The following is a 72,089-nucleotide window of genomic DNA, read 5'->3' on the forward strand; positions in this document are numbered from 1 at the left end:
AGCTGTGAACAGAAGAGGTTTGGAGATGGAAAAAGTGAAGTGAAGGCCAATTTAGTCTGAGTTAGTGCACACATTAGGATCAGGATGGATAGTATACAAATTGGGAGGCATGCCAGCACTATGGGAGTGCTGCCTGCAATATAGCCACATATGTATAATCCATACCTGTGTATGCTGTTAGTATACTTGTTTTATTTTTATTTGAGCCTGTAATGATAAATATGTTATACAAATATTTAAAAAATTTAATTAGGTGCCTGTCCTCCCTATTTCCTCTCCATCTCTGTACATCTCTGCTTGTGGCATTGTTTGTGGAAATGTATACGTCTATTTACGTCTACTAATTATCATTACGTGCATTTATAACGTCACATGCCTGCACGTTGAATGCAATTTTTCTTCAATGAGGGGGAGAAGGAGGCCGGATGTGAGGACGAATTACTACAGCATTTGTATTCTAGCACTGATTGGCTATTAGCTGTGAGAAGACAGTGTCAGTCAATGTATTGGACAAAACAGCGACGAAGTTGCTTGTCATATTTTCCTAACAAGCAACCACATTTTTTAAAATAAGCCCAAAAAACTGCAACACATTATTTTTTTACGCGACCTGCCAAAAAAAGAAGCCCAAAGTTGCATTATACGCAGACTTGGCAACAATGGGTATGACAGATAATCTACTGCCCACATGGTTTTGAAAGCTATTTATTATTAAAAAATTAGCCTTCAAACATCTTAAAATGCACATATATAGATCAGAGAAATACAAATTTTCTTGGGGGACCATGGCCCCCAAAATACCTCAAATTTGGGACCTCACAGGTTTTAAAACTCCTTAAGGCTACGACAGTGACAGTGCTACTACGGGGCCCTTGGGTTTGTCATAGCCCCAGGGCCCTACATGTTCTTAATCCGGGCCTGTTTGTGCGTGCATATAAAAAACACAACTTTTCCTTCAGTTAATGCTTCAGTGAGATTTTGGAGTCTGGGGTGAATTCTTCAAAGTAGATGTCATCACACAGTTCAGACCGACTGTCTGCAGGGGTTTGAATTAGTACTAAAATGAACCTCAATTAAACAACTCTTGTATATACTGGCAGAATGTCTGTCTGTCCTAGATGTTTTTTTTTTGCTGACATCAGGATGTTGTCCAACAGTCCAAACAATAAACCCCGCCTGCTCACATACCAGACTCTTGCTGTCTTATTTAAAAAAATTATAAATAAACTGTCCAGCCGGGAAAAGGCAGATCCTTTTCGAGGAATCTCATCCATGACCACTTTCATCCACACACAACTTGCAGGTCAGTGAAAAGGCCACTGAATGTAGAATCACATGCTGTTAAAATATCTTCCTTCAAGATCTCTTGAGATGATTTCTGAGAAAAAAACTAAAAACATTCTGACTGATAAGTTTGGCTCAGACAAATCTGGGGCCCGTTTCAGTAAGGAGGTTCAACCAACTCTGAGTTTAAACCTGAACTCTGAGTTGACTTACTCTGAGATGGGAAACTCTGAGTTTTGGGTTTCAGAACATTTACTATTTTCCACATGGTGCACTATACAGGGGATTGGGAACGATCAGACAGTGCACTATAAAGGGGATTGGGAACGATCAGACAGTGCACTATATAGGGGATAGGGAACCATCAGACAGTGCGCTATATAGGGGATAGGGAACCATCAGACAGTGCACTATATAGGGGATAGGAAACGATCAGACAGTGCACTATATAGGGGATTGGGAACGATCAGACAGTGCACTATACAGGGGATGGGAACGATCAGACAGTGCACTATATAAGGGAAAGGGAACGATCAGACAGTGCACTATATAGTGGACAGGGAACGATCAGACAGTGCACTATATAGGGGATTGGGAACCATCAGACAGTGCAATATATAGGGGATGGGGAACGATCAGACAGTGCACTATATAGGGGATGGGGAACGATCAGACAGTGCACTATATAGGGGATGGGGAACGATCAGACAGTGCACTATAAAGGGGATTGGGAACGATCAGATCACTATATAGGGGATAGGGAACCATCAGACAGTGCAATATATAGGGGATGGGAACCATCAGACAGTGCAATATATAGGGGATGGGGAACGATCAGACAGTGCACTATATAGGGGATGGGGAACGATCAGACAGTGCACTATATAGGGGATGGGGAACGATCAGACAGTGCACTATAAAGGGGATTGGGAACGATCAGATCACTATATAGGGGATGGGAACCATCAGACAGTGCAATATATAGGGGATGGGGAACGATCAGACAGTGCACTATATAGGGGATGGGGAACGATCAGACAGTGCACTATAAAGGGGATTGGGAACGATCAGATCACTATATAGGGGATAGGGAACGATCAGACAGTACTCTATATAGGGGATAGGGAACCATCAGACAGTGTACTATATAGGGGATAGGGAACGATCAGACAGTGCACTATATAGGGAATAAAAACTTTGCGATGCAACCTAAGACAATAGATCAAAATCTGTCATTTTGAAATAAAGTACTTTCGCTTGCACTTTTTTAGGGGATAGGGATTCTAAGGTTTGCGGTTTCACTTTAACATCTGAGCTCCTCACATGATGGCTGGGCAGCAGCTATGAAAGGTGAAAACAAAAACATCATGAATTATCATTTCATCTGTATCAAAAATGACTTAACTTCCCACCACAGCAGTGCCTTCTTACCTGCACATTGACCGCATACTCCAGTATCAACAGTGTTTGAAGATTCATAGTTTCATGTCACTGTGTGTGTGTGTACACATATATAATAAGCTGATTGGCCTTGCAGTGCCAAACCACATCTTACCATATTTATGTCCTCCCAGATGTGTTCAAAAACTTGCAAGTGCCTTGGATGAAGTAACAGATGTCAAGACCATGTCATGAGAATGGATTTTACGACGGCAATACTTAAAGGGTTAGTTCACGCCACAGTGACGCTGCTGACGTAAGGGTATCTGCTATCGCACCAGATAACACGTCACAGTGTCTTACGTCAGCAGCGTCACTGTGGCGTCCTGAACGCGGATTCAAACAAAACCGGAAGAGAAGACAATGCTTAATAAAGTCTTAGTTTTTGTTATTTTTGGACCAAAATGTATTGTCGACGCTTCAAAAGAGTCTAACTAACCAAATGATGTCACATATGGACTACTTTGATGATGTTTTCATTACCTTTCTGGACGTGGACAGCAAAGTGTGCATACACTTACATTCAAAGGACTGAAAGCCCTCGGACTAAATCTAAAATATCTTAAACTGTGTTTCGAGGATGAACGGAGGTCTTACGGGTGTAGAACAACATTGGGTCATTAATGGAGGAAATTTCATTTTTGGGTGCCAAAATATTTCAGGAAAATGTGGGATGCTGGATTCATTATGTTCAGGAAGTTGGAAGGAATCATCATGGTAAGGAAGCATTTTTTTATTCATTCATTTTCCAAAAAAGCTGCTCAGCAAGCTCAGGGTTAAGTCGACATCCTCATGGGCAGCACTCCATGTACTGTGGTTGTGCTGCGGCTCTCTGAACTTTTTGTGACCCCTCTCTCTTTCCCACTCCGCTTAATGTACTGTACAGTATACTCTCAATAAAGGCAAAAACATCTGCATTGCAAACCCCTGCTCCATGTCGCTGTTGCTGTCAGGGGCGCCGCTAGCAATTTTGGGCCCTATGAAAGAATATGATGTTGGGGCCCATACCGCACCAACTTAGCTATCCAAAATCTTTGTCTGCAATTTAGTAATACTGACCAATAAGCTCTGCTCGCTCAACCCAGAATGCCCCAATTGGCTGATGAAACATTGATTAAAATTTAGATACAATTTATACAACATTTACTTTAAAGAAATGCTTTCTACAAAACAAAACTTAATGAAGTTGTAAAAATCATGTCTGACTCATTCCCACTCTCCTGGCATTGCGCATCTTTTGATGTGTCCTTTCTCACTCATGCTGTTCACTTTTCATAATCAACATAGATAGACATAAAAATAACTTTACACCTTTAACTTTTTATACCTTTTCTTAATGCCTACAGCAAGTATAGCAGCCTACAGTACAGAGAAATTCATGCTGGAGTGGGATTTGAGCAAATGTTGTTTTACCCATGAGCGGTTCATGAGTGGAGCGTTTTGCTGGATTTTGCCGGAAAAGCAGAAATAAGTCATTTTGTTAAATTTGTAACTCTTTGGTAGATTTTTCATTTATAATTTCTATTACATTACTACTACTGTTACTACTAATAAAACCAATCTCTGAGGGCCCCAAAAGTGCGGGGGCCCTTAGAATCGTCCTAACCCCCTTAGTGGCGCCCCTGGTTGTTGTCATTGTTGTTGATTTTTGGTGGTATACAAACACACATAAGCATAGAAAACAATGCAGATATTCTGGAACGCAAAAGAGCACCACATGACACAAAACAGATCCGAACGGTTGTGAAACAGTGTGGGCAGTCAATAATTGAAATCAAATGGTCTTCTCTTCTCTCTTCTTCACCCTCCTCCTCCACCCGCCTACAGCAGATGATGACTTTGCAACATGCTTCATAAGTAAAACCACCATCATCAGCGGGCAGTTTTCCACACCACAATTTGACACACAGCTTTACAGCCAACACACACCTTCTCTCGGCTCTCAGAGGCAGAAGTCTCCAAACTCATCCTTTCCAATCACCCCAATCTTAAAAATAAAGGTTATTAGATGGTTCTTTGGCAGGGTGTATGGTTTCATGAAGAACCTTTAATATCTAAAGAACCTTTGAGCTACAACTGAAGAAGAAATGGTTTGAAGGAGATGAGTGGGGATGGGATCAAGCGGACAGGTAGATAAAAATAAAGGTGCCAGGAAAAACCAAAAAGGTTTTTTTTTTACAGTGAAGCCATAGAAGTCTTTGAGTGTGTCTTTGAGTTGAGCTTCTATCTGATTTCAATTATCTCCGTTGAAGTCTCTGGGGTCGCTCTGTCCCTTTCTTTTACTGTCTATGCTTGGAACACGCTGCATTATTCAATGTGTTGACGTAATTTCCCCTAAAACGGCTCCAGCTGTTAGCAGCTCCTCCCCTTTTTTGAAACAGCCAATATAGTTTCGTTACTACCACAGTTTGACTAGCCTTTCTGTTTTTTTATTTTTTTGTTTTTTGTTTTATTTTATTTTTTATTGAAGTTGCATTACATAAATACACATTTGGTCATATAATACATATTTTGATCTTGTCCTACAACATCATCTTTTCCCCCCCAGAACTAAATGACCCCCCCCCCTTCCAACCACAATCAAAAAGAAAAGATTAAATTAAAATAAACTGGTAGCAAGAACAAACAAGGGGAATGTCCCAGGTATTCTATTTTACACAAAGTCCGATCTTATTGGCCTAATAAATTCAAAGAATCCATTCCACAACCTCTCAAACTTATTCTTTTCTAATCTAACAGTGTACGTCAGTTTCTCCATAATGTATATATCATGCATCACATCAACCCAATTTTCCTTTCTTGGCGCGTCCACTTTCAGCCATTTCCTAGTAATTCCCTTTTTTCCTGCTAGTAGCATAATTTTAAACATTTTACAATTTAGATTTTTTCTGCCTTGCATATTAAGTCTTCCCAAATAAAGTGTGTCAAAATTGAAAGGGAGATTAACCCGTAATATCTTGTCCATATATTGTTTGAGTTCCATCCAATATTTCTCTATCGATGGACAACTCCAGAAAATATGAACATGATTTGCATTCTGTTCCCCATATTCCCGTCAACAGCTTGTATCCCGATATTTTGTCTGAGCTGGAGTTCTAAAATATCTCACTAAATTTTTCCACCCATGTTCCCTCCAAGTTAAGGATGATGTCACTCTCCATATTTGTTGAGTGAGATCTTCCCATTCTTCATCCATCAATTTTATATTTGCTTCATTTTCCCATTTTTGTTTAATGTAGTGTGTATCATCTCCTTTTAAAGCTTCTATATATTTCGAAATTAGTTTCTTGTTTAGTTTAGATTGATATGCGGAAATAAAGAGTTTAATAATGTTTACCACAACATCATAATTTTCCTTTTTTATATCATGCTCTAAATAATGCCTCATTTGCAAAAATCTAAAAAAATCTTGATTTACCAGACCAAATTGTTCTTTGATTTCTTCAAAACTTTTACACTTCTTATTTTCTAATAGTTCCCAAAACATATGAGGGCCTTATTCCCAATTTTTAAATATATTATCTCTTCTATTAGGGGAAAATTCTGTATCATATCCTATCCACCTTAACAGCTTATTGTTATGTGTCAATTTGTTCTTTGTAACAATTTCAAACCACACTTTTAGTGAAATGTCAATGGATTGGGTATATTTTCCGATTGATGCCTGAGTTTATTATCCCCGATAAATGCCTGTATTGGGGGTTCCGTTGTCGTTTTCAATTCAATTTCTTTCCACCTAGCAGAGTAGGAGGGATTACATAAGTTTAACAAAGGTTTTATTTGCGCTGCTTGATAATAACTTTTTAAGCACGGGAGAGCTAGTCCCCCCTTCGCTTTAGACAGTTGTAATGTTTTATACCTTATTCTAGGTTGTTTTCCTTGCCAGATATATCTTGAAATAATTTTATCCCATTCTGTAAATTCTTTGTTCAGTATCGCCACTGGTAGATTCTGAAACAAATATAACACCCTGGGGAGAACATTGGTTTTAATCACCTCTACTCTAGTTGTAAGAGTCATAAAGGGGATCAAATTCCACCTTGCAATATCTTCTTTTAATTTGGATATTAGTGGGTCGTCCCACTCGCAGCATTATTCAGTGTGCTGATGTAATTTTCACTGAAACAGGAAGATGGGTGGGACATATTGAAGCTCCTACTTTTTTTTAAATAACCAATAGCTTCAGTTTACATCGCAGCTACACAAAGCCACAGTTTTCTCCTAATCTAACTGTTTCTCCTCCTAATTTGCTCCATATCGCTTTAAAATATCATTCTGTGATGAATTCAAACGGGTTTTCTGGTCTGCGCCGACTCGATCACATGAGCTGAGATGGTTCATGTGACACTAACGTGAAACCAGACTTCATTCACCCCAATGAAAAGCATATTCACACTGTCTGATAGTTCCTTTTCCCCTATATAGTGCACTGTCTGATCGTTCCCTATCCCCTATAGTGCACTGTCTGATCGTTCCCAATCCCCTGGATGTATCATTGCAGACAATATGAACACAAAATATTTCATGTTTTGTCTGGTCAACTTCATGTCATTTGTAAATATGCATCCTTTCCTGTCATTCAGACCTGCAACACATATAAAAAAAAAGTTGGGACAGGAGCAATTTAGGGCTAGTAATGAGGTAAAATGGTTAAATAATGATGTGATTTGAAACAGGTGATGTCAACAGGTGATTGTAATTATGATTTGGTACAAAAGCAGCCTCCAAGAAAGGTCTAATCCTTTAGGAGCAATGGGCCGGGCCGAGGATCGCCAGATCGCCAGTTTGCCAACAAATACGTGAGAAAATTATTGAAATGTTTAAAAAAAATGTTCCTCAAAGAAAGATAGGAAGAGATTTGGATAGTTCACATTCAACAGTGCATAACATAATTAAAAGATTCAAGGAATCTGGAGGAATTTCAGTGCGTAAAGGACAAGGGTGCAAGCCTAAGCTGAACAACCGTGATCTCCGATCCCTCAGGCGACACTGCATCAAGAATCGTCATTCATCTATAAGCGATATCACCACATGGGCTCAGGACTACTTTGGCAAACCTTTGTCAAGTACCACAATACGTAGTTACATCCACAAATGTCAGTTAAAACTGTACTGTGCCAAAAGGAAGCCCTATGTTAACAGTGTCCAGAAGCGCCGTCGACTTCTCTGGGCTCGGAGGCATCTGGGATGGACCATCACACAGTGGAAACGTGTACTTTGGTCAGATGAATCAGTATTTCAGGTATTTTTTGGGAGGAATGGACGCCGTGTGCTCCGGACCAAAGAAGAAAAGGATCATCCAGACGGTTACCAGCAACAAGTCCAAAAGCCAGGGTCTGTCATGTTATGGGGTTGTGTCAGTGCCCTTGGCAAAGGTAACTTGCACTTCTGTGAAGGCACCATTAATGCTGAAAAGTACATAGAGATTTTGGAGCATAATATGCTGCCTTCAAGAAGACATCTTTTCCAGGGACGTCCATGCATATTTCAACAAGACAATGCAAAACCACATTCTGCACACATTACAAAGTCCTGGCTGCGGAGGAAGAGGGTACGGGTACTTGACTGGCCTGCCTGCAGTCCCGACCTGTCTCCAATAGAGAATGTGTGGCGCATTTTGAAGTGCAAAATGCGACAACGAAGACCCCGTACTGTTGCCCACCTTAAGACTTGTTTGCAGGAAGAATGGGACAAAATTACACCTGAAACACTTCATCACTTGGTGTCTTCAGTCCCTAAACGTCTTTTAAGATACAAAATCTGTGATTGATTTTAAAGGATTAGTTCACTTTTAAATAAACTTTTGCTGATAATTTACTCACCCCCATGTCATCCATGATGTCCATGTCTTTCTTTCTGCAGTCGAAATGAAATCAAGGTTTTGGATGAAAACAGTACAGGGTTTTTCTACATATAATGGACTTCAATGGGCTCCAAACGGTTCAAGGTCCAAATGACAGTTTCAGTGCAGCTTCAAAGGGCTTTAAACGATACCAGACGATGAATAAGGGTCTTATCTAGCGAAACGATCAGTTTCTGCGAGAAACCGAGCAGTATTTATGCTATTATTTTACCTCTTTTCAGACGAGCGTGATCATCTCTGAGCTCAGCCATAACTTCCGCTAAGTGAGGTCAAATTAGATCGTGGTCATAGATGTATACGTAGATGCCTCATTAGCGACTGCACGGATCAGTACAATGAGGCATCTACTATCGATATATCTATGACCACGATCTAATTTGACCTCACTTGCCGGAAGTGATGGCTGAGCTCAGAGATGATCACCTTGAACCGTTTGGAGCCCATTGAAGTCCATTATATGGAGAAAAACCCTGGACTGTTTTCATCCAAAACCTTAATTTCTTTTCGACTGCAGAAAGAAAGACATGGACATCATGGATGATATGGGGGTGAGTAAATTATCAGCAAAAGTTTATTTAAAAGTGAACTAATCCTTTAACGGAAGTGAGAGACTGTAAGTTTTGATTGCATGTATCTCCTAAATGCAAATTTTGTCATTGTTTTGGAACACACCAGCTTATTCATAACCTTAAGGCTAAGATAATCATACTAAAAGCTAAAAAACTTAATTTTGATTTCAGTGGGCCTTTAAGAAACTCACTCTAATTCCAGCACTTAGAAAATGACAGACCGGTCTCCCTTGTTCCATTCATTGCTAAAACGCTTGACGTCATGTTCAACCAAGTCTCTACCTTTTTTGCACAGAGAAACCTCCTGGATTGGATTCTGGAACCCATCTGGTTCCCGATGCAGACATTTAACCCTGCTCTCGGTTACTGAAGCTCTGACACTGGCAACTTACAAATCCTCATTACTCACCTTGCTGGCTCTGTCTACTACTTTTGACATGGTTAAACACCGGATCCAAAAAAGGTGACTTTATGACTGTTTCTTAACATACTTAATAGGTTATTTGCACGCGACGTCACTGCTGTAGTACGAAATGCAGGTGGAGGGCAGGAAGGGTGATTTTCTACATAGGAATCACTATAGCCGCGTTTCCACCGCAGGAACTTTGCCCAGGAACTAGGAACTTTGGGGTGGTACTCGTAGGATGTTCCAGTTCAGTTCAGTTCAGTCCAGTCCATCGCAAAGGTTTAAAAAATTTTTTTTTTTAAATTAAATGCATAAAGGAACAATAACAAAAACTTTCATCATTGTCATACCACAATAAAGGAATAATACACCAAAGGTCCTTCAGTCAAGATTAAGCTCCAAGTCCTTAAACACAGCCATTGTTCTCGTAGCTTTTACGTTTTTAGAAACCTCAATGGATTCAAAGAACATTTTAATCTTAAGTTTAAATCTTAAAAAAAGAGGTTTACAGTTAGAAAATGTACATTTATGAATGTGATATTTGGCTAACAGAAAAATAAGATTTATAAAATAAATATAATTTTTCTCTTCACCTTCTTGAAAACCAAAAATTACATTTTTATAAGTAAATTCAACATTAGGATTCACATAACCTTTGATAAAGTCACAAACATCACACCAAAATGTCACTGTGCGAGAGCAATTCCAAAATAAATGTATAGTGAAAGATGGATTCTGAAATCCACTACCGCTTCAATATAATTGTATATATCCTAATAAATTCATAATCAAAGCCTCAATCAATATTCGTCCTCCTATATAATTATTATGATTTTAATGATTCTTTCCAGTTATGATTTTGCTTATATCAAGAGGACCAATGATTGTTTGTTCCTTTATATTTTCTAAAAGTTTGTATTTGGTCTCTGAGCAGTGTCGCCGCTCCCATTACTTTCATTTTATATTTCCTTTTACTTAAACCCTAAAGAATTGTAAGAATACAATTGTACTATTGTCTGTACCCCTGGCTGAGAGAAAAGCACATTATCAATATGTTTTGGAAAACTTTCTCTGGTTGGGACCAGATCTCACCAACTACAACCTTGGGAGAGCTGTGATGCTAGGGAGCTTTTGTGTGTGCGTTGTATGATCTGTGCAGGCCCAATATTGAAGATTGACATTTTCTGCACACGACACCAGACTTGAAGACGCCTTTCTGCAACCTCCGAGGTCAACAATGATCTAATTCTAGTGATAGGGCGACAACTAGTCTACCTAGTTTAGTGATATGCTCTGCTATCTATCCTTGTGTGGAAATTTACCATGACAGTGCATTTTCTCTGCCAATCAGAATCATTCCACATGACAATAATGACGTGGTTAGACCTTGAAAACAGTATAATTGTTCAGAAATTGTATGTACGATAGGTGGAGGCGGGGAGACTGTTAGAGGGAGCGCGGCCTACGAACTCCTTGTGAGACTTGAAGCTGGCTTCTGCTGATGAACCTGCAAACTATTCTTCAGTTAATTTTTCTTTAATTAATCTTACTACTCTCTTGACTCTTGGTCTTCATTTTTCACTACTGGTCCTGGGTCCTAAGCTGTAAACGACTTATATTGTGATGACCGATGTCAAAACAATGCCTCATGAAGCTCCGAAGCGTTATGAATCAGCGAGTCGATTCAGGGGTTTGGATCGCGTGTCAAACCACTGAATCAACTCGCTGATTCATAATGCTTCGAAGCTTCATGAGGCATTGTTTTGAAATTGGTCATCACTATATAAGTCGTTATTTAGGGGTTTTTTTGCGCACAAAAACTATTCTCGTCGCTTCATAAAGTTATTGTAGAGCCACTGTAGTGAAACTTTGTAACAACGTCTTTAGTACATTTTATGGGTCTTGAGAGTGTACAGTGCATTGTGCCAATGGAGGCCTTTCTGAGCCATCGGATTTCAACTAAAATATCTTCATTTGTGTTCCGAAGATGAACGGAGGTCTTATTCTATAGCAATTGTTAGCCTATTTTTACAAAAACGGCTTCTACGGGGCGATAGTGTAAGATACAAGGTAATGAAGCCTTTTATACATTGTCGTGTTTCTTTAGAAATAAACAATGGACAAATGGAGTGTTTAAATGCCTCAGATGTAAAGTTATTTGCTGTCAAAGTGACCCCAAAATGAATGGGAGTCAAAGGAATGCTAACAGCAGGTGATGGCTTGGTTAGCAATGACTGGAAGGTATGCTTTCCGGGTGCTGGATTACCCCCTTGTCGCTGACTGGGAGGAACAGTCGCGCGCAGTCCTACGTCACCAGACTAATTTGCCTAATCTTCACGGTACTTTAGACCGCAGTGGAAACGCAGACAGTAGCAGGTCTGGGGGAAAAAAAGTTTCTGTAAAAAAAAGTTCCTGGTACAAATTGTTCCGGGTAATTTGGGTGGAAACGGGGCTATACACAAACTCAAAATGCCTATGTTCGCGTCGTTTATGTTTGCTCAAATCGATCAAACCGAGAAACCACAAAGAGTTTTTAAAGTTTACGTAACTTTTATCACTTTAGTTTAAAAGTTGTCGCCTTTAATGGCGTTTTGCGTCTGCTGATACTGAACTTAATACGGAGACCGGCTTACCTTTGTTTTTGACTTAAATATTCCCACTCTTCTTGGTATCGTTTGCAGTTTAGAAAATATATTTTATATTTCATTGCATGTTTATTTGATGTTTTCACTTAAGTTTTGAAGAATTCGGTTCACAATGTTGATCTGGTTTCCGTATAAACAGTGTCACGCCGCTGCTTCAGCCATCATTAGAGTCCAAATAAAAATGTGTTAAACAAGCTGAAAGAAGTCGATCTATTTCTTTGCTGGAAAGATGTAAATGTAACTAAAGCTTATTGTTGTCATTGTAAATATTCACTTTCCCATACGGCCACGCAGAAAATCGGAGATGGTCACATTCAGCGGACAGACACCGACACAGTATAGTATATAGTGGCTGCGTGCACGTTCTGCTAATTCACAAGTCGAGCGAGAATCATACTCGCAAATGTAAACCACACAAAATGCAGACCTTTAAAGGTCCCATGGCATGACATTTTCATTTTATGAGGTTTTTCAACATTAATATATGAGTTCCCCTAGATTGAATATTTTCCCCAAGTGGCTAGAAATTTTGATGGGTGTAAACCGAGTTCTGTCTGTCTTTCTCTGCCTTAGGAAAATTCCAGATCAGCTCGTCTGAGCTGTCATTTTCTCAGTTATGACGTCATAACAGGAACGGTTTCCTCCGCCCAGAGAATTTGGCATGCCCATGCGAGCGCCATATTTGTTTGTCCTCGAGAGATCATGGCTTGTGAACGAGTGAATGCTGGCAGTTTCTCAGTGTTTGGATGTACAAATGAAAAAAGTCTTTTTTCAGTTCCTTCTGATCTGTGATTAATGATTTCTGATGTGTAGGTAATTATTCAAGTTCACACAGAACTTTATTATTTGTGTACACGCTGCGGCTTCTCTCGTGTTTTCTATCTTGTGAGTCAGTGTTTTTGTACGTCCTCGTCATGTCTATCTGTTCTAAAATGTGCATACAGTCGTGAGTTTCTGCTCAACATCAGCAGACTCACGTCTCTTTAGAGATAAACCTCACGCACGCCGAAGCTCGGGCTGCACTGACCGGTCGGCCTTCAACATCACCAACCCCCAGTACTGCATCTGGCCCACAGCGGAGGCACCAAACGCGGCGCGAGATTAAGCAGAAGGGGGGTAAACGTGAACATATCCGGCTAGGCTAGCCAGCTATCCCCACAATAAACTGGATTACATTCGATTACTGCTGTTGTGTCTTTGTTTGCGCTGTGTATTCAATGCGCGTCACTGACGCTTTTCATATGATAGGAAAATATAAAAAAATAATGCTATAATCAACACTTACTCGTAACTCGTTCATCTCGACAGCTGTAATGGTACATTACATGTGTTACAAAGTTGGTAGAATAAGGAGGAAAACGGACCAGGCGTGACTGGGACTCGTGTTTATTCAGAACTCTCAGATACAAACAAAATAAACTCGTGCTGACAGCGCTCTCACAACTCAGTAGTTACAATATAACTTTGTTAGCAATCGCTCCGTCTCTGGTCCACTAGAGATGTCCGGTTCGTGAACGAATCGTTCTTTTGAACCTGTTCTTTTTAGTGAACTGGTCGAACCAGTTCAACAAATAAGGCTGAATCGTTCTAAACGGTTTCGCGTCTCGAGTCAGCGCTGATCCATAATTTACTAAAGTTACTAACTTTCTGACATGAGTGACAGTCCCTCCGACTAGAAATAAACTAATAACCTGAAGTATATGCTAGTAACTACAACAGTTCACTGAGAGAACTGATGAGAAGTGAACTCAGGTCCATCCGTCTCTCTGACGGACTCGTGCCTGGTAGACCTCGTTAAACCACGCCCCCTCCGCTACAAAATCTAACACTCATTTCAAATGCAAAGATGTCAGCCAATAACAACAGTGGGTGTTTTCACTGAAGTCTCACAGCAGACACACACATTGAAACAGGGCATTCAGCCAGAGGGCAAACATCAGTATAGAAAAAAAAGCCTTTTATTTCTAAATTATGACATTTTATGATGTAAAAATCATACTAACAATATAAGTACACCTCAGAATACATTATAAAATAAAAAATCCATGCCATGGGACCTTTAAAAAGCAATGTGATTATTTTATTGAGTGATAAAGTAGGTTTAATCAGTGACATTATTACTAGATTTGCTATCCAGCGTCTTACTGTTGACTCTTCAACTTGTGTTTTTACATGTAGAAAAGCGGAAAAGTGTATTACATTGTCCAGTTTTCCACCTGAATGATGGTGTGAATTCATATGGCAATTCTCGATGCAACATGAATGACCTACAATGGTGACATTTTTCACAATTACGAGTAGACAGAAAATCGAAATAACCTATAAACTCAATAGCAGAAAGGCAGCGCGATATAAACAAACCAGAACTCAACACGGCGTGACAGCAGCTTCACATTCTCTATATCAACCGTCTAGATGGCAGGCAAGTCTTCCAATTCAGTAATCGCAAGATCGCGCCTCTTCATAATATAAGGATCACGTCCAACACATGTTTTGATTTTCTGTTCATAGCTTTCTAAACCAACACTTTACAGACTTTCCTCCATCTCATCCATTCTGTTTTTCCACTTCCTGCCCTCCATCTGAATTTCGTAGAAATCAGAACCACGTGATTGCAAAGAAAGCTATTTCACTTTTTTAAAAAGTGCACTTTGTAGTTTCACATTAAAGATTGCATTTGAAATCATTTTGTTTTAATAATCTTTTAATTGATCACACTAAAGCGCATGCAAGTACTTGATTATAATTTTAACTGTAGTGTGTTCTTTGGTATTACATTTAAAGTTATTTTATTTTAAATGTACTAAATTGCAAATGTCTAATTACAGATACATTTAAATACATAAGTTTCAATAAAAATGCCATTAATGCCATTATATTTTAGTTTACCATAAAGGCTTTTGTCAGTACATTTGACACACTTTAACCATATTTCAAAGGCAAATATATGTAACTATAAAATTACACATTTTCAGATGCATTTAAGTCCTACTGAAACGTGTCAAAAAAGCACTCAATTTCCGCTAACTGTATTTAAACTCTTAAATTTGTAATTGAATTGCAATTAACATGAAAATAACTGTCCAAAAATATTAGAATTATTACATTACTGTTTTAGAGTATAATATTTCCATAATACAGTAAGCACTCTTAAAAACAAACAAACAAACAAAAAAAACCCTAACTTTTGAATGACAAACACATTTGGCATCAGCATTTGAAGTCACGTTGAATCAGCAGCATGATGGAGGAAAAAATACATGCCTCATTGTGCATTTTTGCTTACTGTTTTAATTTCTTTCCCACTTGTGATGCAATATTTTCCACGAAAAGGCCCGCCACAAAGATGTTTTTTCTTCTTTTATTAATTTGACTTGGTCTCATGTTCTCCATTTCTGTCGCTCCTCAGTTGGAAAGAGTTGGAAGGGCTTGAACCTTACGCTCCACTTCCTTGCAGTACTTGTCTGAGAGCCCAGCTGCCCTGCGGTCAAAATGGAAATGTGTGATTGTTTAAATCATTGCAAGATGTTTGTGACACATTATCTCTGAGAGGAAAGTATCATGGTTCGATTTGTGTGTTTTCTTTCCCACAACCTCTTTCTATCATATAGTGGCCCTAAATATTTTGGCTTGTTGCGTCAGAACCATAGACTGTAAAAAAATATGGACGTAGTCAGGGGCGTACATTTCATCTAACAGTTGGGGGGGACAATAAACATGAAATTTCTCAAGAGCAAATTTTGAAGGGGACACAAATAATACAGCCAAAATTGTACTTATAAGGATATGTGTACCACACACACACACACACACAAAAAAAACACATTTCGTACTTATTTGGCGTTTTGGTGCACTGTAAAATCATGTAGCCTATGTCCATTTTTCTTTTCTCTTTCATTTTAACTGACCAACAACACAAAGTGATAGTTGTTTAAATACGATTAAGGTGCACGCAGTCATATTATAATTATTAAATTATCTTGCGTCCTCCACATAGTATTTTATACTATGATATTCACATATTTAGATATTCAACTGCAGCAAGCCCTCTGATCTGCCACTTATTATCATATTGAGCAAAACCCAACACAGATCTGGTGGAGCCGTCCGCATATACTTTCGGTTTAGAATGAGCGCCAATTCGGGGGCGGGTTGCTTGCATTTTGGGTTCATTAGCCTATTATTCGTAATGGAAAAACACAGCAAGAAAACAGTACAATGACACACTTTTACATCAAATGTTTCTAAACTTAAAACGCATTTTTGTCCCGTTTGCGTTTGTATTGTTTTACTACTTACACATATATTTTAAGTATATATCATTATATTATTTACAATACTCAGCATGGTTTTCAGGGGGGGACAGCCCTCAGATTGGGGGGGTCCTGTCCCCCGTCCCCCCCGCGATTTACCATCTTGGCAGCGGGTCATCACGCGTCACTCCCGGATAATAGAAAATGGGCAAAAAGGTGGGACATGGGCGGAGCTGAAGTGACGCGATGACTAACAGACAGCAGATTAATGCCTATCCACCTGTCACTCGAAGTGGCCACGCCCTTAATTATGCAGAGCTTTAATGTTTTATATAATGTAAACTAATGAGTTATAAAAAAAGTCACTCCCCTCACAGTTGTCATGAAGCCGTATAGACCAAATCCACAATTTGTACCAGATTGTAAACATGTTTTATTCTGCTGTAAAGTTGGGCATTTTAACATGGAGCTCAATGAGATTCTGCTCCTTCTGGAGCCGGTCTCTAGCGGCCAGTCAATGGCTTTCAGTTTATGTCACTTCCGTATTGGCTTCATGAGAAACTGCGGGAGGTTGCCGCTTGGTCAGAACCAGAAATGAAAACATTTCCAGGCTTCTGATTGGCCAACATGGCTTTAAGGTTAGGGTTATATTGCCACCTGTTGGTTTGGCATGCTCTTGACAGTGCTTAATAGCGTGTTTAGCATTTTTATGTGGACGTGGATTTAGTTTTTTTAAACGGAGGAGGGAAAAACTCTGTTTATAAAAATACCTGTGTAAAAATACCAATGTAAATTTTTTATAAATATACCCGTGTACGTGTGGACTAGGCCTTAATCTGCACAGTGTGAATGTTATTGCATTACATAGAAAAACCTAAATGGCCGAAATATAGTGCAAACACACTTCACATAATAAGCTGGTTTTGCTTTAAGCGGTCATGAAACCTCCTGTTTCAGAAGCAATCAGTTCTCACCACAGTTTTGAAAAATGCTATAAAAGTGTCCGTAGTTAAGTGATCAACAAGGTGGAATGAAAAAAAAGACAACAAAATAATTTGCTTAAGCAAAGAAAAAGAAAAAAAACCCCACAGATGTTCTCGAAATAAATAAAAAAACCTCTGAATCGGCCATGAAAAATCTATAAGTAGATCTTGCCTTTCATCAAGGCTGAGGTCAGGGATCTTTGGCTTGAAAAGGTTGGTGACCACTGGTCTAGAACAATGAAAGGACGCAGTCCAGACCTTTTGCCGTCAGTCTGAAGGTCTGGCTATGAGAGAGTGATTCAGAGTTTTATTTCTCTCTCGTCAAAAGCCTCAAAGCTTCCCCTAAATGCACGCTGCAAATTACCATTACATGCAGCGCAATATACACATGGTTTTGAAAGCTCAACGTTACACAAATACATATATATCCTGTGACAGCTATAATTAAATGGACAGCCATTCGCAATTTGTTCCCTGCATAGTAAATATGTGTGAACACGTTGCATCTTTGATAACTTTTGAGACTTTTGAAACTTTTGATATTTTGTGGAGTTTTTATGAGCCGTTTGGTCTGTTAAAGGGCCGTAAAGAGCGGTTACACTCACAGTGTGGATGAATCGTGTTTGTGTCGAAGGATCAGGATCTATTGAAGAGAACTTACACAACGCAGAAAGTACTACAAAGCAAAACCAAACACTTGTTTTTGATCCATTAATGCATCTCTCACTTACTGTAATCTCACTGTTTGAAGCACCAGTCAGAGGAAAATGCCTATCAATGCATGCTGTCATGAATTAAGCAACACATCTTCTCATAGGATAGGGGCACGCATAATGAATAATTATGAGACACTGATGAGTCATCGCCAACTATAGTACAAGAAATGACGTTGACATGGGCTGTGTCTGAAACCTGGAAAATGCTGCCTTCGGAGGACACATTTCAAGTTCGGAAGGCATCAAGGCACGTCCGAAACTAATGTTAGCTTAACTTGACTCTCCTGAGACACCTTCATCTGATCAAGTTTTGAAGGCAGCATATTTGTATGCCTTTGATATCCCACAATCCTGTGCTTTCCATTCTGTGATAGTTCAGCTGGGAATAAAGATGGTGTGCGAAAGTTGCATTTGCTGGTCAGTTTGTGTGTAAATTTATGTTTTTTAATCAACATTTCCTCATTATCTGTTTAGTTCTCACCAAAGCTCTCTCTATTTTGCTGTAGATCATTAAACGGTTTGCCTAAAAAGTCTGTCCGAAATCCATTTCATGAGGTGCCTTCATGCACAAACGCTGTCTTACAAGCCATTGTCTGATATGGCAGTGAGGCAACAAGTCAGCTGTCTAGGTTTTCGGACACAGCCATGAAGACGAATTTAAACCCGGAAGTTGAAAATAGAGCAAAAAGGATTCAAATTAACTAGTTTTCTAGAAAATTTTGTTTAGGGTTTCATGACCCTTTAAATTATTTCTGTCAGGACCACTACTGTCAAAGATGATTAGCACATAGCATATAATATTAGCATATAGTTTGGATTGCCAGTATGGTTCTGTTCTGGGCAAGAACTCCCTGCGCATCCATGCAGCCTAACGTGGATAAGAGCAGGGAGAACAGCAATAACCCCCCTTAGGGTAAACAGAACAGAACCAACATAATGTATTGCAGATATAATTAATGTTGATATTAAATGTACAAAGTATTCAGGAATTTAGTATGATTCAAGGGAAATCAGAATAGCAAATCCTGACAGACAAGAGGAAGAGCTGGGGGTGGAGGAGGGTAAATGAGCTCTGGAGAAACGCGATAGCTGCTGATAGTACTGAGGAGCTATATACACTCACTTAAAGGATTATTAGGAACACCTGTTCAATTTCTCATTAATGCAATTATCCAATCCACCAATCACATGGCAGTTGCTTCAATGCATTTAGGGGTGTGGTCCTGGTCAAGACAATCTCCTGAACTCCAAACTGAATGTCAGAATGGGAAAGAAAGGTGATTTAAGCAATTTTGAGCGTGGCATGGTTGTTGGTGCCAGACGGGCCGGTCTGAGTATTTCACAATCTGCTCAGTTACTGGGATTTTCAAGCACAACCATTTCTAGGGTTTTACAAAGAATGGTGTGAAAAGGGAAAAACATCCAATATGCGGCAGTCCTGTGGCCGAAAATGCCTTGTTGATGCTAGAGGTCAGAGGAGAATGGGCCGACTGATTCAAGCTGATAGAAGAGCAACTTTGACTGAAATAACCACTCGTTACAACCGAGGTATGCAGCAAAGCATTTGTGAAGCCACAACACGCACAACCTTGAGGCGGATGGGCAACAACAGCAGAAGACCCCACCGGGTACCACTCATCTCCACTACAAATAGGAAAAAGAGGCTACAATTTGCACGAGCTCACCAAAATTGGACACTTGAAGATTGGAAAAATGTTGCCTGGTCTGATGAGTCTTGATTTCTGTTGAGACATTCAGATGGTCAGAAAGAGTCAGAATTTGGCGTAAACAGAATGAGAACATGGATCCATCATGCCTTGCTACCACTGTGCATGCTGGTGATGGTGGTGTAATGGTGTGGGGGATGTTTTCTTGGCACACTTTATGCCCCTTAGGTGCCAATTGGGCATTGTTTAAATGCCACAGCCTACCTAAGCATTGTTTCTGACCATGTCCATCCCTTTATGACCACCATGTACCCATCCTCTGATGGCTACTTCCAGAAGGATAATGCACCATGTCACAAAGCTCGAATCATTTCAAATTGGTTTCTTGAACATGACAATGAGTTCACTGTACTAAAATGGCCCCCACAGTCACCAGATCTCAACCCAATAGAGCATCTTTGGGATGTGGTGGAACGGGAGCTTCGTGTCCTGGATGTACATCCCACAAATCTCCATCAACTGCAAGATGCTATCCTATCAATATGGGCCAACATTTCTAAAGAATGCTTTCAGCACCTTGTTGAATCAATGCGACGTAGAATTAAGGCAGTTCTGAAGGCAAAAGGGGGTCAAACACAGTATTAGTATGGTGTTCCTAATAATCCTTTAGGTGAGTGTATATATATGCAGTGATAGACGTCGTATTCCTACAGGTAGACGTGATCAGCTGACAGACAGCTGATGCGAGCTTAACTAACGTGACCTGCCAGAACTGACGCTATACGCTTGATTATTATTGTTTCTCTAATTCTATCTAAGGTATTTTTGCAGTACTATATATAGTTTATATATAGTTTATATATATATAAATCTGTAGTTGTGGGCCTGTGAGCCTAAATTAAATGCAAGCATCAGTGATGATTTCAAATTCATCCGTTTGAGCTTATCTTTCTTAGAAATGGATTTCGATCTGTTTCAAAAAAAAAAAAAAGATCCACATCATCACCCTTTAATAACCCTCTGTCGACATGACTGTTCGTGGGCGGGGATACAAAAATGTGGAAGTCAATTCTGTAGTTTCCACAAAAGCCTTGGAACGTTTTGAAGAATTGCATGTTTTTCCCCCTAGCTCTCCTAGTGCTTTTATATTTTGTTTTGATTAACTGAAGTGCCATTTGCACATAGATCCTCACGGAAATGTAGTCAATGCAAGATAACAGTTCACTGCAAAATGACTGCGCATACTTCACATACTTGAAAATACAGCATTTAGTTGATCCTGATAAGATAATGGGATCATTTTCCCAGACTTTATTGTCACAGCTGTAAAAAAATTACGGATGTCTTCTCCCATGAGGTATTGTGAAATCACGGCGGCTTTGTAGAATTCAAACTTGGAGACTCCTTAAAGGTTTCCCCTTCTTGTGTGCCTTATGCATCAGATGTTCAGCCAACGGTTTGTGGGCATAACATCTGAGGCTGAAAATTGCTGAGAATTGCAGCCACTCAGTGGGTGTAAGTAACCGTAGTGGCCTACTTTGATGTCTTAGTTTTCTGAGAGTGTGTATGTAATCCAGCAATCTTTATTTCATTACTTATTAATAACTCTTATTACAATTTTCCACACTCTCCATTTTAGGGCTGTCCCCGACTAAAGAATTTTTCTAGTCGACTAGTAGTAGTTCATTTAAAAGGTTAGTTCACCCAAAAATGAAAATGATCCCATGATTTACTCACCCTCAAGCCATCCTATGTGTATATATGACATTCTTCTTTCAGACGAACACAATTAGAGTTACATTAATAAAATATCCTGGCTCTTCCAAGCTTTATAATGGCAGTGAATAGAATAATAACTGAGATTTTGAAGCCCCAAAAAGTGCATCCATCTCCATACATATCATCCATAATCCATACACTGCTCGAGGTGGTTAATAAAGGCCTTCTGAAGTGAAGCCATGCTTTTTTCTAAGAAAAATATCCATATTTATAACTTTATAAACTAAAATAACTGGCTTCCGGTAATGGTCATATACGAGTCGAGTTCCGGCAAAAGAGTGACCTCTGACCTGACGCATGTAAGTGTAGCATAAGGTCAGGTGAGAGTAGACGTCTCTCGCGATCTAAACAAATAGAGCTGAGCAACAAACTCAAGCTCCTCCCACATTTCTCTTTGAAAATTCTCAGTGACCAGTGTTTTGTTTTACTCTATCCTCTGCACTTCTGCATTCGTCAATATGTCATCTGTCGGGTCAGAGGACATATAATGCCTGTGATTATAGTTTAAAAAGTTATAAATATGGATATTTTTTTCTTAAATAAACGCATTGTTTTGCTTCAGAAGGCCTTTATTAACCCCATGGAGCTGTGTGGAGTACGTTTATGATGGGTGGATGTGTTTTTTTGGCATCAAAATCTAAGGTACCATTCACTGTCATTATAAAGCTTGGAAGAGCCAGCATATTTTTTTTATAACTCTGATTGTGTTCATCTGAAAGAAGAAAGTCATAATACACCTGGGCTAGCTTGAGGGAGAGTAAATCATGGGATAATTTTTGGGTGAACTAACCTTTTAAACAATTAAAAACTGAACGTGTCTTTTCAATAAAGTGCGAGTGAGCCGAACGAAAGTCACGACACAAATGCAGCAGGAGTCAGATTTCATTCATCACGAGAGCGAAGAGCTGAGCAGAGCTGAGGTAAGCGCGGCAGTCATTCACGACGGTGTCCAGTATGGCGTGTTATCAGATCATGCCTATGGAAGCTTAACTTTTGGAAACACTCACTTTTGCTCCGTATTGCTCCGTTATTAATGCCTGAGCCGAGCGGCCGTGCGCATTAACATTCTGTGAGTGAGATCCCACCCCTATGGAAGGGTTGAAAACATGCGGAACTAGCTCCTACTCCTGGCTGTAGTCTATAGCCTCTGGCCAAAAAATCCTAAATGACGATATTAACGGATTCTAGAAATAAAATGCATAATTCTCTCGTCTCGGGGGGATATGAGGGGGGAAAGTAAGATCATTTGAATATACTACTGGGTTTCTACTGATACAAAGCCGAATGCTAAATCGCTGAAGTAACCCTTTAAACATCACACAGTAAGAGAGGTACTAATTTATCTTCCACACGAACACTTGGATATGCGCCTAATAATACTGCACATTTATCAGATTAATACTATTGTTAGAGCGCGCGGCCTTGTAAAGTGGCTAACGTTAGGCTACTACTTAAAGGTTTCAAATGATAAGCCATGTTTGATGTTTATGAATGAAATGGCTTACGTTTAGTCGACTATTAGGGGGCAGCCATAATTCTTCTGTCTACTTTATCACTAAGGACATACCTGAGTTCCCTCAGCTTCTTTTCTTTAATCTCGTCCAGTCGGGCTCTGCGACTGCGCGCCTCCTCTTCCAGCCGCTCCCCCTCTCGGAACAGCTCTCTGCGCTGGGTGACGGCCTGCATTTCTCTCTCCCGTACCTGCTGCCTCACAGCCTCAGCATGCCTTTGGATTTGTTGATGCCGCTGCTCCTCTTTTTCTCGTTCTTTCTCAATGAGTTCCTGCTGTGCCCTGGAAAAAAGTGTATACAGCATACAATCTTTAATGTTATCTTTGTCCATTCTCCCCTCTTCCACTTTCAAAAGATAAAACGTTCTGTCAGTAAGTATAGTGAATTATTTGATGTGTGTGTGGCTTATAGAGGTAACTGTTTAATTTTCAAGTTCACTCATTGGGTTTTGTAATGCTTAATATACAGCATAATAATAAAAAGCAAAATTACAATTGCTTTAGAAGCCTTAGGGCCAGATTTATTAACAGCTTGATCTATAACGTGAGATGGGCGATGCCATGTTTGTTCGAGTCAGTCCTGTCAGTCGGATTTACAGCACGTGAATTCATCAGTTTATCCTAGTGTTGTCACGATACTGGAATTTCTAACTTCGAAACGATACCTAAAAAAGTATCGATATTCGATACCATTTTCGATACCACGGGGAAAAACGCTGCATATACTGTCAAATAGATATTTTTAAATATAATTTCTTTTTTTGTCCGTCTATTGAAATTCCAGGAAATTAAAAATTTCTTTTGAAGAGATCACTTTATATGATAAAGCTTTTAAGCAAAAAAAGCAAACAATAGCACAAATAAATACAGTATAATAAAAATACAAAGCTTCTTCCTGAACTGGTTACGACTGTGTTAATACTCACCAAGACTGACATTGAGATTTTGTGAGTGTATTTGACCATTAATAAGCTGGAAAAAGGAGCTAATTTTTGCACTTGTCAGAAGCGGCTTTATTACGGTATTTGTGTGTGTGCTTCAGATGCGAGCGCGAAATCTGCGGGAATGAGTAGAATTAACGTTATGTGCAATCCCGCGCGAAATTCAGACCGTTACACTAACACGCAGTCATGAGGAAATATCATAGACTGTAAAAAAATATGCAATGGGAAATATCCAGCAGAACACGCGTTCGCCGTGTTCAGAGGGTTAACCGGACTGAATGAGAGGAGGCGGGTGCGTGTCAACTCGCTGTCGGTCAGAGAGGACAGGAGAGTGCAGCTGGTATCGATACTGTAAATAAGGACTATCGTATCGTTTCAGATATTTCAGTTTCGATACATATCGAAATATCGATATTTTTGACAACACTAGTTTATCCCAAAATACATTTAAGTAAGTGGCCGGTGAACTGGGAGAAGAATAGAGTAAACTTTAGAGTAACTTACACTACACTACTTACACTGTGTATCTGATTTGAATGAAACACATCTGTAAACTATATTTGAATGGATTGTTATTGCTGCTTCCATAGACACCAGTGTGTATTTTACAAACTCTAAATGTATTGTTTTAGTAGTAATTATGTGTATTTAAATGTTTCAAACCTAAAATAAACATTATGTGGTTGAAAACACTGAATAGTTGTGATGTTTGACATATTTTGAAGCCCATATGTGGTACCGTACTCTCAGGGGAACAGATATAAAAATCCCATATGTGGGACCGTACCACTCAAAAAGTAATTTGTCCAGTTTAGTAAATCTGGCCCTTGAAGATCACAATTATGTATGGGGCGTTAAAGTTTTTGGTCAATCACAATGCACTGGGTCAGCTAGCCAATCAGAACACTCTGGGCTTTTCGGGATAAGGGGCTTTGTAGAATTCAGACGTTTCAGACAGACTGAACACTAAAGCAAGTTAACCTATTCTAATACTAAAAAATAATGAACTTTTAAAACGGCATCATATGCCCTTGAATCCCCCTAGCAAGCTCAATCTTTGTACCTCTTTCTAAGACCCTGTGTATGGTCATGCTAATAGTATGTGTTTGTACCTCAGGACCCTCTCAAACTCTGCTCTCTCTCGTCCAGCTTCAATGGACAGCATGTGCTCCTTATGAGTGACTTGCTCCAAACGAGCAGCCTTCAGCTTCTCTTCCACTTTCAGCTTTCTCGTAGTCAGCTCTTTCTCCTTCTTTCTCCATTCTCTCGCAGCCGCTTCCTGGTTCCTGCGTGCCCTGATCTCATCCTCACAGTTTAGAGAAAAACTCATTTATTTGAAATGCAAAATGTATTACGCCATCATGGGTATACAGGAGGATACATCTCATACAAAGGAATTTAGTATTTTTTATACAAGGACATACTGTAACATTTTACCTGCTCAGCTTTATGGTCTCTGTCCCTTTCTTGAAGAGCTCTCATTCGCGCCACTTCCTTCTCTTTTTCTTTCTTGATTCGTATCTGCTCAGCTTCATACTCTGCCTCTCGTTCCTAGAGTTTAGGGAAGCCACAATTCTCAATATAATATTGAACCGCTTGGTACGGCATTCACGGTTCAATACGCGCTTGTGAATTGCGGTTTTCTCGGTTTTGCATTTAATTAATTATTTTTCTACAAATTCTATAATTTGCCTCCATCCCAATATACTGAACAACGCGACATACATTCACATCACACGTTAGTGGTAGAGTTATACTCACGGAACACTATAGCTATTCACAATCACGAAAGTTCATTATTTGCATGCGTTTTAAAGCCTTGCCGGTTTCATTCGCGTGCGCGGTTTTAACATGCGCTTTTCGGAGCGCGCGCACTAAACGCCTGTCAAACACGTGATTACAGGACTAAATAGTCGTTTTACTGCGCTAATACTGTCAAATACACACAAGGTTAACATAAACACAGTCGGTTATGTCTAAAGTGGAAGTAAAATCGCGTGTGTCTGTATATTAGATGCAGTGTATTACGCCGCATTCACACGGGGCATCGGCATCAACGCTTCTCGTTTACTTTGAATGGGTGACGTCATGCGTTGACGAACTGAATTGTGGGTTCCGTTGCGTCGCTTCACTCATGTTGCAAGCGGCAAAAGTTGAAGATTTCTCAACTTTTCAAGCGCCAACGCAGGCGTCAATCAATCAGATCACCCTATGCAAATATCTTAGAGCAGACGCTAGCCAATAGCGTTCGTTTAAAACACCGGTGAATGAAGAGTGAATGAAGAGTGAAGAACGATCTAAAATGGAGGAAAAGCTAATAATTGCGGTGGGTAATCACCCGGTCCTTTACGACCAATCATTATTTACATACCGGGACACAAACTGGAGAGAACAGGCCGGGAAGGAGGTGACCGAGACGGTTGGAGAATCTGGAATGTATCATGCTTGTATTCCGTCCGTGTACTCTGTTTATCATTGAATGACTGGCAGCATATCATATCATGTGTGGTTCAAATAGGCGCTATCCCCCAGCCAAATGAGGAATCAAATATTAAAGTGATCAGTTTTCATACTCAAAATAGTCTCACAGACAAGCTGTCAAAAAAGGTGCTTTTTTGTGTTGTGTTGTGGTCCAAGCGGCAAGTAATGTGATTAGCTGTTGTCACTATGACGGTCGCGTCAGCACCAAGCTTCAGCCACGCCCTCTGTCAAGCGTTGACTCCGAAGCCCTGTGTGGGTTTTTTTACGTTTATTCATTCAATTTCATACTTTAATGCTGCTGTACTGCTCTGAGCTGCCAGTGTAAATCTTTTATATTTATTTTATATTATACAATACACTAGGAATACAAGGTTTTTTTTTAAAGTAAAGTTTTAAGTTTAAGGTAGGTTTTTCAATTCTTTTACGTAAAATAAAGAAAGAGTATTGCAATAAAAAAAATAGTCATTTTTCTCCTTAACCTCTTGCTGTTCCTGTCGTCTAAGAATAGAATAACAAAAAATGTATGTGACAAGCCATCAGAACCGAACCGAACTGAGAATTCATCAAATACATTAGGGATTAATGTGGCTTTTATTTTTCCTCAACAATGGTGGGAAAGCCAACAGCAGCTTTTGATGTAACTTCGCACATAGTCTAAACCTTGACTCGCTAGGGCACAGGTCAGGAAGCAGACAAACTGGTTAAACCGACCATCTGCTAGCTGTCACACGTCACCGGAGTCAGATAAATCCCAGCACAGATTTCTATTACACGAGAGTAGATGTTAAAACTTCATGCTGATTTGAACTCGGCTCTCGCCAAGATGAGCACCAACTAAGACGTAGCTTTACAGTAAACTAATGTAATCTATATGTGTCCCCATCCATTTATTTTTCCTTCCATATGATGATGTAGATATCCTTCTGTCTGGTGTTAATGGCTGAAGTGTAATGCTGGCTCCAGGGATCAGCTTATTTTGCCTCCCTGGCGCATCAGCACACACAACGGCTGCGATGCTGGCTCCGGGGATCAACGATAGTGCGGCCTTCCCCAGCGCATCAGCATGACAACCGTCTGGATTGAGCTAAGTAGGGTACATCTCTGGGGTCTTCAAGTGGGCACCTTCCATCCTCAGTGTTTCGTCGACTAGCCCACGACACCTCAAGAAGGCTCAACGGTGATTCTGGCGTCCCAGCATCACCCCCCTCCGTCCCCCACTCAACTCAGCCCAGCTTACTTATCTGTACATCAGCGTTTCTTTCTATTGTGCTTGAGATCCCCAGGCAGAAACTTTCCGTCTCAACCACAGCCAGTTGCTGCTCCTCTCTGCTGCTTCAGATAAGTTCTTCACTGTGCGACGCAACTCTTGGCCACTGAATCCGACGTCTCTGAGAAACCGGGTTGAAGAGTGTGCCACAAATCCTCGACAACCCACTTCCACTGGGTAAACCTGGACTCTCCATCCTCGCTGTTCCACTTCAGTGGCTAGTTCAGCATACCGCAGTTTCTTCCTCTCATACGCCTCATCTACAGCATCCTCCCATGGCACTGTTAACTCTATCAGGTGAACAAGGCGTGCTGATCCAGACCACAAGACAATATCTGGTCGAAGGTTAGCAATCTCAGGTGGAAAAATAAGCCGTTGACCAACATCTGCCAGCATTTTCCAGTCTCTAGCAGCTTCTAGTTGTCCTGGGCGAGGATTGGTTTTAACACCTTTTCTTGGTGGTTGCTCTCCTGGGCGGAGGAATGTTGTCTTTTGTGTGTAATGTTTTAATGGGACAGGTGGCAGGTACATAGAGACTCTCTCACCTAGATATGATCATATAGAGACTGTGTCTGTGTCACTAAATTTTTCAACTAAATATCCAAATAAATCTAATTATTAAACTAAATTAACCATATAAACTAAATTACTGATCTAATTACTGATCTAAAGCTCCCATTGTCACTGTATGATAATTGAAATGAACTGATGACATCACCGTTTTCTCCAGAACGGCTATAAGGCTGAATAAAATTCTGTTGCATTATTTTCCTTTTTAACACTGTGAAGCTGCTTTGAAACAATCTGTATTGTTAAAAGTGCTATATAAATAAAGTTGACTTGACTTGACTTGATGTTGTCAGGCCCTTGACATTTTTCAGAAATTGTTTTTGCTCGTCTCAACATTTTCCCATGATTAATGTACCATTATATGATCCTTCTTTTGTTCACAGTAAAGAAATCAGTAGGTTAGTAGGTTTTTCCCTTGTGGTCCACTTCTAATATTGCACAAACATGGTCATCCACACACAATGTAAAAAGTACCCAACCCGCGCAATCTGCAAGCCCAATACTGACAATAAATATAAAATAAATGCAAAGAAAAAGTTTGTGATTTTTTGATATCTCATATTATGTATGACCTCTTGCCTTGATGTTTGTTTCTTTTGTTCCTAATTTTTTTTACACTGTTTACATTGATATGATTATATAAAAATTATCAGTTAACAATGTTAAAAAGTAGCATTAAAAAGTTAATTAACACATTTTCTACCATATACAATTTAATAAAATTAGCGGATACATAGAGAAAAAAAGAATAAAAATTTGTACAGCTTGTCACAGTACACATAAAAGGACATATTTGTACCTTTTTTACCACAAAAAGGTTTGAAGTAGTACCTTAAGATATGTATGTGTACTCTAGGTTACTAATAAGCACCTTTTAGAAGTAAAAAAGGTACAAAGATGTCCTTTTAAGGATATCGCCCCAGCGTCAAGCTGTTGTACAAAAGGTACAATTTTGACTCAATTTTTCTCTGTGTGTAGCTAACAACAACTTGCTTTGTTCTGGTTTCACCTAACTCCAGTCTACACTTAATGGTTTTATACAGTCTTGTGAAAAAGTTACTACATCCTATTGAATTCCATGGTTTTCTGAATAACGGCATAGTAAAAATCATCTGGTTCTGGGCAGGTCTTAATTTGGAGAAAAAAACCCCTCAAATGAACAACAACATGACATATCACACCGTAATTATTTGTTTATGGAAAATAAAGCCACAATGGAAAAACCATGGGTGACAAAGTTAGGACACCCTTACTGTTAACATAGGAATTGAGAGGGCAAGTAACGGTCAGGCACTGCTAAGCAAATGCCTTTGATTAGCTGATCACCAGCAAGTGTGTGATCGCCTCTATAAAAGCAGAAGTTTTGACAGTTTGCTGGTCTAGAGCATCAGGTGTGTGTTAACACAATGCCAAGGAGGAAAGACATCAGCAATGATCTTAGAGAAGCAGTGGCCATCAATCTGTCAAGTGTTACAAGGCCATTTACAAACAATTTGAAGTCCATCATTCTACATTGAGGAAGATTATTCACAAGTGGAAGACAATCAAAACAGACACCAATCTTCCCATGAGATCAGACAACCAGCGAACTACACCTCACACTCTACAGGCCTCATGTAACATGGTACATGTTAAAGTTCATGACCATACAATTAGAAAAAAGATCAAGGTCAATATGGCATTTTTGGAAGGGTTGCCAGGAGAAAGCCTAAGAAAGTTTTTCTCTCTAAAAAAAACATGGCAGCACGACTTAGGTTTGCAAAGTTGCATTTGAACAAACCATAAGTATTCTAGAACAATGTCCTTTGGACAGACGAGACCAAAGTGGAGAAGTTTGGCCATAATGCACAGCGCCAAGTTTGGTGAAAACCAAAAGAGCAGATCAGCACAAACACTTCATACAAAACGTCAAGCATGCTGATGGAGGGGTGATGATTTTGGTCTTTGTTTTGCAGCCACATGGGCTCCTCACAGTCATTGAGTCTAACCAAAGTATTCTAGAGTCAAATGTGAGGTCATCCGTCCGACAACTAAAGCTTGGCTAAAATTTGGTCATGCAACCAGACAATGATCCGAAGGTCACCAGCAAATCTACAACAGAATGGCTGAAATAGAAAAAACTTAAAGTGTTGCAGGTCCAGACCTCATCCTGCCTGAAATGCTGTGGCAAGAGCTGAGCATAAACCCACAATGAAGCCCACAAACCTAAAGTAAAAACTGGATAAACTGGATTCATGCAGAAAATCAATACAAGTTATGCCTGCTAAAAGTGGATCTACAGGCAATTGAATGATAGGGTTTCCTAACTTTGTCACCCATTGTTTTTCTATCTTGGATATTTTTTTTTTGCTGAATAAATAATGACGGTGTGATATGTCATGTGTTGTTGTTCATCTGAGCTTTTATCTTCCAAATTTTAAGACCTGCCAAGCACTAGACAATTTTTTATTTTGTTCTTATACAGAAAAACATGGAATTCAATAGGGTGCCTAATTTTTTCACATGACTGTATGTTAGACACATTGTCAGTATAAAGAACCTGAAAATACTGTGGATCATTAAGACTAATTCTTACCATTCTTACAAAAAATTCGAACCACTTTTGTTAAATGGGGCAAGCACACTTGCGTTCTCATTTCTGAGGTGTTCTGAGTAAATTATTGTACACTGATTCGTGAGTTGGGCAGATTAGTTGTTTTAACCAGTCTTTAAAATGAATCAGTTCAAAAGAGTCATTAGGTCGCGAATCGGACATTAGTGGACGCGTAGTATGCAAATCCTAGGACATCACTAAAGATTTGTCTCAACGCAGAAAACACTTAACTGGATAGGATTTTTTTCGTTTATTGGTTTATGTCAGCTGATTGTGCGGAACGCTTCTCAAAGAGGCAAACTGATGAAAACAATATTTTTAGAGAGCAATTCACACACCCAGTGGTAATTCAGGAAAAAAAATTGTCTGAATGTGCCACGTGCAATATTATGGATTTGGTTTACCATTCTATCAGTTCAGCTGCTTTTGATTAACGGGGGTGGAGGGGGGTGCTATGTCATGCATTCTGACTTATTTACACTGTTGAAAAGTTAAAAGGCCAAAATCGAATTAGTTTCAGAGTTTTTTTGAGTATGTGTATGACTTCATAAAGGGCAGAATTGCTTGTATGGGCACTCCTCCCGGATGAGCGCACACACACACACACACACACACACACACACACACACACACACACACACACACACACACACACACACACACACACACACACACACACACACACACACACACACACACACACACACACACACACACACACACACACACACACACACACACACACACACACACACACACACACCAACCAGAGTGAGAGCAAGAGCACGTCCATCAACAAGCTTCGTTCGGGTTACGGGAGCCGTCGACAGCGCAGTCATTTTGTTTTTAGACCACGAAATCAACAATGTCACTAAAGAAGTATGCTTTTGGTTATGAGGGAAAGATAACCATGTTCAGCTTCCCAAATAACCCAGTGTTAAGGAAACCGTGTTTGCAGTTTGTTTTTCCAGAGCAGCAATGGAGTTCTGCAAGTGTGTGTGTTTGTTCCTGGTCATGAGTGAACATTTTCGTCGATTATAATGTTGAATCATGTTTGTCGGGTTGTTGAATGTCTAAGAAGTGACGTACTGTAATCTGGTTTTTGTCTGCATTGGTCGGCGTCTGTCAGTGCAGTGTGAATTGGCCTATTTGAATGCTTAATTAATTCAATTTATTGTATTTGATTAACAAGGTAAGAACAGCAAGAACAGTCTGCCCCTGATTTTAAAGTTTAAGATTACAGTGGTGGACGAGAAGAGAAGCGAGATAGTGAGAAACCCATTAAAAAGACTTTTCTTACCAACTTCTTGCGTGTATACTCTACAGCACGCAGATCTGCTAATCTCTCTTCTTCCTTTTTCTGCTCTTTAGTAAGAAGGTTCTCCTCATTTATCTTCTGAATCTCCTGAAGCAAATTCCTCTGCTCCTCCTTCTTCCTTTCAATGACCTGTGATAACATTACACAAAGAGCGAGTCTGCATGTGAGTCCGAAAACGACTTATGATTCGAATTGATCTAGAAATTTATCACATGTACCTTGATCTCCTCCATTTGCATCCTTTCCATGTTTTCCAACAACTGCTGACCCTCCTGCTCCTTCACCTCATCCTGTAGCATTTTCTCCTCCAGACGCATCTGGATCTGGTCGAGGATGCGCAGCTTCCCGCTTTAATAACACCCACCCATTAACCATGGGGAGCAATATATTGTATGTAGAGTATATACACTCACCTAAAGGATTATTAGGAACACATACTAATACTGTGTTTGACCCCCTTTCGCCTTCAGAACTGCCTTAATTCTACGTGGCATTGATTCAACAAGGTGCTGAAAGCATTCTTTAGAAATGTTGGCCCATATTGATAGGATAGCATCTTGCAGTTGATGGAGATTTGTGGGATGCACATCCAGGGCACGAAGCTCCCGTTCCACCACATCCCAAAGATGCTCTATTGGGTTGAGATCTGGTGACTGTGGGGGTCATTTTAGTACAGTGAACTCCTTGTCATGTTCAAGAAACCAATTTGAAATGATTCGAGCTTTGTGACATGGTGTATTATCCTGCTGGAAGTAGCCATGTAGTAGCATGTTCTCATTCTGTTTACGCCAAAATCTGACACTACCATCTGAATGTCTCAACAGAAATCAAGACTCATCAGACCAGGCAACATTTTTCCAGTCTTCAACTGTCCAATTTTGGTGAGCTTGTGCAAATTGTAGCCTCTTTTTCCTATTTGTAGTGGAGATGAGTGGTACCCGGTGGGGTCTTCTGCTGTTGTAGCCCATCCGCCTCAAGGTTGTGCGTGTTGTGGCTTCACAGATGCTTTGCTGCATACCTCGGTTGTAACGAGTGGTTATTTCAGTCAAAGTTGCTCTTCTATCAGCTTGAATCAGTCGGCCCATTCTCCTCTGACCTCTAGCATCAACAAGGCATTTTCGCCCACAGGACTGCCTGCATAATGTTTTTCCCTTTTCACACCATTCTTTGTAAACCCTAGAAATGGTTGTGCGTGAAAATCCCAGAAACTGAGCAGATTGTGAAATACTCAGACCGGCCCGTCTGGCACCAACAACCATGCCACGCTCAAAATTGCTTAAATCAACTTTCTTTCCCATTCTGACATTCAGTTTGGAGTTCAGGAGATTGTCTTGACCAGGACCACACCCCTAAATGCATTGAAGCAACTGCCATGTGATTGGTTGATTAGATAATTTAATTAATGAGAAATTGAACAGGTGTTCCTAATAATCCTTCAGGTGAGTGTAGAATATACAGCATAAACATCCTTACTGAATCATCTGCTCTTTGCGCAGTTGTTCGATTTGTTCCTGGGTCTCTATGGCCCGGCGACGCTCCACCTCCATCATGGCATCCAGTCTTTTCTCCTCCTCCAGCCACTTTGTGCAGTTCTGTTTCTTCTCCTCAATCTGCGCATCCCGGACAACATGGCACTGCACTTTCTGAATCAACTGCAGGAGTACAAAGACAACATTTGCATGTAGAAAACAACCAGTGTGTCATGGTTTGGCTTGTTAGTGTGGTCTTGTCTACCTCATTGAGCTTCTTGACTTCATCCTCTTGTTCCATTCTCAGGGTGTTGGCCCGTTCCAACAGGTACTGTGCCCGGTCCCTCGCCTCTATCTCGAGGTCACTGAGGTTCTGGTTCTTCTGCCGAGAAAGGTCCGCCTGATGCATCTGTGCTTTTCTCTGCTCAGCAGCATCCTGAAATGACAACAAACAGATCAGGGGTTTTTCCTCTGAGGAGGCAAGGGAGGCAAGTGCCTCCTCAAAAAAATAGGATGAGAAAAATAATACAATACAAATATTTCAAAATGTGACATTAAAAATCATTGTATGATGAAAATGTATGAATCAACAAGTCCAACAGTGACACAATCAGGTGAAGTTAAAATCGGGATGCCGCGTCCCTCTTGCTTCCCCTGAGCCCATTGACTTTTAACACCCCCCCTAAAGCATGCACTGGGTTTAGTGGAGGGTAACTGAGAATGAATGGGGGAAAATCACGTGAGATTATGATTAAATGTGATTGGTTATGACTGGCTATGAGTGGGTTGGGTCATAAATCCTGCCTCTTATTTTCATGCGTGTTCCAAAAGTCCCCAAAGTCTTTTCACTCTGCGGTAGGGTGACCACCCGTCCCGCATTTTGCGGGACAGTCTTGAAATTGGGAGCTTTGCCCCACGTCCCACAAGACGCAAGTAGTGTCCCGCATTTCAGTTATGTCGGTATAATTTTTTTCATTCCTGAAATTACAATACCCCCATAAGAAGCATACTAAAAACTGTGACTGGCATTTAAAAATCTATTCGTGCAGCTGTTATGTTCTAGCTGTGAAAATAACCCACCGATGCAATCATAGAGAGAGGTTTTCCTGCTGATGACAACTGAGTAGACAGCACAAGAATAAGTGCGGGCCACAACACAGTTGGAAAACGCAGCTACACCAGCAAGGATTTCTTTCCAAGAACCACAAGAGCTGTTCAAAGCTGCCCAAATTGATGATGTAAAGCAAGCCTTCCATGGAAATGGTCGAGCACCAACGAAAAATATAGTTCATTTAAGGCAAGTGTTGCTATGGCATTATAATTATGACAAATCAAAATGTGACATTAAACAGTGTATGAATCAACAAGTCCAACAGTGACACAATCAGGTGAAGTTAAAATCGGGATGCCGCGTCTCTCTTGCCTCCCCTGAGCCCATTGACTTTTAACACACCCCCTAAAGCATGCACTGGGTTTAGTGGAGGGTCACTGAGAATGAATGGGGGAAAGTCACGTGAGATTATGATTAAATGTGATTGGTTATGACTGGCTATGAGTGGGTTGTGTCATAAATCCTGCCTCTTATTTTCATGAGTGTTCCCAAAGTCCCCAAAGTCTTTTCACTCTGCGGTAGGGTGACCAGGACAGTCTTGAAATTGGGAGCTTTGTCCCACGTCCCACAAGACGCAAGTAGTGTCCCGCATTTCAGTTATGTCTGTATAATTTTTTTCATCCCTGAAATTACAATACCCCCATAAGAAGCATACTAAAAACTGTGACTGGCATTTAAAAATCTATTTGTGCAGCTGTTGTGTTCTGTGAAAATAACCCACCAATGCAATCATAGAGAGAGGTTTTCCTGCTGATGACAACTGAGTAGACAATACAAGAATAAGTGCGGGCCACATCACAGTTGGAAAACGCAGCTACACGAGCAAGGATTTCTTTTCAAGAACCACAAGAGCTGTTCAAAGCTGCCCAAATTGATCATGTAAAGCAAGCCTTCCATGGAAATGGTCGAGCACCAACGGAAAATATAGTTAATTTAAGGCAAGTGTTGCTATGCATTATAAATATGACAAATCAAATGTGCAAGCAGGAATCTCTACGCTCAAAATCAATGGTGTGGCCACATAATGGCCAGGAAGGCACTCAGACTGATGACTGGTCCACCCTATCCAAGGACACATTTTCGTCATTTTGAAATCATTCTGACTGGACATCATTCATTTCCAATTAAGAATATTATGGTCAAGCTGCTTGGAGTTATGACTATGTGCATTGGTCTGTGCATTTGCTAATTGTTGTGATTCCATTTGAACTTTTGCAGCTAGACCATATGTGACCAAACAGCCAGATGTAATGTATCTTAATGAAAACAATGAGCAAGAGAGTAAGAATTACCAGCATTTTTGCAACAAAATATTAATATTGAAACACTTTTTCTGTAAAATGGGTGGTTATAAATAATCATGTATGTATATAAGTATGTATTTGAGGAGTGTCTAGCAGGTCATCGTAGTCATCATAACCAATACTGTCTTAGCCCAATTGCCTGTGCAAAGCACTTCACCTTTTATAACTTGAGATTTTGGGCAAATGACAGAAAAACTGAGCGTCACATAGCTATAGTAAACTTTATGGCCTGGCTTCACGAACAGGGCTTAGATTAAGCCAGGATTAGGTCTTCAAGTTCAATTAGGATATTTAAGTAGATTTTATAAACGTGCCTTTCAGTAATAAAAATGACTGATGTGCATCGTGAGACAAAATTAGCATTGTTGGGTGAATAAATAAAGTCTAATGTAGTACTTACAAAAAGGAATCAGGGAAAATGTTCATCTCACATTATAAGACCAATTCACACTGCACTGACAGACGGCAACAGACTTCGTTGGGTTTTGTTGGATGAGTGCGTTACCCCTGTCGGCATCTGTTGGTGGATTCCCTTTTCCAACACGTTCTCATGAAAGTGCACAAATATATAGCATAAATTGTATTTATTGTGCAATTTATACACAAAAAAATTGTTTTTGCATGCATATGCTAAACCCCTTGGGTAGGATTAGTGGTGTGGGTTATGTCCATATTACACAAAACTGCGTGTGCGCTCTCTCTCTTGCTCAGATATTACATGTGCATGCTCAAACTTTGTCCTCCTGCATGTGCACTCGTGAACATAGAATGTAATGTTGCCAGAAGCATAACATTATAGTGGGCACCCACCGACAGAAACGTTAATTAGCGCATATGGAAAGTTTGCCATTGAATGAAATCAATATTTAAATAGCATAATAGAAGTAAATGTATCTGTCTCACATGTGTCCCGCATAGAGACAGAGCAACACGCGTCATAATATGAAGACCACACCCACCGGGGGGAAAACAATCAAACGCTCTCCATTGACTTTGCATTGTGTGAGGCTGCCTCCTTGTCATTTCGGACATTTGTATATTTGACTTAACAGTGACACAATTTTTACTGCACACATATGCATACTGAGGCATACTTAGTGTCAGGATCCCAAAATGTACCCATTCTTCCTGTTGAAGCTTCACATTTTATTGCCTTTTTCCACTTTTGTGTCCTTAAACGCTCGTTTTTTGGGTCGACGGCTTAAAAAACCTTATTTCTGTGTTTTTTAGCTTGTTTGCTGTACACTTTGTCACATAGCAGCTTTTAGACATTGTTCTGTTTTTTTATAAGCCCGAAATGACAAGGAGGCAGCCTCACGCAATGCAAAGTCAATGGAGAGGGTTGGATGCCTTTTCACATTTCCGGGTGTCTCAGAAGGGGAAGTCGTCATAGTTGGGTTAACTTTTGAAGCCGTGAATGAGAGAATACATTAAATAAATATATTTTTGTGTCCCCATTTGCTCAAATAGCAAAAGTATTAGTGTTATAAATGTGTACATACATAAAAATACAAAAAATAAAATACAAAAAATTAACACATCACAGTCTGTGAAATGGGTCTATTAAAAGGTACATCTTTGTGTCTGTGACCAGGGTTTACCGAGCTTGATGCTCTGAAAATAAGTTGACTATTAAAAAGAACAGCTGACCATCAGTTCACAAATAAAATATATTGTTTAAATTGTCACTGCCTTTAGTTATTATTTTTGAATAAATGTAAAAATGTTTAAAACACTAACTTAATAAGATTTATACTTGGTTTTATTAAAGAGAACATTGATTACAAAACAGAATTTTATTTGGTTTCTTTTTTTTTATGCAATGTAAAGTAATGTTTATTTAACCAGGAAAATGTGACAACATTAAGTGTAACTGGGACATGAATTTACATTTGATTTATATATATATATATATATATATATATATATATATATATATATATATATATATATATATATATATATATATATATATATATATATATATATATATATATATATATATATATATATATATATATATATATATATATATATATATATATATATATAATATAATATATATATATATATATAAACATGATAAAAAACTGTGAGGACATTGCCTCCTCATTTCAGAACCCCCTGTATGCCACTGAACTAGATTTATTTCCCAGAAGAATATAGCAGTGCTTGGAAGACAGCCAAACAATAGTGTGGAGGCCATTCATACAGAACACATTTAGAGACACGAGCACAGCGGTCAGAGATGTCTGTCAGCACATATTAACATAGAAAAACAACGGAAAAGCAGCAGAGTGGAATACAACGAGTTCTGTTTGAACGGCCCATTAAAGTCTACAAGGTAAGCTTTATTCTGTGTAAATGCAATGATGCAGCTGCACACAGGATTTAATTAAACAATGTAGGACTTGACATTAAGTTTGTTCACGTGCTTGTCCTTCAGTAGTAGTAATCTGAATCTGTCATTCACTTGTCCGAGTAAAAAAATTTGCTTGTCCGGAACTGTTCTAACCAAGTAGATAGAGCAACCATTGACTACCAAAGTAGGGAAAAAAATACTATGGCAGTCAATAGTTGCTCTATCTGCTTTGTTACCAACATTCTTCAAAATATCTTCTTTTGTGCTCAGCAGAACAAAGAAACTCAAACAGGTTTGGAACAACTTGAAGGTGAGTAAATGATGACAGAATTTTCATTTTTGCGTGAACTATCCCTTTAAATATAGGCTATGCTTCAGCTTTCCTTTTATATTCTTAAATTTGATCAATAAATGTAATTAGAAGAAGACACTATAGGGCTGTTATCAATCAAACTAAATAATTTACACTGAAAAATTACTGCATTAAATTAAATAATGTTATGAGATTGTTTTAAATATTTTTTTAATATACAAATAAAAGTTGGAAATAATGTTTAAACATGAAACTAAACTGCCAGTAGGTGGCGTCAGGTGACCGTCTTAATTTTTGTCGATTTGTTCAAACGGCTGATTCATTCAAGAATGAGGCAGTCGTTAATGAACAGGTATTTGAATCTTTGATTCAACCGATTCATTCAAAACGCTGAATCATTCACTAACACACTGTTGTGGTGACACGCGTTCTGCTGTGATCTTAGTTTGGAACCATTTTCGCTGCTGAAATAGAACAAAAACACTCTTGCATCTAAAGCAGTGTTTCCCAACCGGGGTGCCGTGTGACGAGAGCAGGGTGCCGTGTAAAAGTCCTTCAAATATATATATATATAATCTCACATTTTTCAAATAATTCTCTCTTTGTAAACTTTGTCCAATGCATGCGAGTGCTGCCGTATGTTCGAAAATGACCAGTCATTTTCGCCGTCATCACCCGGGTGTAGTAGTGCCAGAAGACGCGAATGAGAAGTTGCATGCGCTGTGAGAAAATTTGTCTCTGTGCACTCATCCGAAAGCGCGCACACGTCTCACAGTGCGCAAATATGGAATTCTCTTTCAAGTCTCGCTCTTGAACGGACAAACTCACACAAAAAGTCTGTCAACATGTCCATCTTGATGAGTATTCTAGCTGACATAGCCTGTGCCTTAAGTAAACTTTATACAGTCGAGAAAGATGACGCATATCCGAGCATTAGGTCTTAAAGAGGCAGTAGCCTTTACTGCTGTCTGTATATGTCAAACAACAAAAGACAAGGACATCACTCACTGGTCTTGATTGAATAGCTTTTGTAAGTTTAATAGGATTCCTCTTTAATTTATACAGTCAAATATGCAATGTTATTTTACATTTAATCAATTTATGTACCTGAAAACTAATGTTAGACGTACCTGAAAAACATAGTTTATTTTATAGGCCTTTCTTTGCTCAATAGTATTTATTTGTGCTGCTGCTTGTATTTAAATTATTTGTTCTTATTATTTTCTTTATTTTTATTTGACAGTTGTGGTGTAATGGGTTTTATTATGAAAGGGGGGTTTTATTATGAAGCGTCTAACAGGAAGTACCGGAACTACTAGGTGCTCAGATGGATGTGAACGAATGTGAGTTGGAAAATGACGCATGAATAAATGCTGTTCAGTTGCTCTACAATGTGTCGCTTGAATCTATGCCCAATAACACGACATGGTGTCAGAAGTCGGGCGGCAGTAAGAGCTTAATCGCCGGGGAGTGAAAGTAAGCTGTTCTGGGAGTGAAAAAGAAGGTTTTATCAGGAGAAAATAATGTCGGATGCAGAGGAAGCGGGAGCAAGCGCACCGCATACGCAGCCTCGCAGGGTACCGCCCCAGCTACAGGTAAACGGAGGCAACAATGCTAACGCAAATCCACCCCGAACGCCACATTCACCATTCAGCCTCCCGAAGCGTTTGATTTTTCTAAGCCTCAGCAATGGGAAAAGTGGATACGGAGATTCGAAAGATTCCGTCTAGCCAGCAATCTGCATCTTAGCTCCGAGGCTAACCAGGTAAACGCGCTCATCTACTGTATGGGGGATGAAGCGGACGATATTCTACGAGGTCAAGCTTTATCGGACGTGCAGAGACAACAGTATCAAGCGGTAAGAGATACTTTGGACGTATATTTTGTGCCCAGGAAAAACATTATCAACGAAAGAGCCCGGTTTAATCAAAGAGTGCAGCTAGCTAATGAGACCGTTGACTCGTTTGACAAAACAACAGTATCCAAAACACAAGTCCCCAACTCAGCCAAAGTACACAGCAAAGTCCAAAACACCAAATGAGAGATCCTGCTATAGATGTGGGAAAACACCTGCACATGCTAAAGTTCAATGTCCAGCAAAAGATGTGACCTGTCATACTTGTGGTAAAAGAGGACATTACAGTAAGGTGTGTAAGTCTGTTAAATCCGTGCATGAGATAGAAACAGAGAAATATAATGACACACCCATGTTCCTTGGTTCTGTGGACGCAGGTTTAGATCCTTGGTATGCAGATCTTACCATCAGAAACCACAAAGTCAGATTTAAGATAGACACTGGAGCGGATGTTTCAGTTATCCCAGCCCAGATGTACTACAGTATAAACCAAAATGTGTCAGAGTTATGCAAACCAGACAGACCATTGTTTGGACCTGGGGGCACTCCTCTCAATGTGGGTATGTGCAGAGAAACATTGTGCAAAGGTGAAGAAGAAATTGAAGAAAACGTATATATTATCAAAGATTTGCACATAGCACTGTTGAGCAGGCCAGCAAGTGTCAAGCTAAACCTTGTGTCTAGAGCAGATAGCATAGACACGAAAGTGTTAAATGAGAAATATCCAAAGCTGTGTCAGGGTTTGGGGTTAATGCAGCAACCTTATACTATTAAGCTGAAACCTGACGCTGTTCTTTTTTCTCTGGCCACACCAAGACGTGTCCCCATTCCTTTGTTGGGAAAAGTGAAACAGGAACTGGAAAAAATGGAGTCCATGGGAGTAATCAGCAGAGTTGAAGAGCCAACTGAATGGTGCTCAGGTATGGTCCCAGTGCCAACCAAAAATGACTCAGTGCGCATTTGTGTGGACCTCACTCACCTCAATGATGCAGTGTGCAGAGAGAAGTACATCTTACCTTCAGTGGAACAGACACTTGGATCCCTGGCTGGAGCAATTGTCTTCAGTAAGTTAGATGCCAACAGAGGGTTTTGGCAGGTCCCATTGTCACCTGAGTCAGCACACTATACAACATTCATTACCCCTTTCGGACGCTACCATTTTAACAGACTTCCTTTTGGAATAGCCTCAGCCCCAGAACATTTTCAACGGAGAATGTCAGTGATTCTAAATGGGCAATCAGGCGTGGTTTGTCACATGGATGACATACTCATTTGGGGAAAGGACCAGCAGGAACATAATGTCAGACTTCACACAGTGCTTCACAAACTGCAGGAGGCTGGTGTCACACTAAATATGGAGAAATGTGACTTAAGCAAACATGAGGTAAAGTTCCTTGGACACATTTTGTCCGCGAAGGGAGTCCAACCCGACCCGGACAAAATCAGAGCAGTCAAAGCGATGAAAGAGCCGTCAAATGTCAGCGAAGTGCGCAGCTTTCTTGGGATGGTCAACCAGTTAGGTAAATTTATTCCAGGACTGGCTGAAAAAGATAAGCCCCTAAGAGATCTGCTTTCAAAGAAAAACCAGTGGGTTTGGGGCTATGCACAACAAAAAGCATTTGATCAGCTGAAAAGTGAACTGACATCAACTCCTGTTCTCACACTCTATGATCCAAACAAAGATCTTAAGCTGTCCGCTGATGCCTCATCCTATGGACTCGGAGCAGTCCTATTTCAAAAAGAAGGTGAGCAGTGGAGACCGGTAGCATCACGCTCCTTAACTGAGACAGAGCAGAGGTATGCACAGGTGGAGAAGGAGGCGCTTGGACTAACGTGGGGATGTGAAAGATTTAAAGACTTCCTCATCGGGAGACACTTCTCCTTAGAAACTGACCACAAGCCACTTGTCAGTCTGCTGGGACTACAAGCCCTAACCGAGCTTCCACCCAGAATCCAGCGGTTCCGACTTAGGCTCATGAGGTACAGTTACTCCATTTCACACACTCCAGGCAAAGCACTCTTCACAGCGGACACCCTTTCATGCGCACCTGTCGAACAAGATTCAGATCCTAAAGCTGCAGCAGATCTAATGGCTGACACAAACATCTACGTTGATGAAATAATCAGAAGCCTACCTGCTAGCTCAACATACATCACACAACTGAAAGAACAATTAAAGGCAGATAAAACGTGTTTTGAAGTCATGTCTTTGTGTCAGAGAGGCTGGCCAGATTACAGCCATCTCACAGGTCCAATCAAAGCATATTGGCCACACAGAGACACTCTAACTGTATGTGATGAATTGTTACTGAAAGGCACCAGACTCGTGATTCCTACCACTATGCGCAACTCTGTTCTCAAAGCCCTACATGAGGGACATCAGGGAATGTCCAGGTGCAGAGAGAGAGCTAGAGAGACAGTGTGGTGGCCTGGTCTGAGTGGCCAAATCAACGAGCTTGTAAAAAACTGCACCACATGCATTAAGGAACGAGCCAATTCAGTGGAGCCATTAATGCCCAGTGTGCTCCCGGAAAGACCATGGCAAAAAGTTGGAGCTGATCTTTTTACTCTTAACAACAGTAACTATGTTCTGGTGGTGGACTACTATTCCAGATTTGTGGAGTTAGCAAAACTGACGCCCACAAGATCAGAAGACGTTATAGTACACCTAAAGTCAATCTTTTCCAGACATGGCATTCCAGAGCTTTTCTACAGTGACAATGGACCTCAGTTTTCAAGCCAGTTGTTCAAAGACTTTGCAGCAGAATACGGTTTCAGACATGTAACCAGCAGTCCAAAATTTGCTCAAAGCAATGGTGAGGCTGAGCGTCACGTCCAGACTGTGAAAAGACTACTAAAGAAAGCAAAAGACCCATATCTTGCACTTTTAGCCTACAGAGCGACCCCATTGGCTAATGGATACAGCCCAGCGCAACTACTAATGGGACGGAGACTTCGTACGCCAGTTCCTCAGCTTCCCTCGTTGCTCATTCCCAGCCTGCCAAATGAGGCTACAGTGGTGAAGAGAGAGAGAGAAAGGGGACTAATGGACAGTTTAGTGTTTAACAAAAGACATCGTGTGAGAGATCTTCCTCAGCTTTCACCAGGACAACCGGTGTGGATCACAGACACCAAGAGTGAAGGGACTGTTATCTCACCTCATTCTACACCCCGCTCATACATCGTGGAAAGCCCTTCAGGAGTCATCAGGAGAAATAGACATCATCTATTGCCATTGCCTGAAATCACACCAAAGGTTCAAATTCCAAGTACACCAGTCTGTCCAACAGAGGGCGCCAGGCTCACACCAAACTACTCAGAGTCTGCAGTTAAGACTCCAAAGGCAGCTTCCCCAGGTCCTGTCAGAACCAGGTCTGGTAGAAGTGTTATAAAACCTCAAAGACTGGACTTGTGAATACAAAAGAGTACGGGAAAAAAATAAAAATAAAAAAGAGAATGTGTTCTATAAGTTGTAAAAAGAAAAGAAAAGAAAATGTTTTCGTTCATGCAGTAAATGTTCATTTAAGTCTGCATTCATCTCCTAGAAAGGGGGATGTGGTGTAATGGGTTTTATTATGAAAGGGGGGTTTTATTATAAAGCGTCTAACAGGAAGTACCGGAACTACTAGGTGCTCAGATGGATGTGAACGAATGTGAGTTGGAAAATGACGCATGAATAAATGCTGTTCAGTTGCTCTACAATGTGTCGCTTGAATCTATGCCCAATAACACGACAACAGTAGTCCTTTTTTCCCTGAACATAGCAAATACTGAACCGTACCAAAACCGTGAACCTAAAACCGTTATACAAACCGGACCGTGAGGAATCTATACCGTTACACCCCTAGCATAACGTATGTGAGGGGGTGCCACAAAATGGAGAACATTTTCAAAGGGTGCCATGACTGAAAAAAAGTTGGGAAACACTGATCTAAAACGTAAGTGACTTAATGTTAATAATTGTTTATGGAACTGTAATATGAAATCAGAGATAAAATTAAAACAACATTTAATGTTGCATATACCCAAGCAAACTCAACATTCAAATGCTAACGAAAATAAATACGTTTTTAAATAAGACTTAAAAATTATAATTGAAGGAGCTGACCTCACATAGAGTGGGAGACTATTACAGACTTTCGGACCTACCACAGAAAAAGCGCGTTCTCCTCTCATTTTAAAATTACAGTGAGGGACCTTTAAAAGCCTTTGGTCTGAGGACCTAAGCACTCTAGAGGGAGAGTGGGGAGTGAGAGGATTGCAAATATATTGAGTAGCCAGGCCCGAAACTGCCTTGTAGACAAACAAGAGAATTTTAAAATCTATCCTGAATCTCGCAGGAAGCCAATGTAAGGATCACAGTACAGGAGTAATATGATCTATCTTCCTAGCTCCTGTCAGAAACCTTGCAGCTGCATTTTGCACTAACTGCATGCGAGCTAAGGCAGACTGGGGGAGTCCAATATATAACGCATTAGAATAATCTAACCATGATGATATGAAGGAGTGAATCACAATTTCCAAATCCTTCCTGGATAGAAAATGTTTTACTTTGGCAATCGATCTCCGATCTCATCAAGGGAGAACAGGTGGGTGAAATCAGACAACGACACGAGCACATTGCCCAAAATAACAAAACACTCATGTGCAGCACAAGACAGGACAGGCATGTGACATTACCCTCTCCCTACGGAGCGGCTACCAGATGCTCCATAAAACCAGGGCGGGACAGGAGGGACAGACCAGGGGGAAACAGAAAGTTCGGGAGGCCAGGGCGACCCACAAAGTTTGGGAGGCGGGGGCTTCTCCGGATTCGGTGCCCTCCTGGAACTCCATGGCAGAGCCAGACACCTGGGCGGCGCGGGCAGAGCAAGACGCCTGGACGGCGTGTCGGAAACGGCAGCAACCCCTGGGATGGTCTCTGGGCTTTGGACCACCGGAACCGCCACGGAGGGAGCCTTCCTTCTCCTCATCCGTTTTGAGACCACCGGAACTGGGTAAGTGGCCGATATGGCGACCCCGTTCTTCCTCTTCCCTCTCCCAGAAGGGGTCATCGGAGGACTGGGGACCTGGCAGTCTGTGAGGATAAGTGGGGGAGGACCAAGAGGTGGAAGACCACCCTTCCAGAACTCTCCTCCACCACCCCGATTGTATATGAACACCACAAAGTGCCAGAATTATAAAATCCCCAGTATTCCCATCTCCCAGACGCTGAAAGGCTCATTCAGGCCGTTGTTAAAAATGCCCTTAGGTTCTGTGTCACTGATGTTGTCCTGCCGAAGGGAAAGGAGCTTGCACCATCGTTCTGCCGTCTGTGTAGCAGAGGGGCAGGGAGATGGGAAAAGGAAGGTTTTCATCTTCTGCCAAGTCCTCTTGAGTTCGGTACATTGTTACGTCAAAATCATTAGAACTCATGTGCAGGAAGGATGATTTTATTAACAAAACTAAACATAATAACAAAACTAAATCCACGAGGGGGAAAACATAAAACTAGAAATAACCCAAACAGAAAACATACCAAACGGGAGACATTAGACAACGTACTGACACAGACTGCAAACACAAGGGGACTTATAAAGGATAAATTATCAAAGGAGAACAGGGGCCTGTACCATGATGGTAGTTTAAAGAGCACCTATCATGGAATTTTGAAATTTACCTTTCATGTAGTGTGTAACATAGATCTAAGTGAACAAAAACATCCTGTGATAGCTTGAAATATGACAGTGCACCGTATATATAGTTATTTTCTTTCAAAAGTAAGAGTCGACTCGGAGTCATTTTTAAGAATCGTTAGAAGACCGAAGCTTTTTCTCTGACTAGATGACGTCAACTTGTCAAGTTATTTGAATACGATACGCCCACTTATTGCGCTTCAAGATGCCAGTGAAAACTAGAAAACATCATGGCGACGAGACGCTGTGTTCTGAAGTGCCACTCAAAAGCAAACTTCTTTCATCTGCCCAAGGATGAGCATTTGAAGACTAGGTGGCTTGAAGACAAACCATACAAATACATCGTCGCGATTGTGTGTTTATTAGTCGGCAAATGTATGTTTCGCGATCTCAGGAAGCTTTTATTATGGACTTCTATTATGGCACATGGTTCTTCTTCGTCTGTCTGTACCATACATGGACTACATGTGCACAGAGCGCCCTCCGGCTGCCAGTATGAATTGAAAACAACACATAAGAGACTAAATCGCTCATGATTAGGCTATAACTGCCCATTTTGAGGAAGTATTGAATAAAAAATACTCCTCTGTTTAGAAATTTGACACAGACATATGAGAATCTATCAATATGTCTCCTCATCTGCACACTTTTGAACTAAAAGCCCTGAGGGATGTTGATTTGTCACGAGTCTTCGTGAGGAGAATAGAGGAGTTTTTTTATGAATGAGATCAGCTGAGGCTCATATTACAATCAAACAGTACCGACGCGGTTTTCATATTCATAACTCCTGACACATATTAACAAATTACTGTCACTATAAGACTTTGATGGGCGTTCCGTTTCCGAAAATATCTGCACAGACTAAACCAATCACAACTGACTGGGTCATCGGACCAATCACCGCAGATTAGCGTCACGTAAAGGCGGGGTTTTGAAAAGTGAATCACTAAAGGAATCATTTGAGAATCGCTGTCAAAACAGGTAAAAATAAATGCATATTATAAGAAAACTAAAGTCTTTTTTGTCATTGCATGCATGCAAAACTGTTGTTGGGGACTTCTAAAACAATATTTGGAACATTTTAAATGCCATGATAGGTGCTCTTTAACAAACTCAGGGTTACAGGATTAGTTTTGAGTTGACAAAACCAAACCAATCTAGTCTTTAAAATCATTTCTCAGTTTCTTGGTTTTAATAAAGAGAACATTGATTACAAAACAGAATTTTATTTGGTTTCTTTTTTTAATGTAATGTAAAGTAATGTTTATTTAACCAGGAAAATGTGACAACATTAAGTGTAACTGGGACATGATTTATTTAAAAAAAACATTATAAAAAACTGTGAGGACATTGCCTCCTCATTCCAGAACCCCCCTGCATGCCACTGAACTAGATTTATTTCCCAGAAGAATATAGCAGTGAAAGACAGCCAAAGAATAGTGTGGAGGCCATTCATACAGAACACGTATGAGCGCAACGGTCAGAGATGTCTGTCTAGCACATATTTACATAGAAAAACTACGGAAAAGCAGCAGAGTGGAATACAACGAGTTCTGTTTGAACGGTCCATTAAAGTCTACAAGGTAAGGTTTATTCTGTGTAAATTCAATGATGCAGCAGAGCCATGATGTTATCATGATACTTAGTTTTTTCAGCTGCACAAAGGATTCAATGAATCAATGTGAAGTTCCTTGTGAAATGCTTACTCTCTTATTTTCACAAGCAAGGTATACCATTTCAAAACACTATCAGCTTCCGTCTCAGACCTGCTCTGCTGCTTTATTGAGAAGCAGGACTGTTTGCACCCAGGACGCTTATAATTAGTAATGTAAAAAATAAATAAATTAGTAATGTTGCATTTTCTACTTGTTCTCCTTTGCACTTTTAATGTGATGCCGTAAATGTATGTTGTATAATGTGCCCTGGGAAATAAAACAATAAAACCACATCATCCCTTGTTTATAATTTATTCTATGGATTAGATTAGCATCAGTGTTTTGTTGAGTTTAATACATTCTTTAATTCCATACAGAATTGTTTGTTTAATTCATTCTTGGAAAATGTGCATGCGTGCACAAAGAATACACGTTGTTGTTGTCTTTAAAATCATTTCTCATGATGTAGTGATTCAAAGGAAATGACTGAATGAGTGAATATACTGTTATTGACACAGGAGCTGGAGAATATAACAACTTGGCATTTGAGCGTTTTATTATTAGTGTTCTGAGTGGCTTTTTATGTCATTACATTGAAGAAATACAGGAAACATTGTTATTTTATACTGAGATACCGTAATTCCCGGTGGCAGACGGGCTGGCAATGCTTTTTCTTAAATCTAATTGTAGATTGATATTTTGATATGGTTGCCTCACCATGGCTTCCTCGCGGGCTTGGCGTTGAGCCTCCAGCGCAGCTGCCTTCTCCTCTTCACTAGGAACATGTGACTCCACCATGATCCGCCTGAACTCAGCCGAGGACAGGATGACAGACTGCCCAGATGGGTCCTCGCTTGGGATTCTGGTTCAAGAGCAAAGAACAGGCTTAAAAGGCGCCATGAGCTGCATTTATTATTTTGTAACATTATTTACAAAACTCATTAACATTTATTATTATTCAGGGTTTCTGCAGGTTTTGTGAAGGCAAATTTAAGACCTTTTTAAGACCAATTAAAGAAAATGTAAGGAATAAATTGAACGGAACATAACACAGCAATATGTTCTCTAAATGTAAATGTCTAGGAAGCACAGAATGAGTTGTATTAGCAACACTTCAAGGTTTGAAAATAAAAAATTCCCACAGATCTCCATTAGTTTTTAATTGATTTGACAAAAAAAGCTAATAATATAAAAATAGCTGTTCAAAGCTTGTCTCCCAAACACTAGAATATGGAAATAACTCTAACTAAACCTGATCACACTACAAAAAAGTGATGTTCTTTTTCAGTCATTTTGTCTTGTTTTCTCTAAAATCTAAAAAATTCTTAAATCAAGATACATTTACTTGAGAAGCAAAATGACAAGAAATCTTGTGATAGTGATTTTATGATTAAAACAAGAACAAATATCTGTTAATAGGTTAAAAAAAATCAACTTAATTCAAATAAAAAAGTAATTTCCATACCCATTGACAGATACATGTTTTTAAGCATAGACTCACTTAATTTTGTTCAATTTCTCAGAAAACAAGACTCAATTTCTTCATTTTGCATGTCAAGTAAATGTATCTTGATTTAAAGATGTTTAGATATTTGTACTGAAATACAAAAATCCTGAGGACCTTTTTTTTTTGCAGTGCTTGCAATTTAATTTAGAGCCCTATGAAATCCATTTGATTAATTTTTTTTATTTTAGCTTTACGTTTTAGCTCCGTTTTTATTGGTTGAATAAAATTTTATTAGTCAATGACAGTTATTTTTCATAAAATTCTAAATCCAAATGGCAAACTTGTTTGTTTGCGTTTGTCTTTGCAGTGTGAATTCACCCTTCACCGCGAGGTGAAGGGTGATTGACAGGCGATCTGACCATTCACATCGCCGAATCTGCCGTTTTGTCCGACAAAGCAGTCAGGAGAGTTAGTAGATTAACGTCGGTGGACTTGAACTTGAAACCGTGTTTACTTTTAAACATTTTTTTAGTGTTCATTCATGTTTATCAATGAACTAGAAGGAAGAGATGATCGGTGATCATCAAGCCTGGTCCTACCAGACCCTCGAACAATTTCATTTGTACAGAGAGTCTGGCCACTCTCCATTGACAAGCGTTTACTTCCTTGAAGGCGGGTACTCTGTTGAAGTTTAGAACTATTCAGGGTTCCCACTCTTTTTCAGCAACCATTTTCCAGTACTTTTCCAGGACATTTTCAATTTTACTACGGCGGGAATAAAAGACAAGGATCACGCCAAATATTGCTTTCTAAGTCTTTAAAAGCCGTACAGTTTATTGCCATTACTTAACAATCCAGCATTTTAATATGAGCTCTTAATCATACATTATGACTATGGAAGCTTGTTTACACCACAGAATAAGAAAAGGTAATTGTGACTTTTTATCTCGCTATTCTGACTTTCTCGCAATTGCGAGTTTACATATTTGTGATATAAACGAGAAAATTGTTACAATTCTTTTTTCCTCAGAATTTGACTTTATAACTTGCAATTGTAGTTTAGATCTCACAATTCTGAGAAAAGAAGTCAGAATTGCAAGATATAAACTCGCAACTGTGCAAAAAAGTCAATTGTGAAGAAAAGACTTGAGAGTTTATATCACGCATTTCTGACTATATCTTGCAATTCTGACTTTATAACACACAAATGTGACTTTATATCAAAATTATGTGATTAGGTAGTAGCTTACGAGTTAACATTCACTGCATACATTTGAGCAGTTATAGCATTAGCATTAGCTAACGGCTGTAAGTGGCAACACAAGACTAAACATCATTATTCAAAATACTACTCACACGTATCAAACTCAGCATTCCTGAACATGTGCTTTCTGCAACTAGCGCTAATTGTTTGGGCCAGCGATAAACTCTTTATACTCGGCTAAAGAAATAACTTTTTTTTAATTTAATTTTCCCAGACAACAAGATTTTCCAGGACATTTTACATTTTCTTTAATTTTCCATGTGTTTTCCAGGACTGGAAAATTTGTCATCAATTTTCCAGGTTTTCAAGGTTTTCCAGGACGAGTGGGAACCCTGCTATTGGATCTGCCCAGAGCCACTCTGATCTGCCATAACCAATTGCTAACGTTTGGTCGTGACGTATGTCATCTCAAACTAGTGCACAACATCAACGTCATCGTTCTCAGCCACTCCCTCTGTTCGCTGATTGGATCGGTTAAAATTTGACCGGAGAAAACCAGAGAATATACACTGTAAAAAAAATTCAGGTCTCCAATTGAAAATTTTCTAGTGACCGATCACATCTAAATTTTTCAGTTGGCCAAATTTAATTTCTGTGAATTGATGCAATTTAATTAAATTCAAATTCAATAAATTCAATTTGGCCAACTAAAAAATGTAGATGTGATCGGTCACTAGAACTAGAACAGGTCAATTGAAGACCTGATTTTTTTTTACAGTGTACCGCAATCCCAGACGGAGTACTGAAGGAAAATAAAAATTGAGCGGAAGTACGTAGGAGGGCGGAGCCAGGCTAGTAGACCAACCGGGTCTCTTTGGAATACTCTTTTCAACATTTGGGACACACTAATTCTATTTTCAAATACTATTTAGGACAGATAGTATGCGAATTGGGATGCAGCATTGGTTTCAATAAAAGCTGTTTTTGGACTAACAAGGATGTTTTGAGTTCTGAAACTTGCAGGATGTTTCGTAGTACAATGACCTCATATATATATATATATATATATATATATATATATATATATATATATATATATATATATATATATATATATATATATATATATATATATATATATATATATATATATATATATATATATATATATATATATATACACACTCACCTAAAGGATTATTAGGAACACCGTACTAATACTGTGTTTGACCCCCTTTCGCCTTCAGAACTGCCTTAATTCTATGTGGCATTGATTCAACAAGGTGCTGAAAGCATTCTTTAGAAATGTTGGCCTATATTGATAGGATAGCATCTTGCAGTTGATGGAGATTTGAGGGATGCACATCCAGGACACGAAGCTCCCGTTCCACCACATCCCAAAGATGCTCTATTGGGTTGAGATCTGGGTTGAGATTGGGTTGAGATCCCTTTTAGTACAGTGAACTCATTGTCATGTTCAAGAAACCAATTTGAAATGATTCGATCTTTGTGACATGGAGCATTATCCTGCTGGAAGTAGCCATCAGATGATGGGTACATGGTGGTCATAAAGGGATGGACATGGTCAGAAACAATGCTCAGGTAGGCCGTGGCATTTAAACGATGCCCAATTGGCACTAAGGGGCCTAAAGTGTGCCAAGAAAACATCCCCCACACCATTACACCACCACCACCAGCCTGCACAGTGGTAACGAGACATGATGGATCCATGTTCTCATTCTGTTTATGCCAAATGGTGAGCTTGTGCAAATTGTAGCCTCTTTTTCCTATTTGTAGTGGAGATGAGTGATACCCGGTGGGGTCTTCTGCTGTTGTAGCCCATCCGCCTCAAGGTTGTGCGTGTTGTGGCTTCACAAATGCTTTGCTGCATACCTCGGTTGTAACGAATGGTTATTTCAGTCAAAGTTGCTCTTCTATCAGCTTGAATCAGTCGGCCCATTCTCCTCTGACCTCTAGCATCAACAAGGCATTTTCGCCCACAGGACTGCCGCATACTGGATGTTTTTCCCTTTTCACACCATTCTTTGTAAACCTTAGAAATGGTTGTGCATGAAAATCCCAGTAATTGAGCAGATTGTGAAATACTCAGACCGGCCCGTCTAGCACCAACAACCATGCCACGCTCAAAATTGCTTAAATCACCTTTCTTTCCCATTCTGACATTCAGTTTGGAGTTCAGGAGAATGTCTTGACCAGGACCACACCCCTAAATGCATTGAAGCAACTGTCATGTGATTGGTTGATTAGATAATTGCATTAATGAGAAATTGAACAGGTGTTCCTAATAATCCTTTAGGTGAGTGTATATATATATATATATATATATATATATATATATATATATATATATATATATATATATATATATATATATATATATATATATATATATATATATCTACTGGTTTTGTTCAAGTCAAATCAGGTTACACCAACATAAGTACTTTTGAACAGGTAATGTAAATATCTCAATAAGGATAACTAACGTTACATGTATCCACACACCTATTTTGCTTCTACTCACCTGAGGTCTCTGATGAGGTCTTTAGTGATGATGCGGACCGTCTCTGGCTCTTTGGTTGCAGGAGCTGAGCGTGACAGTGACCTTGACCTCATGCTTCTGCCTTCAGCATCACCTTTCATATCAGTAGCCGAATGCTGAGAAAGATTCAATAGGCAGTTGGATCTTCCTTTCTTTTCATTTAATGTCTAGGACCATAGAGTTAGCTTATTTTTACCTGTTTGGGGGTCCCAAAGAGGGTCTCGTCCACATAAGAGGTGAGGGCCCGTGTGCGATAGCGGCGAGTCAGACCGCTGCTTCCCGACAGCTTCCCACATGAGGACCCAGCGCTTTGAGGCTGAAAAACATGTCAAATGACTAACTAGTGAGTAGCTATATGACTTAAGTCTCACAAGTCTTTAATACAACAACAAAAAAGCTAGTTCCTGGTTTATTTTTGTTTCATTACAAAAGAACTGACGCAAAACATTAATTCCTTCTGGAATTGGACTACACTTAAAAGTTTGGATTCATTTTATTTATTTATTATTTTTCATGTTTTTGAAATAAGTCTCTTCTGTTCACCAAGGCTGCATTTATTTGATCAAGTACAGAGTAAAAAAAATAAAATAATATTATTACAATTTAATACAAGTGTTTTCAATGTGAATATACATTAAATTGTAATTTATTTATGTGTTCAAAGCTGAATTTTCAGCATCATTAATCCAGTCTTCAGTGTCAAATGATCATTCAGAAATCATTCTAATGTACTGATTTTAGTCCTCAATTATTATTGGTGCACAATTATTAATGTTTTTATTATTGTCAATGTTGAAAACATGTTTTGATAATATTTTTGTGGAACCTGTGGTAATATTACTACCTCAGTTCAAAAAGAACAGCATTTATTGAAATAGAAATATTTTGTAACATTATAAAAGACTTTACTGTCACTTGAATCAAGTATTCATTTTTTCCCCTTACTTACCCCAAACTTAAATGGTGCACGTTTCCAAAAATATTAAGCAGCATAATTGTTTTCAACACTGATAATCATAAATATTTCTTGAGCAGAAAATCAGCATATTAGAAAGATTTCAGGAGGATTTATTGTATTTTTCATGAAATAAATGCAGCCTTGGTGAGCATAAGAGACTTAAACATTTAAAAAATCTCATTTGTACGACACTTTTGACAGCCAGAATAGCAGTCAGAACATTTTATTATATAAATGCTCCCAATATAATCGTTGTGTCAGTTTAAAATATAACGTTACTCACCATTTTTATTGAGCTTACGTGAAAATCGGATAACGTTAGACGTTACGACACAGACACAAACACAGCCACAACCAAGTTAAAAGTGATTTCCATTCAAGTATTTCTAATTTGAGTGTTTAAAAATGCCGCTAATATGAAAATAAATAGAGAATATTCGCAGTGTTGACCACAGGCACAGCTAGCCAGCAAGAAAAGCGACTCTCTACTAGAGTAGTTTGTTTACGTGTCCATGGAGACGCAGTTACGGCGGTTACGGCCAGAGAATAGAAGAGTTCCTGCAATACCGGAGGCTGCCGTTTTAGGACAGCATTTATAAGACCCTTTTTAATGTACTATTTCAGAGCACTTACTATTCGATTCTGTAGGCCTATTTGTATAATTCATTTGCAGGTGCTGTTTTCACAAGATTGTGAATGCAAATGTTTATTCTTATATATATTCGGTTTGATCATTTAGAAAAAGTATTTGTAACAGTTTAAGTGGGCTATTTAAAAAGTAGCAGCACCCACCGATGGAGAGAAAGCGGCCAGGTTGAGCAGAGAGGGAAAGGGCAAAAAAAAAAAAAAAAAAAGCAGCACTCCAATAAGTAGCAGCAAAACGTTGCAAAATTACTGACCTGTGTTCAGGGGCCGGTTGCATAAACCATTAAGACTAGTCTTACAAGTTAGACATACATTTTTTTCTTTAAGACTGTTCATAACTTTTTAAAATCAGTTACATTAAAAACATAGACTGGCCTAATTTGATACGAAAAGTAAGACTGAATGCCACTTGCCTAACTGCTAGTGGCTCATACTAGATCTTAAGACACTGTCTTAACATAATGGCTTAGTTTATGCAACTGGCCCCTGGGCCTCAAGTGCAGTTATGACGTCACTTTGTAAGCCAACCCGGAAGTTAGCGGCGCATGGGTTCCCTCGATCGAAAAGCCATGCATTTTCCCCATAGACTTTTGGAAAATCGCAAAAAATAAGATCTGTGTTCAACAAAGAGTTGTGACCCTTACACGTTTAGCCTATCAAGATAATCTTTACAAATTAATCCAAAATTTATACATTTTGAAGCCTAAGTAAAGCCGTCAGATATAAAATGCTAACGGTAGGCTATAAACGGACTACAGCACACCATGGTCGCGGATCAACATCATCATCAAGCTTCCTCAAACTTTATTTAAAAAACACGTTAGCTCATTATGATCTGCGCTGTGTATGAACACTTATCCACTTTTTCATGAGAAATATTGCCCATTCGTTCTTTCCAAAAATGTTAGAAACTAATTTTGTTTATGCGTGCCTCTCTGAGATTTATCTTTTGTTAATGTTTTTCAGACAATATGATTATCACTGTGGTAACATTAAATGACATGAAACACAACCCAGTCTCTTTTTGTTAAATGCAAGTTTATGTATGATCAATAATACACAAGTATAAGTAAAAGGTATAATAAGCTATACATTAAATAAAGCAAACAATTCAGTCCAACATTCAAAGTCAGTGCTAGTCGGCTAACTTACAATGGTAACGTACAGTTATAGCCTAAAAATAAACAGTAATGAAACTTCACTTTGCCCTCAGCCTAAACGATTTGCCAGGGAACAAATTACAGATCCATGAGAGCAAATATGGGCCGTTAAATCTCCACAAGACGAATTATAGCTGGAGACACCACAGAGACATCAGAGCCAGTGGCAGACGGCAGAAGGACTGGCCGAGGAAAGTCTACGCTCGCCGGGTAAACAAGCGCATAGCGCCGCTGACACACTGGAGCTCACAACTCCGAAAACACCAGATAAAATGTTAAAATAGGCACTCTTTTTATAAATAAACCACAGATTTGAGCTTTAAACAACTACATTATCGACTGAAAAAGTCTTAAAACTACGTTGTCACACATTAACAGTAGATTTTAACACAAAAAGACATGTAAACACAGCCCATGTCAGTCATTTCTCAACGAGACGAGCCGCTGGCAGAAGCTCCTCCTATGAGGCGAATTCTTGTCTGTTGTGAAGTGAATGTCACGCGCGAATGAAGCGAGTAAACTCAAAATGTTCAAGCATCCAACTTCGCAAGAATAACGCGATTTATTCATGCCACATAAGTTCTTTATAAGTGAGGCTGAAACGCGGGCAAGTGAGAGATTTCCTGTTTGTCACGATGACGTCTAAAGTCCCCGCGAATGTTAGTGGTAGCGCTCCTATTACTATTGTAGGCCTAATCTATGCTTAAGGAGATTAATATTATTTAGTGAAAAGTTACATTAGTAATGTAGCAGTGATAGTGCAGACATCAACAAAAAATAATGCAATAACATTTTATTAGGATTTTTCTAAATAGATACAGTCAAAATGTAGTTTATTATTATTGAATAGCCTACATGGCAACACTTTAAAATAAGGTTGTATTAGTTAACATTAGTTAATAGTTAGATAGAAATTACTGAAAATTTAGCGTAAGCCTCGTACGGTCCGCCATGCTTTGTTTACATAGCTACCACACAATGGGCTCTAAGTAACGAGAATTCTGATGTATTTTCGCTCATACTTTATACCGGCAAGGGCGCTTCCAGTTTGTTTGGTAACCAAGAGAAACCATCAGCTGTGTGCGAGACACGCCCCCTCACTAAAACAATAAATAAAACGACGTAGTTTTATACGGTTTTAAAGAGTAATACGAGTTTATATCTTCTCCATAACCATGGAAAAGACAGTTTTCCGACGTCAAAAGCAAATTAAGGCAGCATCGGAGCACTGTAGTGTCCCGCTGTGCTCTGTGTCTTCACGTTACAACTCCTGTGCTAGTTTTCATTCCTTTACGGTGAAGGAAGAGAACAGGAAAAAATGGATAGTAAACATTAGAAGGATCGACTTCCAAATCACGAAACACACAAAGGTGTGCAGTGTATATTTTAAACCCGATGATTTTGTGGAAGGAACAAGTAGGAGGCATCTGAAAAAAGATGCTGTTCCCTCAGTATTTGAGTGGAACCGCGAACAACAAATGCAGCCGCCGAGGTTAAAAGTGTTTGGGAACGACGAGATCGACCATCGGTACCGGACTCAGATATGGAGGAAAACTAAATGGAAATTGATCGTGGACATGATTATTGTTCAGTTCCGGAGCCTGCAGCTCAAGGGCTTCATTTATAAACGTTGCGTACGCACAAAAGAAGGCGTACGCCGCTCTCTACGCAATAATTGGTATTTATAAAAAGCAAACTTAACGGGAAAATGTGTGGTCCTTCACGCAAGCTCTGACCCAGGCATAGGCTACGCACTGTCGGCAGATGGAGGAAACACGTGAAAGTGTGTGAAACTGTAGACCGTTGTGTAAAAGAAATGGCTATACTGCCTCTCATAAATAACATGAAGACTTCACAAAGCAAGACTTACAATTAACAGCCTACACGAACACCCGTTTGATCGATCTGCAGTAAACAAACAAAATCAAACGAAAATTACAACAGAAATGCAAATTAACACATATTTGCAAAAAGAAAAGTGAAATATGTTCTGCAATAATATTGGCATGTTATGCAATTCATCCTCATAAATAATATGGTAAACAGAATTAAATAATGTACAAAACTGATATTCTCGTCAATGTGTCCGTCTGGCGGAGCAGATATAGATAGATAGATAGATAGATAGATAGATAGATAGATAGATAGATAGATAGATAGATAGATAGATAGATAGATAGATAGATAGATAGATAGATAGATAGATAGATAGATAGATAGATAGATAGATAGATAGATAGATAGATAGATAGATAGATAGATAGATAGATAGATAGATAGATAGATATAACGATAGATATAACGATAGATAGATAGATAGATAGATAGATAGATAGATAGATAGATAGATAGATAGATAGATAGATAGATAGATAGATAGATAGATAGATAGATAGATAGATAGATAGATAGATAGATAGATAGATAGATAGATAGATAGATAGATAGATAGATAGATGTATTAATTGTCCTCTGGGGAAAGTTGTTTTCATAGTAAAACTACGGAATCATGGTATTCATGCATATGCCTTATAGTTTGTTTTATTTTTGCGATGGAGCACTAGACGCTTTTTTGCCCCGACTTTAATGTCCGACCATTTCTTTTTTATTTCGGCCATGGTCCGAGGTTGTGTGAGGCGACAGCATTTATGGCGTTTGCAACCTTTTGCCACTCAAGTGCCTTTTTGGCATTAGTAGGCTAATGCCCACACTGTGCCCTCCAAACAACATTTTTCTCTTCTTTTCCACCTCGCCAACGATAACTTCTACTTTACATTGAGTGAAGTTACGTTTTTTTTTATTTCCTCTCTGTGTTTGCCATGATTTCGCAATCTATGAATATTAACTGTGTGTGCGTTTCACGGACTATTTATGGGCAACTATGGGCATGACATGAAGCCGCAAAAGCTGCGCTACATTTTGAATTGATTGTGATTTATTAAGGGAAAACTGCGTAGGATCTGCGTGCGCACGGTTTTATAAATAAGTTTTATATATTTCTGTGCGTACGCACGTCCTATGTTTCATCCGTATGCCACTTCTGACGCAAATCCTACGCAAAGTTTTATAAATGTGGCCCTTGGACTTGTCAGTATGTGAAAATTAGGAGTTGAAGAGCGAGATAGAAGATCTGCCAGAGATGGGACCAAGTCACACATGTGCAAGTCTCAAGTAAGTCTCAAGTCTGAACCGTCAAGTCTCAAGAAAGTCCCAAGTATTTTTTTCTTGGGCAAGTCAAGTCAAGTCAAGTCCTGTAGTAGGTCAAGTCAAGTCCAAGTCAAGTCACCTTATTATTGTAATTTTACCTGCAGAATCTGATCTTAATAAAGTGAAAAGACAAGATAAAAGTAATTGTCAGTAAATTACAATAATTTGGATTTGCATTGTAAATATTCATGTTCAGTAAAATACATCATGGAATCAAACAAAATTGTAACTTCATAAAATTATTTATTTTTCACTTCTGCCTACAGTGTTTGAAATGTTTTAAATTTTCAACATTGAGTCCATAAAACAAATAACAGCTTAACATCCAACAGACTCCTCTCTGAACACCTATCTCTCTCTCTCTCTCTCTCTCTCTCTCTCTCTCTCTCTCTCTCTCTCTCTCTCTCTCTCTCTCTCTCTCTCTCTCTCTCTCTCTCTCTCTCTCTCTCTCTCTCTCTCTCTCTCTCTCTCTCTCTCTCTCTCTCTCTCTCTCTCTCTCTCTCTCTCTCTCAGCGGAGTGCATGCTGGGAGCGAGTGTAGAGTGTGTGTGAGCGTGTGGCTCGTTTTGAGTTACTTGTTTTTGTTTTTTTTTGGTTGCTATTTTTTGTTCTACTTTACTGTTTTTGTTTGTTTTGAGGGGTTTTGTTTTGTTTTTTCTTTATTTTTTGTGAGGGGGAGGGTGAGCGTGAGCGTGGGGCATGGCGACTCTAGGAGCGCATGCTTTGAGCTCACTCACACGTCGCCATGGAGTCAAAGTGGCGTCTGCAGTTAATGTAGAAAGTTGTTGTTTGGCTGTAGGAGAAGTTGTGGGGTATGATAATATCTTGTCTGCCTCAAGAATGAGTGGTGCTATTGTCATTTTTCTAAGCTCAATTGAAAAAGCAAATGAGATTGTTCAGAAAGGAATTGTTATTGATGAAGTGTTCACCGCAGTCTTACCACTTTCACTACCGTCTAAACGAGTCACTATCTCTAATGTACCACCATTCATTAGTGATGCTGTTTTAACGCAAGCGCTGTCTCGCTATGGGAAATTGGTCTCCTCGAATAAGAAAATCCCAATTGGCCGTGTTTCTCCTCTACTAAAACATATTGTTTCATTCAGACGTTCAGTCTTCATGATTACAAACAACAACGCTGACTTGGACTTAGCGCTGAATTTCCGTGTTGATGATTTTGACTACGTGGTATTTGTCACAACGGACAAAATTAAGTTCTTTGGCTGCGGAAAAGTTGGACATTTGGTCCGGGCATGCCCTAGCAAACTGGAGGCGGAAAACCGTCCAGCTGACGCGGATGGCGCAGCTGATGGCCCGGTACAGCTGGCTGTGGAGCACAGTGATGAGGCTGGTGAAGCCTCAGTCGGAGAGGACCAGACAGCGGTCCAGGAAAATACACACGGTGAAGTTCAAAGCGCCGAACCTGCTGAGGATGTTGTTTTAGTGGAGGAGGAAATCGAGATTACTAACAAAAGTGAAAACAAGGAGCGGTAAAAAGCGGTAAAAATGATGTAGATGTAAACACAGAGGCAAATCGAGAGATGGCTTTTGGGCCTAATGAAAGTGGTTTAGAGAAAATGCAACTGAAAAGGAAAACGTCTGATAAAGGTGATGGTTACAGACAGCCTAAGAAATTTGAGTTTGAAGATACAGCAGATCAGATTTATTCTGAAAGCGATAGTGAACTCTCTGATACAAGTGTAGTTTTGTCACAAAGTGATATTTCTAGGCGTGATTATGACATAGAGGACATTAAAATGTTCCTAAAAATTACGAAGAACAAAAGAGGAGTCGTGGTCGGTCAATATTTTCCAGACATTGAGCAGTTTGTAGAGAAAAGAAAGGCTTTCATGGCTGAAGGCTGTTTCTCTAATAAAGAGGTGTATAGATTAAAGAAAATAGTACAGAAACTTAATCTGGATTTGAATGAGAGTATTGAAAGATCTTAATTTTATGATGATGGGTTGTACTCAGTTTTTATTTTTGTTTTTATTTTTATTTATTTTTATGACTGATGTATGTTTCGCTACTTTGAATGTGAATGGAGCGAGAGATGCTAAGAAAAGGGCAGAAATATTTGAAATAGTGAGGCAGAAAAGATTAGATGCCATTTTTGTTCAAGAAACGCATAGTGATTTGAAAAATGCTTCTGATTGGATGCAAGAGTGGGAAGGCCTTTCTGTTCTTAGCCATAATACTTCACTTAGTGGTGGTGTGGGTATTTTGTTTTCCAAAAGTTTCTGTCCAATCTCATATCAGGTTGATGAGATTGTGAAGGGCAGACTTTTAAACTTAAGAGCAGTTTTTGAGGATTATGTCTTTATTTTCATTTGTATTTATGCTCCTACTTCAGCTATTGAAAGAATTGTTTTTCTGGAAACATTGAATTCCACATTACAAAAATGTTGCACAGATGAATATCTTTTTTTAGGAGGAGATTTTAACTGTACAGAGAATATCATTGATAGAAATCATATTGAGCCTCATATGCCTTCGCGAGTGCGTCTCACTAAGATGATAAATGCCAATGATTTGTGTGACATCTGGAGATATTGTCATGATGGACAAAGGCAATACACATGGGCTCACACTCGTGACAATGTTCTTTCCCTTGCCAGATTAGATCGTTTTTATGGTTTTAAACACCAACTGAGTATTTATAAAAGTTGTACTATAATACCTGTGTGTTTTTCTGATCACCATATGGTTTCAGTTTCTTTCTTTTTGAATCAGATTAAACCACAAAGTGCTTACTGGCATTTTAACACAAATCTGTTGTGCAATAAGGATTTTAAAGATGTTTTTAGTTTTTTTTGGAAAGATTTTAAAAACTGTAAAGCTACATTTCAAAATATACAGCAATGGTGGGATTTTGGCAAAATCCAGATAAAACAATTATGTCAGCAGTACACTCAAAACGTCACCAGTGAACTTAATAAATCGATGGAATTTTTGGAGGCTAAGATTTTAAATTTACAGAATTTAGCAGACACCACAAAGAAGCAAAATTGTTCAGAACTGATTTCTAATAAAAAAACACAACTTGAAGAATATTTAAATTTAAAAACAAAAGGAGCTCTGGTTCGCTCTCGGTTTTTAAATATGGAGCACATGGATGCACCATCCAAATATTTTTTCAATTTAGAAAAGAAAAATGGACAGAAGCGTTTTTTACATGCTTTACGCTCTGAGAAAGGTACGATATTATCTTGTCATAAAGATATACGAGCTAGAGCTTGTGCTTTTTATTCAGACTTGTATAAGACTGAATTAGACTCAGAATGTGACTCTCAAAGTGTATTTTTTAAAGACCTCCCGCAAATGCCAAAGAGCGCCAACACAGAGCTCTCAGGTAAATTGAAGTTGGAAGAACTACATACAGCCCTCCAAGATATGGATATCGGAAGAGTGCCGGGCATCGATGGCCTTCCGATAGAATTTTTTAAGTTTTTTTGGTCTGAAATAGGAGATGATCTCTTGGAGGTAATTAATGAAAGTTTAAGTTCAGGCTGTCTACCTGTTAGTAGCCGAAGGGCGATTATTACTCTTCTCCCCAAAAAAGGGACAAGGGTATGTCTGCAGCTCGGAGAACTCCAAATGGGGGCGGGAACTCCAAAACGGGGCTGGAACTCCAATATAGGGCGGGATCTCCACGAGCAACAAATTTTGCCATTGGCTGTGGATTCCGCAAATTGTCAATGAATTACATTTCAAAATAAAAGGGCGCAAATTAAACAGCATTTTAAAATAAAACTTCCTTAACAAAATTCAATTGATCTTATATATACAATTATTTATTTAAATATTATAATATAAGTAATGCATTTTAAATCGTAATTTATATGTTAAATATTACATTTAATATATAAAATGGTATAATACATTTTAAATGTTATAATATATTATAGTTTTAAAATGTGCTACACCAATATATCCGTGCCTTTTTAAAAAAATTACCATTATTTTTCAAATCATTACGGCATCTCTTGTGTTAGACTGCACAATTGAATTGGAAAAAGAACACTAATAAATACAAAAGATATTGCTTTAATCCAAACAATACATTGGAGAAATGTAATAGTTTATACCATGTGATACCATGTATGCACACTTCAATATACTTTTACAGTAATAATCAAATATACATATATTTTTGCAGTTCTTAATTTCTTTTTTAATGGCTGTAATGTAAAAAGTTAATAAAGAAAAAAAAGACAAGAATGCATTTCAACTTTTCAACATGTTTTATTGTTCAGCTTATGATATTTAAAACCCTGTAGAAATGCACGTTTAACTGATCACGTGATGATCATAAAAGCTTAAACGTGTAATATGAACAATAAAAATAATTCATATAATTCCAGTTCATATAATTCCATTAATCAATGTGATCCAACTAACTTTTCATGAGAACAGATGGAAATACTCTGTTTTCAATATAAATAATGACAAAGCAGTCCTCATAAAGCTTAAATTGTCATTTAAAAAATTCATGCACATCAGTGATGACATGATGGTAAATACATCAGTACGAGGTTGTAACAGCTGCGCCCATTTCATCATGCTCCTTAGCTCTTGCAAATCTCTTGACTGGCTCGTGATGCTTCTGTGGAAATGTGCAAGACACGAATGAATGTGGTCTGTTATGACTTCATAGCAGGGTATGTCTGTAAAAGAGAAAAACAAAGAATGGCAAACTTGTTTCTGGTCAAAACTCTTACTGTGGGGACTGGACACGTCCTCTTCTTTGGTATCCGGAAGACAGGTGTGAAATTTCCCTTCAGAGTTTGTCTGCCCTCCTCTGTCCAATGTGCAAATCTTCGCCCATAACTACAAATGCACATTTAAAAAAACAAAACTTTGTAGTTTTATTTTAACAGTTGTATTAAATGGTTGATTACATTTTATTCAGTTTGTACCTCTCTAGATGAAAGTTCTCCATCAGAATTACACACCACCACCTCCTAAGATCTGGCATGTCCTTCTAAAAGGGAAACGTTTCTTTTAAATAATTTCAATTTAATATAAAGTCATGTAGACACAGGGGGAACACTCAAATTACTCAGTTTATCACAACTGCTTAAAGAGACTACAATTCAACGCGAGTAGCCACAGAACCTTATTTATATATATTGTATAATGTAAACCTGAAGAAAAACTTACAACGGTGAAGTCAAAACAGACATCCATTGCCATGTACCAGATGTACTGCATATAAAAATAAAATTTTAACAACATGGTTGTCATGCACTATAGTTGAACAGTGTTAAAATTAGTTTTGACTGTCATAACAGTATCAGTTAATTGTAGTTCTACAAAATTTCAATTTAATTTGTTTAAGGTCCGTAATTGCACAGGAAGATGTTATCACCTGCTGGGCATTGCTGCCTGTCGCACCTCCTCCAGTGCCCATGGGTCAGCTGCAGGGTCATCAGCCAGAAACCACCATTCACCAACGTTTCGCTCCTTTAATTCTGGAACGTCTCCTGGTGGCGGAGCAGTGACAGGGACGTCTCCCTGTCACCCCCTGCAGCTGATAGCTGTTCTCCCTGCAGCTGTTGTCTGGGGTTAGATGTTCTTCCCCCAACACCTATCTTTCCTCCTCAGCCAGAGCCAAAAGCTACCTTTCTCTGCCTCCTCTGCCAGATCCTTTGTTGCCCTCCTTAGCCTCCCTCCGGTCACTCCTGCTCCCCTCAAGAGGCGTATGGTTGACAACCCAAGCAAACCTCGGCATCCGACCTCCACTGGGTAGATGGTAGTCTTCCAGCCAGCCTCCCGGCACTCAGCAGCGAGCTCTGAGTACTTGGCCTTCTTCCGTTCGAAGGCGGCCTCGATCCCCTCCTCCAGTGGTACGGTGAGCTCAATGAGGTGCGTCGATCTTGCCTTGGTTGACCACACCACTATGTCTGGTCGGAGAGATGTGGTGGTTATCTCCGTGGGGAACCGGAGCTGCCTGTCCAGGTCAACCCTCATGTTCCACTCCTGGTTGGGGGAGAAGGGCCTTGCTGTTTCTCTTGGTCTGGTGCTTCTCCTTACCCCTCCTTCCGAAACAAAGATGGTGGGGTCCTCTGCTGCTGGTGGTTGTTTGCTACCCTGTCGACACTCCTCCAGTACTTCGGCTAGCTTTCTCAGGACCTGATCGTGGCGCCATCTGTAGCGTCCCTGTGAGAGAGCGATCTTACAGCCTGACAAGATGTGCTGGAGACTTGCGTTGGGGGCATTGCAGAGTGCACAGGATTCTTCATTCCCAAACCACTGGTGGAGGTTCCGAGGGCAGGGAAGCGTGTCGTAGGTTGAACGGATAAGGAAGCTAAGTCTTGCCTGTGGGATCTTCCACACGTCTGACCAACTGATGTTCCGGTTCATGATTCCCTCCCAGGTTGTCCAGCTTCCTTGTCGACCCTGCGACACAGCCTTGATTTTGTAGCGGTCTTCCTCCATCCTCGTCACCTCTGCTACCACCATCTCCTTCCTTTGCTTGCGATTGGCCTTGGACCAAAAGCGTGGCGTCTCTCCCCATCCTAGCCCTGCTCTTCCTGCCTGAACTCTGCCCATGATCTCCCGGTGTTGTAGCCGACCGACAGCTTGATCGACCTCGGTTTGGGCATTCCACTTGCGGCCAGTAGGAACCTTGACATTTGCGTTCCTTACTGATTCATCTGTGGACTCCATCAACTCGAGAACCAACCTGGTCTTTTCTTGCATGTAGCCCAACTGTATGGACTGCAGTGGCAGCTGCAGCGTGTTTTTTCCAAAGAGACCGGTTTCAGATAGACACCGTGGCAGCCCCAACCACTTTCGGATGAATGAGTTTGCCTTTCCATCCATCTTACTTATGGTTGATGAGGGAATCTCACTCATTTTCAGGGGCCACATTACCCTCCTGTAGAGTGTAAACTGGTAGCACCAGACCTTATACTTCCCAGGGAGTTGGCTTTGGTCGATCCTTGCCAGTCCGTCAGAGAGCTGCTTCATGACGGTTTTCCCCATCTGTTTGTCAGATAGGTCTGCGGTGTACTGCCTCCCCAGGCTTTTGATGGGTTGCTCTGATAGGAGTGGGATTTTTTCCCCTCCAACGACGAAGATAGTGTTATCATTTCTGACTCCTCTCCTAAGGGACAAGCTCCGGGACTTGGAGGGCTTGATCTTCATTCTTGCCCATGACATCAATTCGTCCATCCTCTTCAGCAGTCTTGATGTGCATGCTGCTGTCTGAAGGAGGCTGGTGACATCATCCATGTAACTCCTCAGTGGAGGAAGCCTCTTACCAGTTGGGAGTTTGATCCCCCCAACCATTTGCCTTGCCCCAATGAGGATTATCTCAAAGGCTGCAACAAACAGTATTGGAGAAATAGTACACCCCATCGCGATTCCTACTTCGAGCCGCTGCCATCCGGTGGTGAAGTCCTGGTGGGAAAAACACATCTGCAAGTTGCTAAAGTACTGAGCTACCAGGTTCTTGACGCAGGAGGGCATGTGGAAAAATTCCATTGCATGGTTGACCAGCTGATGCGGAACTGATCCGTACGCATTGGCAAGGTCAAGCCAGATGACATGCAGGTCGGTCTTCTCCCGCTTAGCCTTCTGGATCTGGTCCCAGATCATAGTGGAGTGCTCTACACATCCCGGGAAACCTGGAACTCCTGCCTTCTGGCAGTTGGTGTCGACATAGCCGTTCTCGAGCAGATAGTTGGTCATCCTCCTGGCTAGCACTGAGAAGAAGATCTTTCCTTCTACATTCAGTAGTGCAATGTTTCGGAATTGGCTAATGTCTTTGGAGTTTGTTTCCTTGGGGATGAAGACTGCTACTGCTCTTTGCCATTCAGATGGAATTATTTGCTTTTTCCAGGCAGTTCTCATCAGATACCATAGCAGCTCTAGTACCTGGGGGCAGTTCTTATAGAGCCTGTAGGGGACCCCATTGGGCCCAGGTGCTGAGGAGGACCTTGCCTTCTCCACGACTTGCCTGACTTCGCTGAGCTTGAGGGGCATGATGTTGAACTCAACTGTTGGCTTTGCCGGCTGCGGTACGTATCCTGGAGTTCCTAAAGGGACGCTCCTTTGTGAATCACTGTATTGCTCCTTGACATGCTGTTCCAATTTCTCCCTGGTAATTTCAAGCTTGCCGCTCTTCTTTTCCTCCAGTAGCTGTTTTGTATGCTTGAAGGGATCCTTGAAGAAATTGGCTCGCTCTTTCTGCTTCCGCTGGCTGCGCTTGCGGATGCGTTCAGCTCTGCGAAGCCCAGCTAGCCTTTTCCGGACCTCCTCCCACAGGACTTTCAGACCCTCTCTCTCTGCGTGGGTTGCCTTTCTCCAGTTCTTGCGGAGTTGCCGACGCCTTTGCACAAGTTGGAGGATTTCCCATTCCCTCCTTCCCTTCTCTCTCCCGGCGGTCCTCTGTTTGGGGACAATTTCGCCAAACCTGTCTTTGCAGGTCTGGTATATTATGTCTCCAATCAGGTTAAGCTTAGTCTCTGCCCCTCCTCGCAGTGATCCCTCTAGGGTCTTGATCAGGTCCAAGTCCAAATTGCGCCATGCCTCTGCTTCATTTGACTTCGGCCACTTCAGCTTGCTCCTTCTGGCTGGTTCTTTGGTCACTGCATTTGGCTCTGTTCTGACTAACGTGTTGGGGACTGGGCCTTCATGCTCGCTTGGAGGCTCAGCCTCCACCAGGGGACCTTCCTCTGTGACTCTCCTGCCTTCAGCAACGTTAGGTCCTTCGGCTCTGTGGTTTTTTCCCTGGCTTTTGGTCCTTCTTGTCTCACCTACTAACGCAGTGCAAGGTTGCTGTTGGCCTTTCTGTCCACACTTTGCTTTCCCCTGGTGGATCCGTAAACCTCTAAACGTGGTCACTTTTTCCCATCCGCATGCACACTTTCGGAGGATCTTCTCCTCATTTACTGGAGTTCTGGTGTTCTCGTTGTCCATGTTCATTGCCGTCGTCACCGTGTAGTCTGTCCTGTTGGGCCCATCTTTCATCCCGCCTCTCGGAGGGCCCGCGGGTTGTTTCTCATTATGTTTCTTTGTAGTTAGGTTTGGGTGTCTCTCTCGCAAAAGACTAGTGGGTTAGGTAACTAGCCACCCACTCCCGGTGCGGTCTTTCCCTGCTGCCATCCAGTCGTTCCTGGCTGTCCTCCAGTCTTCCCTGGACTCCAACTGCCCTATTCACAGTAGTCACTGGGTTCGCCAGAACTTCAGTAATTGCACAGGAAGATGTTATCACCTGCTGGGCATTGCTGCCTGTCGCACCTCCTCCAGTGCCCATGGGTCAGCTGCAGGGTCATCAGCCAGAAACCACCATTCACCAACGTTTCGCTCCTTTAATTCTGGAACGTCTCCTGGTGGCGGAGCAGTGACAGGGACGTCTCCCTGTCACCCCCTGCAGCTGATAGCTGTTCTCCCTGCAGCTGTTGTCTGGGGTTAGATGTTCTTCCCCCAACACCTATCTTTCCTCCTCAGCCAGAGCCAAAAGCTACCTTTCTCTGCCTCCTCTGCCAGATCCTTTGTTGCCCTCCTTAGCCTCCCTCCGGTCACTCCTGCTCCCCTCAAGAGGCGTATGGTTGACAACCCAAGGAAACCTCGGCATCCGACCTCCACTGGGTAGATGGTAGTCTTCCAGCCAGCCTCCCGGCACTCAGCAGCGAGCTCTGAGTACTTGGCCTTCTTCCGTTCGAAGGCGGCCTCGATCCCCTCCTCCAGTGGTACGGTGAGCTCAATGAGGTGCGTCGATCTTGCCTTGGTTGACCACACCACTATGTCTGGTCGGAGAGATGTGGTGGTTATCTCCGTGGGGAACCGGAGCTGCCTGTCCAGGTCAACCCTCATGTTCCACTCCTGGTTGGGGGAGAAGGGCCTTGCTGTTTCTCTTGGTCTGGTGCTTCTCCTTACCCCTCCTTCCGAAACAAAGATGGTGGGGTCCTCTGCTGCTGGTGGTTGTTTGCTACCCTGTCGACACTCCTCCAGTACTTCGGCTAGCTTTCTCAGGACCTGATCGTGGCGCCATATATTAACTATGGCAAGTTAATATCCAAATATTAACTTGCCATGATCATGAAGATTCCACAATCATTTCCATAATCCTGTGCCGGAACTCCCTGTTTGAACAGACAACTTTACAGTTATTTATTCACTGTGATAATGCAAGAAGAATGGTTCATAATCACATTTTGTGTATGGTTACCTTTAAATCACATCCATTTTTTTCTGACCACTTTCCAGGTACAAGATTATGTTTAAGTTTCCTATAAAAAAAGGATGGTGAAGGTTCTATTAGCTTGGAACACTGAATTAATCAACCAACACTTTTAAACACAAACTGATGCATGAATAGTACATACTCTAAAGTCACACATAAAGTGTTCCCTGTTAACTGCAGGTCAGAGAACATGACCGCCAAATGAAACATAACAGGGAGGCCAGGAGAACGTGGCTGCCAAAATGCATTTCTTCCTTAAGTAACCTTAGGACAGTTTGGTAGGACATGTCTCCAAATTCTCCTTGTGTCTTGTGGTACAAAGAGTCCAGAAAGACCAACTCTCTCTGCTGAGGCTTCATCACCTACATGCAGGAAATATGCAATCTAAACCAGAAACAAATGCCACGCTTCACAGAATAGGCCTTTGAAGTTATTATTGCCGAAACACTTTGAAAACATTACACAATACAATAAAATACAATACAATACAGGTTGACAGACATACAATCCCCACTTGATTGCTAAAGAGGAGAGGCGTGAATATATAAACTACTTACACATAGCATGTAGTGTCCTGGAACCCACAGTGGGAAAAACAGAGCTTCTTTCATAGATGCATCTGCCTGATTAAAAAAAAGAAAAAGAAAGAAAATTTGTAACGTTATTTTTACAAAAAATTCAACCAAGTACTTAACTGAACTGTGTACAGTACTCTATACAGGCGAAAGAGCTGGTCAATATCTAAGACACAGCATCTCATGAGGTAAAGCATTTGAAACATGCTCTCATCCAAATTGTACGGTTCAAAGTCCTATTTCTAGTGTATGACAGTGATGTCACTGAGCTACTGAATATACATTGATTACGGTTACATAGACTAAAAGCTAAGTAAATATCTCTTCTATGCAAATTTGCAAAACTTGATGTAAGTTCTATCTAGCCCAACTTACTGGGAGAGATATTAGAGGATCACAGTGTGTAGGTGAGAGCCAAGTTGGTGGAATGTGCAATGAAGAAATAAATATGTCCTTCCCCTGCAAAACAATACAAAACAATCCAAAAGTCTTAACTTTTTAAACTATGAATAGACTCGACTGCACTGTTAAATGTTGGAAGTATTATACCTGATTTTGTGCCATACTGCGCACAACATCCAAACATGCATCTCCTACCTGTTTAAAAGATAATTTCAGAAAGAATTTTTTTTTTTATATATATATATATTTTTTTTTTTATATATTTTTTTTATATATATATAATAATGCATATATACTTATAACATTATCATTATAACATGCAACAGGGGTAACAACTCCACTAGAATGATACTCACAAATGAATCCATGTTCCTTTGCAGACCAAGAGACAACAAATTCTCCCGGGTAAGGCAGACTGATCCCTCCTTAACTATCAGCTCCTTGGCTGGTTTACTTACATCCAAGACATAGTTGATCTGAACATTAAAAATCAATGTTATGTAAACTCATGGCACATACATACATACATGCATACATACACTTTCTAACATACCAGTTGGTCTTGAATGTGATGCCCCTTTAGTGTCCATGAAACCGTGCAGGGCCTGAGGTTTGCGATTTGGCTGAAAGCCTCACAGTGGTGTCCACACCTGTTCATGCTACCCTCTTCCAGATTTGCTGCAAAAGCACTCACTGTATAGTGGAAAATTGACTAATTAGTAAGATAAATTGTAATCTTATGTACTATAAAGATATTTGCATTAAGACTTACCCAACTGGATGTTTTCATTAGTATTACCTGAATAAAAATAAAAAAATCCAAGATTAAAGGGTTACAAAAAGGAAATAATAGACATGTTTAACACCCAAAAGTATAAATACATTTTACCAATGACAACTTGTCAATGCTTGTCCAATGCAGTGTGCTCAACGTCCAGACACTTCTTAATCTTTTCTATCCTTGCCGTGTTAATGATGGAGTTTCTGTGGTGGATTATGTTCCTGATCATGAAAATCTGGGCACTTGGTTTCATCATATTCAAGAAGTAGTTATTCTTTTCCATTTGTGAGAAAAACTGCTCAACCACTTGACTGTTGATACGGCCAGCAAGTTCAGGAACCAGCTCAATCTTCCTTAGCACATCTTTCTCATCCTTGGTATTTCCCTCATGCAATTTATCATAGAGCACATAATGCTCAGATGATCCTGTTAATGGATGCCCATTTACATCAGGAGTTTCCTTTGCCTTTATTAACCACGGAAGTCTAACTGTAACCCTCCCTTCTTTAGCATGCTGGATGTTTTCAGCAGTTGGGTTTAGTAATCTTCCCTCATGAGGAGAAAAGGGCAATACTGTGGGAAATCGTATATTTCCATGAGTAGCAAGTCCTCTGGCAAAGTCATAAATTACTATGTTTGGAATGTGCTGCCATGACATCAACAAGTCCATATAGTCCCTTGGACTTTCTGCTCTCAAGTTGAACTTCAAACTGTACACTATTCCACATGGACACATTATTGTAGCCAAACCACCTAAGAATATAAATATAAAACAAATAAAAAAACCTTTAGCAACGCACAATACTCATTCCACAAATAAGTAATATAATTAGTAATAATAGTAATATTTACCTGAGGCACCCCACACTTTGGCAAATATTTTGTCATAGTCACTACGATTCATTATTTCAGTGCGAAGAC

The 72,089-nt window shown here is 40.0% G+C and overlaps 2 protein-coding genes across 2 annotated transcripts; both read right to left on the bottom strand.

Annotated features, from left to right (window-relative positions):
* Positions 1-15,612: 15,612 nt before the first annotated feature.
* On the bottom strand, positions 15,613-53,694 carry cfap45 (cilia and flagella associated protein 45; the record flags this gene model as incomplete). The annotated part of the gene is made up of 12 exons (XM_079826172.1): positions 15,613-15,688; positions 23,173-23,397; positions 25,172-25,365; positions 25,497-25,610; positions 32,271-32,417; positions 32,507-32,636; positions 33,762-33,940; positions 34,023-34,193; positions 48,750-48,894; positions 53,229-53,362; positions 53,443-53,562; positions 53,686-53,694. The coding sequence occupies 12 exons, from the start codon at positions 53,692-53,694 to the stop codon at positions 15,613-15,615; spliced, it is 1,644 nt and encodes a 547-aa protein (XP_079682298.1).
* Positions 53,695-63,444: 9,750 nt separating this feature from the next.
* Positions 63,445-70,033, bottom strand: LOC307131415 (uncharacterized protein). Its single transcript, XM_079825055.1, has 3 exons — positions 64,135-70,033; positions 63,937-64,045; positions 63,445-63,821 (listed from the first exon to the last, which is right to left on the bottom strand). Exon 1 carries the CDS (start codon positions 68,192-68,194, stop codon positions 64,784-64,786), a length of 3,411 nt encoding a protein of 1,136 aa, XP_079681181.1. The 5' UTR covers positions 68,195-70,033; the 3' UTR covers positions 63,445-63,821; positions 63,937-64,045; positions 64,135-64,783.
* Positions 70,034-72,089: the final 2,056 nt, after the last annotated feature.

Source organism: Gobio gobio, assembly GCF_949357685.1.
Source record: "Gobio gobio genome assembly, chromosome: 9".
NCBI lineage: Eukaryota > Metazoa > Chordata > Actinopteri > Cypriniformes > Gobionidae > Gobio > Gobio gobio.

Coding starts and splice junctions, on each gene's coding strand:
- LOC307131415 (XM_079825055.1), bottom strand. CDS start 68,194: ATGAAAGATGGGCCCAACAGGACAGACTACACGGTGACGACGGCAATG.